General features: G+C 33.9%; 1 long non-coding RNA gene across 1 annotated transcript; it reads left to right on the top strand.

Annotated features, from left to right (window-relative positions):
* The first annotated feature begins 17,299 nt into the window (after nt 1-17,299).
* On the top strand, nt 17,300-32,556 carry LOC136024924 (uncharacterized). Its single transcript, XR_010616978.1, has 3 exons — nt 17,300-17,350; nt 29,649-29,807; nt 32,014-32,556. It is a non-coding gene; the product is annotated as an uncharacterized LOC136024924 (long non-coding RNA).
* Nucleotides 32,557-72,089: the final 39,533 nt, after the last annotated feature.

Raw genomic sequence — 72,089 nt, 5'->3', positions numbered from 1 at the left:
TAATGTGCAAATATATAGCCAAAATTATGTAGTTCCAATGTATTATGTCACCTGTTACCTTTTCCCTCATTCTTGCTTTGTTTACAGTTGCTTCAATTAACAGGGAGTTAAAGGTTAAGGGATAGATTCGCAGAATCAATGGGAAACATGTAACTTCAGCTATAAATATTTTTGAAGGTCATCAAAGATCAAGGCCCTCTAGAGCAAGAATGAGTAGAGATGTGTACTTTGAAATACCTTCCCAGGACATACTTTAGCCTGTAGACCCATCCCTGAAAGTTTCATTTTCCTAACCTAACCCATTTCAGTGATAGCAAGAAGTCAATCAACTAGAATTTTACTGGATAAAATTACCATCCTTTGGAATAGACTCTGAATAGTCTACCCTAGCCTACTTCTTCAATAGGATTAAAGACAGTCTTAGAATAATGATTTGGCAGCCCATAAATCCTCAACTTATCTGTAATACTTCACCTAGGCCTGTTTACAGAGCCTAAAAGGAGTTAATGCTTAAAATGATACCATGTGGCAATTTAATGGAGCCTCAATGTTACCTGGAAGAAATCAATCCTTAGAATGATTCCAAATGGCAATTTAAGGTAATAATTATGCCTGGATATGCCAGAAAACATGGAAATCTTTAAATAATAAGTTTTTCATTGATTTAACCTACTTGCCAATAGATAGCCTACTACTCAGGGTGTCCTTTAATGTTGATCCCAAAATATGGTGATTTACTAACCTGGCTCAGATCCCTCTTTCTTTTGCAAAATCACTGTCCCACCTTCTTCCAAGCAAATAGCTTCCTATTCCATTATTTCATTCTTGTCCATATTTATTTTTTGTTGAATGAGATTTTTGTTGAAGAAGGTGAATTATGTACTTACTGCGCTAACCATTCTTTTGAGCACGGTAAGAAAATGACTTACTGTGGTTACTGCCGGCAGTAACTATTCTCGTTCCCAGTGGGTTGGGCAGTAACCATTTTCCCGCTAGGAACGGAAATAGTAACCATTCGGTTACTACAGTAAGTACCTGGAACACACCCTAAATATGGAGCGTGTCCGAAAGCTCAAGTATGCAGAATTAATTTCGCATCCGTCTGGAATTCCTCGAAGAATTCTCAGTCCGGACTAGAATTTCATCTGTAATTATTGCAGGGTTATGACGTTAAAAAACCCTACGAAAGATTCTACGAAATTGCAGCATTTATCTGAGGTTTTTCAGAAGAAACTAAAGAAAGATAGTGGCGATCCATATCCAAAGCCTAAGGGTGCGTTTGTTTACTTGTCCAATGGGATTTTTACTAATCGAGGTTTAACCCCTAAAAGATAGCATGGGTGCGTTTGTTTACTTGTCCAATGGGATTTTTACTAATCGAGGTTTAACCCCAAAAAGATAGCAACAAATACTTGTCTGGCCACGTGTCACTTAAAACGGCAAGATTAATTGCGAATAATAACAATATTGGTCACGTGTAATTATTATTTTAATGCTATGTGAAGTTTTGACAAGGGAGAGGCTAGGACTTTGGGCCTGTTTCAAATTTTACAGGCAAATACAGCTTCAGCAATTATTTCAGAGCTGGGTAGCCTAATACAATTTGTGTGGCCAGAAGTTTAATTGTAAGATTTCAAATTGTGGTTGTCATTTGCCTTTTTAAGTCATTCCATTCAAGATGCTTTGGATATTTTTTATTGTGATAAATTGTCTTAATGCTCTGAAAAGGGAAAATTATTTCAATTGCATAGGATAGGAAAAATTCTGTAGGCTAATTAATTAAAAGTCCTAAATTAGCCAGGGAAGTGTTTTTTTTTTTCACTAAAAAATCACCGTTCTTTGAACTCCAATTATATAGCCCTGTTTTTGGCCCACTTGATCCAGTTCCTGATTGTCATTTACACTAAATTTCACTTTTTCTGTTACCTATTTATGTTTGCACCAGTTTTACCATTGGGTAAAACTGGTACAAACAGTATTACTGGCTTTCATATAAAGTGAATATACCACTTGATGGCTTTTGTAATGCTGTTTACAAATATAATAATCGCTTCTACCGCAAGTTCAGATTTAAGCACTTTTTGACCTCTTAAAAATGATCTATATATGGGGTCATTACAAATCTGTAATAATTTAGAAACAAATTTGGGCTATATATTTGCACATTAGGGGGTGGGGGTAAAGTGTAGCATATATTAAATATGTAAACTAACCATTGCTTGAATTTTTTTATGTGTGTGCTGTTGCACTGGTGATTTCTCTTTTCATTAAAATTTGATGTGCACAAACACATTAAAAAAAAAAACAGCAATAGTTAGTTTACATATATAATATATGCTATGCTTTACCCCCACCCCCCTGATGTGCAAATATATAGCCCAAATTTGTTTCTAAACTATTATAGATTTGTAATGACTCCATTTATAGGTCATTTTTAAGAGGTCAAGAGGTGAAAAAGTGCTTAAATCTGAATTTGCAGTAGAAGAAATTATTATATTTGGAAAGAGCATATAAGAAGGCATCAAGTGGTATATTCACTTTATATGAAAGCCAGTAATACTGTTTGCACCAGTTTTACCCTTGTTTCTTGTTAATATTACTAAGGGGTCATAGTTAAGCACTAGAGAAGTCATTGTTAAATAACATGTGCTTATGTATATAGGCCTATAGCTTTTTGCTACTTATTCTTCTTTGGTTATATAATGCTTGATGTGGTATAAGCCAAGAGAAGGACCTGTAGACCTATAGAAGAAAACCTGTTAAAAAAAGATGATTCTTTGTAATTTACATAATAATTATAGCTTTCTACATGCAGCCCTGCTCTACTTAAGCCCCAACCCTCCTACTATGGAAATCTATAGCTGAAATTACATATTTTCTATTGATTCTGCCAATCTATCCCTCAACCCTTGTACCTGTTAATTGAGGCAACTGTGGATAAATAAGAACTGGAAAAACAAGTAACAGGTGGCAGAAAACATTGGAAATATATAATTTGGGCTATATGTTTGCAAATTAGGCATGTTAGAGGTGAATTTCTTGTTGTTCATATTTTGATTTAAAAATAAAGTGAATATACCACTTGATGCCTTTTTGTATGTTCTTTACAAATATAATAATTGCTTATTTTGCTAGTTCAAGTTTAAGCACTTTTTGACCTTACTTAACCTAACAAATTTTGGCAGTGAAAAACTTACATTATTTTGTCAAAAATGACCAAAAACACGTACCTTAATTGAAAATTTGGCAACAAAGAAGAAGAAATACAGCACAATATTGTAAAATTTATTAATCCAACTTAATTGTGGAAAATCAGTGCTCATAGATTATACAACATGTAAAAAATGGATTAATAATGAAACAGTAAGTTTGAGACCAATGTTTTAAGCTTTCTTATACCCAAAAGCTATTTGAGTATACTTTGGTCATTTTCAAGAGCTCAAAAACTTGTACTTGAAGCACTTATTATGTTTGTAAAAAATAAAAAAGGGCATCAAGGAGTATGTTCACTTTATTTGTAAATCAAACATATGAATAACAAAAAATTTACCAATTATTAGTATAGCTGCACAATTTTCCCCTGGGTATGTAGGCTTAGTGGAAGGTCACTTATATCTGATCATGTCCCTACTGTTTTTACTTGGTTGAAAAAAAATCCAAAGAAAGTTCCTATTGAAAAGGAAAGAGATCAAAAGTGAGATTGAATTTGTCATAGCTTGGAGGTTTGTCCCTTCAGTCTGTTTAAAGAAAACAGATTCATAATTGAAGCTTTGTTCATTTCAATCTTAGGGATAATCTACATTTGTTACACTTAATTAAATGGTTGTAAAGGGATACTTTTATTTATTTGTCTTGTTTTTTTTCTACATATGTTTTTAATCTTTAAATTGATATACATTTCTTACAAATTAATTAGTCATATCATAGTTCCACTTGCAAGTTTTGACCTACTTTGTAACCCTGGTCTCAAAATTGCATATAAATTTATTGAAGCTAGGAAACATAGAACTCCTCTCTGTTTAAAAGAAAATGGATGGACATAGGTAGGTTTTAATACACTAAAGTCCTAGGGCCATGGAAATTAAAAAAAAACAATGAAGATTAACTTTAAAATTCTGGACATGACATAAATATGACATTCACAAAGAAAAACCATTCACAAAATTTTACTTTTGTGCTCAGTTGCCAACCTGAGCAATTGCCCTAAATTTTAAACCTTGCAAAACATTCACCAGCCAATTCTTATGACCTATACTGTTGTCTGTACATCAAAAATTAATTGAAAGGGAAGGACCACCTTACTGGCATTTCTTCCTTTGTACTTATATTTAATGGGTTTAAAAGAAAGCTCCTATGGCTAAGTCAGAAGCCTAGTAAAGGACCAGGTAATCCCTTTAGACAGGAAGTGCAATAGGAAGCTAGGGGCCAGTCATCCTATGCTTTTGCATGTCCTTCCTGCTTACTGACCCCAGATTTCTCTAGGTAACCTGTTAAGTTTCGGCCAATTCTGGCTGAACTTACAGAGTTAAATCACTGACCTTTGTCCCAAACCAAATAAACTGCTAATGCCAGAAATTAAACCTGTGCCCTTTGGATAAAAGATTCTCAACCTAGAGTGCCAGCCACTTAGGAAGGAACACAAATTTCACCAGAGAACAAAAATTATTTGGAAAAAAGAAAATATTGAGAAAAAAAAAATAACTCAAGTCATAGTTGCTCATTGCTGTCCCACAAACAATATGTATTTCATTAAGACAAATAAATTTTTAAACAGGTATCAACAAAACTCCATCAGGGATTGTATTTACTTAAGGTACAATCAGCACTATTAATGCTTAGTTTTGTGATATTCTGGTTTTGAAATAATAAAAAAATAGAAATTATATGTTCTACTTGTTTTCCACAAGCCCATTTGAGAAAAATCATTTGTAACAACAATATACCCATGGTTGGCTCAGAATCTCTCTAAAATGCTTTAAACAGAAGGAATTTTAAAAACAATTATACTCATTAGCAAGAAAAATATTAACATAACTCTCTAAACTTGGCACTTTTTAAGACAATTTTTAAAAAAGCAAATGCAAAACTTTAATGGTGTCCTATGTCATCTAAAAAAATTCATTAAAATGTGTCAAATGAATTTTGATGTAAGATGCCTCAAATACTTTTAGTTGAATCTGTGAAATGAAGGGCCAGGTATTCCTTTACATTTTATACAACATGTTAAAAGAAAAACAGTTCAAATTTTTTCATGAAAGAAGAAGCTTGATGTAAAAAAATAAATGTATTTTTAACAGAAAGCAACTGACATTAATGAAATCAAATAAAACAAAAATTCATGGAGAATAAATAATATAAGCCATATATTTAACCTATAATGAGGTGGCATAAAAGATTATTTCTAGAATTAGAAAAAAACAGTGTTATGGCTTAAAGTTCTGCTCAATCAACAGGAGTTGTCTAAGGCCAGAATAATTAAGAACTAAGGCCAGAGAAAAAGAAACTGATAACCAAAAAATAAGGCACCCAAAAATTTCAGGACCCTTTAGAGGGAAAAGAAGTAGAAGTAGGTACTTCAAAATACCTTCCTGGGACATACTTTAGCCTGTAGACACATCCCTGAAAGTTTCATTTTCCTAGCCTAACCTCTTTCAAAGATAGCCAAAAGTAGCTAAAGTAAAATTTTACCCCTACTGTATCTTAAAAATCCAGTTTAAATAGCAATCTCAACAAATATAGACTATATAAAAGGCTATAGGTATTGTCCTAATCATTCTGAATTTTTTCCAACTAATAATTATAGGATGGTTTAGAAACTAGGCCTGTTTGATATAATAACATTTGACTAACTCACCAATGTGATAGCTGCCTCCCTAAGAATCAACCTTTTTAATAACAAAAAAACTTTTCTTCTGACTCCTTATGAAGCTTAGCCTATGCAAGACAGGCCTAGAACACCAAAAACCCTTTAGATACTAAGGAATATGCATAATATTACTTACAGGTCACTGAAAAGCTAAGATTATTTCTATTATTTACAGTTTCCTTGTCTTTTCTCTAGACTTAACGATTTCACATGTTTATCCATTTAAAAAAATATATAGCATTGACGTCACAATCCTCAAATAATCTTTTTATTTGGGGGTTATAAAGTGCCAGCCCACGGACAAGTAATCCTGAGCGTTTGTGGGGATAATCCGACTAACCTCTGACGTCAAATGTGTCTCAAAAAACGCTTGGATTAATCAGATTAGTAATCGGACAAGTAAACAAACGCACCCAAATACTTGTCTGGCCACGTGTTACTGAAAACGGCAAGATTAATTGCGAATAATAACAACATTGGTCACGTGTAATTATTATTTTAATGCTATGTGAAGTTTTGACAAGGAAGAGGCTAGGACTTTGGGCCTGTTTCAAATTTTACAGGCAAATACAGCTTCAGCAATTATTTCAGAGCTGGGTAGCCCAATACAATTTGTGTGGCCAGAAGTTTAATTGTAAGATTTCAAATTGTGGTTGTCATTTGCCTTTTTAAGTCATTCCATTCAAGATGCTTTGGATATTTTTTATTGTGATAAATTGTCTTAATGCTTTGAAAAGGGAAAATTATTTCAATTGCATAGGATAGGAAAATTTTGGTAGGCTAATTAATTCAAAGTCCTAAATTAGCCAGGGAAGTGCTTTTTTTTTTCACTAAAAAATCACCACGTTCTTTGAACTCCAATTATATAGCCCTGTTTTTGGCCCCCTTGATCCAGTTCCTGATTGTCATTTACACTAAATTTCACTTTTTCTGTTACCTATTTATGTTTGCACCAGTTTTACCATTGGGTAAAACTGGTACAAACAGTATTACTGGCTTTCATATAATTTGAATATACCACTTGATGCCTTTTGTAATGCTGTTTACAAATATAATAATTGCTTCTACCAAAAATTCAGATTTAAGCACTTTTTGACCTCTTAAAAATGACCTATATATGGGGTCATTACAAATCTGTAATAGTTTAAAAACAAATTTGGGCTATATATTTGCACATCAGGGGGTGGGGGTAAAGTGTAGCATATATTAAATATGTAAACTAACCATTGCTTGAATTTTTTTTGTTTGTGCTGTTGCACTGGTGATTTCTCTTTTCATTAAAATTTGATGTGCACAAACACATTAAAAAAAAAACAGCAATGGTTAGTCTACGTATATAATATATGCTATGCTTTACCCCCACCCCCCTGATGTGCAAATATATAGCCCAAATTTGTTTCTAAACTATTACAGATTTGTAATGACTCCATTAATAGGTCATTTTTAAGAGGTCAAGAGGTGAAAAAGTGCTTAAATCTGAATTTGCAGTAGAAGAAATTATTATATTTGTAAAGAGCGTATAAGAAGGCATCAAGTGGTATATTCACTTTATATGAAAGCCAGTAATACTGTTTGCACCAGTTTTACCATTGTTTCTTGTTAATATTACTAAGGGGTCATAGTTAAGCACTAGAGAAGTCATTGTTAAATAACATGTGCTTATGTATATATAGCTTTTTGCTACTTATTCTTCTTTGGTTATATAATGCTTGATGTGGTATAAGCCAAGAGAAGGACCTGTAGACCTATAGAAGAAAACCTGTTAAAAAAAGATGATTCTTTGTAATTTACATAATAATTATAGCTTTCTACATGCAGCCCTGCTCTACTTTAGCCCCAACCCTCCTAATATGGAAATCTATAGCTGAAATTACATATTTTCTATTGATTCTGCCAATCTATCCCTCAACCCTTGTACCTGTTAATTGAGGCAACTGTGGCAAAACAAGAACTGGAAAAACAAGTAACAGGTGGCAGAAAACATTGGAAATATATAATTTAGGCTATATGTTTGCAAATTAGGCATGTTAGAGGTGAATTTCTTGTTGTTCATATTTTGATTTAAAAATAAAATGAATATACCACTTGATGCCTTTTTGTATGTTCTTTACAAATATAATAATTGCTTATTTTGCTAGTTCAAGTTTAAGCACTTTTTGACCTTACTTAACCTAACAAATTTTGGCAGTGAAAAACATACATTATTTTGTCAAAAATGACCAAAAACACATACCTTAATTGAAAATTTGGCATCAAAGAAGAAGAAATACAGCATAATATTGTAAAATTTATTAATCCAACTTAATTGTGGAAAATCAGTGCTCATAGATTATACAACATGTAAAAAATGGATTATAATGAAACAGTAAGTTTGAGACCAATGTTTTAAGCTTTCTTATACCCAAAAACTATTTGAGTATACTTTGGTCATTTTCAAGAGCTCAAAAACTTGTACTTGAAGCACTTATTATGTTTGTAAAAAATAAAAAAGGGCATCAAGGAGTATGTTCACTTTATTTGTAAATCAAACATATGAACAACAAAAAAATTACCAATTATTAGTATAGCTGCACAATTTTCCCCTGGGTATGTAGGCTTAGTGGAAGGTCACTTATACCTGATCATGTCCCTAATGTTTTTACTTGGTTGAAAAAAAAATCCAAAGAAAGTTCCTATTGAAAAGGAAAGAGATCAAAAGTGAGATTGAATTTGTCATAGCTTGGAGGTTTGTCCCTTCAGTCTGTTTAAAGAAAACAGATTCATAATTGAAGCTTTGTTCATTTCAATCTTAGGGATAATCTACATTTGTTACACTTAATTAAATGGTTGTAAAGGGATACTTTTATTTATTTGTCTTGTTTGTTTTCTACATAATTTTTTAATCTTTAAATTGATATACATTTCTTACAAATTAATTAGTCATATCATAGTTCCACTTGCAAGTTTTGACCTACTTTGTAACCCTGGTCTCAAAATTGCATATAAATTTATTGAAGCTAGGAAACATAGAACTCCTCTCTGTTTAAAAGAAAATGGATGGACATAGGTAGGTTTTAATACACTAAAGTCCTAGGGCCATGGAAATTTAAAAAAAAACAATGAAGATTAACTTTAAAATTCTGGACATGACATAAATATAACATTCACAAAGAAAAACCATTCACAAAATTTTACTTTTGTGCTCAGTTGCCAACCAGAGCAATTGCCCTAAATTTTTAAACCTTGCAAAACATTCACCAGCCAATTCTTATGACCTACACTGTTGTATGTACATAAAAAATTCATGGAAAAGGAAGGACCACCTTACTGACATTTCTTCCTTTGTACTTATATTTAATGGGTTTAAAAGAAAGCTCCTATGGCTAAGTCAGAAGCCTAGTAAAGGACCAGGTAATCCTTTAGATAGGAAGTGCAATAGGAAGCTAGGGGCCAGTCATCCTATGCTTTTGCATGTCCTTCCTGCTTACTGAACCCAGATTTCTCTAGGTAACCTGTTAAGTTTCGGCCAATTCTGGCTGAACTTACAGAGTTACATCACTGACCTTCGTCCCAAACCAAATAAACTGCTAATGCCAGAAATTAAACCTGTGCCCTTTGGATAAAGGATTCTCAACCTAGAGTGCCAGCCACTTAGGAAGGAATACAAATGTCACCAGAGAACAAAAATTATTTGGAAAAAAGAAAATATTGAAAAAAAAAAATAACTCAAGTCATAGTTGGTCATTGCTGTCCCACAAACAATATGTATTTCATTAAGACAAATAAATTTTTAAACAGGTATCAACAAAACTCCATCAGGGATTGTATTTACTTAAGGTACAATCAGCAATATTAATGCTTAGTTTTGTGATATTCTGGTTTTGAAATAATAAAAAAAGAGAAATTATATGTTCTACTTGTTTTCCACAACCCCATTTGAGAAAAATCATTTGTAACAACAATATACCCATGGTTGGCTCAGAATCTCTCTAAAATTCTTTAAACAGAAGGAATTTAAAAAAAAATTATACTCATCAGCAAGAAAAATATTAACATAACTCTCTAAACTTGGCACTTTTTAAGACAATTTTTAGCAAAGCAAATGCAAAACTTTAATGGTGTCCTATGTCATCTAAAAAAAAAAAAAACATTAAAATGTGTCAAATGAATTTTGATGTAACATGCCTCTAATACTTTCAGTTGAATCTGTGAAATGAAGGGCCAGGTATTCCTTTACATTTTATACAATATATAAAAAGAAAAACAGTTCAAATTTTTTCACAAAAGAAGAAGCTTGATGTAAAAAAATAAATATATTTTTAACAGAAAGCAACTGACATCAATGAAATCAAATAAAACAAAAATTCATGGAGAATAAATAATATAAGCCATATATTTAACCTATAATGAGGTGGCATAAAAGATTATTTTTAGAATTAGAAAAAAACAGTGTTATGGCTTAAAGTTCTGCTCAATCAACAGGAGTTGTCTAAGGCCAGAATAATTAAGAACTAAGGCCAGAGAAAAAGAAACTGATAACCAAAAAAAATAAGGCACCCAAAAATTTCAGGACCCTTTAGAGGGAAAAGAAGTAGAAGTAGGTACTTCAAAATACCTTCCTGGGAAATACTTTAGCCTGTAGACACATCCCTGAAAGTTTCATTTTCCTAGCCTAACCTCTTTCAAAGATAGCCAAAAGTAGCTAAAGTAAAATTTTACCCCTACTGTATCTTAAAAATCCAGTTTAAATAGCAGTCTCAACTAATATAGACTATATAAAAGGCTATAGGTATTGGCCTAATCATTCTAAATTTTTTCCAACTAATAATTATAGGATGGTTTAGAAACTAGGCCTGTTTGATATTATAACATTTGACTAACTCACCAATGTGATAGCTGCCTCCCTAAGAATCAACCTTTTTAATAACAAAAAAACTTTTCTTCTGACTCCTTTTGAAGCTTAGCCTATGCAAGACAGGCCTAGAACACCAAAAGCCCTTTAGATACTAAGGAATATGCATAATATTACTTACAGGTCACTGAAAAGCTAAGATTATTTCTATTATTTACAGTTTCCTTGTCTTTTCTCTAGACTTAACGATTTCACATGTTTATCCATTTAAAAAAATATATAGCATTGACGTCACAATCCTCAAATAATCTTTTTATTTGGGGGTTATAAAGTGCCAGCCCACGGACAAGTAATCCTGAGCGTTTGTGGGGATAATCCGACTAACCTCTGACGTCATATGTGTCTCAAAAAACGCTTGGATTAATCAGATTAGTAGTCGGACAAGTAAACAAACGCACTCTAAGGAAGACCAGGGCATAAGGAAGAAAGATCTGCTTCCAGAGAGATTTCAAGTTTCAGAAATGTGTAATAAAAAAAACTTCCAATGTAAGTGGCTAAGAATATCTCAGATAAAAAAATAATCATTTGTGATCAGCAGCTTTTAGATTTTTATCATTAAGGATGTAGATCTTCACCTTGCTCATTGATCATAGAGCTTTAATTTTATGTTAACTGCTAAATACAATGATCATGGACTTTTTGTTTTTTTCTTGAAGCAAAAAAATTAAGCTGTTTTAAACAAAGAGAAAACATAAAATTTCTCATGCCCTGCTAAAGGTTATCTCTAAGCAGAGTGATAGCTTATCAGCAGTTGTTGATAGTTGTTTAATAAAGTGATTGTTAATATTCTAGTTGAGTGACTTCTTGTTATCTCACAGAGGGGTAAGGTTAGGAAAATGAAACTTTCAGGGGTGGGTCTACAGGCTAAAGTATATCCTGGGAAGGTATTCTAGAATACCCACCTCCACTCCTCCCTCTAGAGAGCCCCGAAATTCGCCTACATGACAGGTTTGTCAAAATTTTTAATTTTTAGTTACCAGTTGCTTTTTCTCTGCCTTTAGTTCTGAAAATGCAATTCCTGTTATGAGTAGAATTCTGAGCCATATCAATGTTTTTTTTTCCAAAATTTAGGAAATGTATTGGCATATCTTTAAAACCTTATAATTTGGATTGAGTAAAGTTGTGAAGCTGAAAACAATTTTGTTGTACTTCATTCAAGAAGAAGATCTATTTTGCAGTATTTCACTTTTATAACACATATTTTGAAGGTCATCAAAGGTCAGGGCCCTCTAGAGAGAGAAGGAATAGAGGCAGGCACTTCAAAATACCTTCCCAGGACATACTTTAGCCTGTAGATGCATCCCTGGAAGTTTCATTTTCCTAACATAACCCCTTTTTGAGATAGCAAGAAGTCAATCAACTAGAATTTTACCAAGTGATTTTCTTTCAATTTAAATTGATCTGCCCTAAATAGGGTGATAATCCTGTCTTCAAGTAATCATCACATTAAAGCTGCAAACCCATTGTCAACATCACAATGCAATTAAGCTGAAATAGCAGTATAGTTAACTAAGTATCAGTGCAGTATTAGCATTTTAACCATGGTCTAGCTCCTTTAGAATTATGTTTGAGTAACCTGATGTGAGCTACCTATTCTAATCAAGATAGGGCTTTAAACTAATTTCCCAGGGATCAAAAATATGATAGCTTTTCCTTTAACTACATATCTTTAACTATATTGTGTATCAGACACAAATTTATTTTTAAGCTTTTTGGTTTAAAGGATTTTTTTTAAACTTGGTCAAATATCAGAGACAGCACCTTGCCTATGATTGAAATTATACTAAACAAAACTGATAAATTCTAGTAGGATCCAATTTGGTGATATTTTGCTATGTACATTTATTCCATCTTTCATTTAAATTTGATACTCCTTTCACAAACTTCAGCAAATCAACAAAAAATTCTACTTTTTGTTTATAGAACCCCCTTCTCTTTCCCTATTTGACCTAAGGTCAGTGAAAAAAACTTTAAAAGCCTTAGCCTTTTTGACTTAGGGTCATAGTCTCAGAATCTCAATCAAACAGATGGATGGACAAATAGATATTGCAATGTCTGTGTTATCTATAGCTAACACATTTGATCCCAGAATAGATTTAACAAATCTTATCATTGACACATCAAATTTAGCATGCTGATGAACCTGATATTTGCCTTGTAGTGTCCTTTTTCAAATAATATTTATCAAAAATAAAAAAAGTCTTTTATTTTTGCTGTTTAAGATGTTTGTGATTTTACAGAATGTTATATTTGAGTGTGGGTGTGTGCTAGGATTAACAATGCTTATGACAGCAAAGGTCCTTCCATTTGTGGCACCACAGAGTGTTGAATCCCTGACCCAGAACTCCTGAGTCAACTGTCATATTTGACATATGTGAAAAAATGTATAATTTTTTTTTGGCTCCTAAAGGTGTGATTGAAAATAGTCAGAGCTTTGGGGTGTGAATCCCCTTATTTGTCCTGTTGGAAGGAGGTTGGAAGTACTTGCAATTTTCATAGTTTCTTGTTAATCTTATAATATCAAGTTTTGCAATTTTCTTGTTTCTTTACCACTTCAATGGTATTCTATGAACCTGTTCTTGTTCTATGTAATATGCCTTTACTGTATTTGGGATATACCTGTAGACTTCTCTTTGATACTCTACAATAGCATCCTTATTTAGATCAGGTTGCATGTAGCTTTTTCTAAATGTTGTCAAGCCTCTTATGCCTGATGCTTTCCCCACTGTTTTTAGTTGGTAAAAAAAAAAATCCAAAGAAAGTTCCCATTGAAAAGAGCCCAAAAGTAAGATTGAATTTGCCAAAGCTTGAAGGTTTGCCCCTTCAGTTTGTTTAAAAAAAAACAGATTCATAATTGAAGCTTTGTTCATTTCAATCTTAAGAGTGACCTACATTTGTGACAATTCATTAAATTGCTATAAAGGGATACTTTTATTTATTTATTGGTCTTGTTTGAATTCTAAATGATTGTTTTTTAATCTTTAAATTGATTTGTACTTATGTTTAATAATTTTAAAAGAAAGCTTATAAGGCCAAGTCAGTAGGCCAGTAAAAAACCATGTGTTCCTTTAGCCAGGAAGTACAATAGGAAGCCAGAGGCGAGCCTTCCTATGATTTTGCATACCCTTCCTGCTTACTGCTCCACATTTCTTTAGGTAACCTTTTAAAGTTGGGCCAATTCTAGACAAGCTGATAGAGTCACATCAATGATCCCTGTCCAAAACCAAATAAACTGGTAATGCCAGGAATTAAACCTGTGCCCTTTGGACAAGGATTCTCAAGCTAGAGAGCCAGCCACTTAGGAAAGAACACAAATGTGACCACAGAACAACAATTGTTTGAAAAAAGAAAATATTGAAAAAAACTCAAGCCATAGTTGCTGCCCATAAACAATATGCATTTTATTTAGACAAAGTAAATTTAAGACAGGTATCAACAAAACTCCATCAGGAATTGTATTTACTTAAGATACAATAAGCAATATGAAAGCTTAGTTTTGTGATATTCCAGTCTTGAAATAATGCAAAATAAGAAAAATTATATTTCCTATTTGTTTTCCATAAGCTCATTTGAGACTGCAATATGCCCATGGTGCACTTTTAAACTCTTTGGAATGCTTTTAACAGAAAGAATTGTAAAGACAATTGTTCTGATCAGCAAGAAAAATATTAACATAACTCTCTAAACTTGGCACTTTTTAAGACAACTTTTTAGCAAAGCAAATGCAAAACATAAGAATTCAACTAAAAGGTGGTGAAATACTTGACAGATCTTATTGGTCTAAATAATCAATGCCTATAAAAACAACAGCTTTTTATTCTGAATTCTTTGTGTTTCTGATTCTTAGCAGCAGCTTGGCAATGGACAATCTCAGTTCTATTAGCCTACTAGATATGGTCTAGATGGTTATGGAGACATTTACATTTTAATTTCTCTAGAGGTATATTTAGTGCATAAGTGGATATGCACTATGTTACAAATCTAATGATCACCCAATTTGCATGACCACTAGATTTAAAGGGCCAGAGAAAATTTGATCCTTGAATCTAGTGATGACCTTCAATCTTGATTGACATCATAAGAAAGTCTTGGGCCTTACTTATTGTTAGGCAGAGGCCTACCAAAGACTATGGTAAATGCTAGATATACCCAGTGTCTGACTTAAACTATACAAAATCTTGACAATTGTGCATGCATTATCTGTAAGAGAAAAATTGCTTCTCTATCAGACAGAGCAAACGCATGTCCAGTACTTTAATTTGCAGTAGTAGCAAAGTGATTAGGAGCTACATAGAAGCTGTTTTTAATCTGATGGTTGATTTCTGTTTCTTCTCCTACTACTGAGTTGCTGTTGAGTAGAGATTTGAGCTTCAAAGAACAAATGACGAAAACAGCTTTCGGACTGAATATTCAGAATTAACCCTGCATCTGGATGCAGCATTCTTTGTGAAATAAGCTTTCGGACACGGTCATGGATGGCCACTATCTTTCTTTAGTTTCTTCTGAAAACCCTCAGATGAAAGTTGCAATTTCGTAGGGTTTTTTGACGTCATAACCCTGCGATAATTACAGATGAAATTCTAGTCCGGACTGAGAATTCTTCGAAGAATTCCAGACTGATGCGAAATTAATTCTGCATACTTGAGCTTTTGGACACGCTCGAGGAAAACAGCTTTCGGACTGAGTATTCAGAATTAACCCTGCATCCGGATGCAGCATTCTTTGTGGAATTAAATAAAAAAAAACTAATTTTTTTAGCTGAAAGTAAGGAGCGACATTAAATCTTAAAACGAACAAAAATTACTCCGTATATGAAATGAGTTGTTCCCTCCGCAACCCCTCGCTCTTTACGCTAAAGCTTTTAATTGTTTTAAAAAGTAGAATTGTTTCAAAGAGTCAAACTTTAGCGTAAAGAGCGAGGGGTTGCGGAGGGGACAACTCATTTCATATACGGAGTAATTTCTGTTCGTTTTAAGTTTTAATGTGGCTCCTTACTTTCAGCTTAAAAAATTAGTTTTTTTTTTATTTAATTTCTGAACGTTTTTGAATTAATGCATGTTTGGTTTTGGCTCTCCGCACTTAAATTATTGAAAATGAAATTTGTATATTAATTCTCTTTTCGGCTAAATGGCTTTCTTTTAGTTTTGATCAGACGATTTTGAGAAATAAAGGATGGAGAAGGAGGCTTAGTTGCCCTTGAATTTTTTGGTTACTTAAAAAGGCAACTAGAACTTTTAATTTTTAACGAACGTTTTTATTAGTAAAAAATATACGTAACTTAAGAATTAACTTACGTAACAAACTTTTATAACCTTATATTTTTATTATGTATACAAGGGGGTTTGTACCCTCGTTAATACCTCGCTCTTTACACTAAATCGTAAGTTTTGTCCCAATTCTTTAAGAATGACCCCTGAATCAGAAAGGCCGTAGAATAAATAGTTGAAATTACTAAAAATACTTTTGCATAAAGAGCAAGGTATTTATCTCCTCCTAAATACCTCGCTCTTTATGCTAAAGTATTTTTAGAACCCCTCATATGCGTAATAATCTCTGTTCGTTTTAAGTTTCAATGCTACTTCTTCCTTTCATTTGAAAAAACGTTTTCATGTTTATTTTTCATTGTTTTCTTATAGTAATGCTAGAGAATCCTGCGCCCTTGTCATTGAATTTTTTTCCCCCATGACAGAATCCTCCAAGAAAAGATCCTCCAACATAGCCCCCTCTCCTCAGCCCCCTGAATAAAATCCCCCTGAAAACGTCTGTACACTTCCCAATAACCATTACTATATGTAAACACTGGTCAAAGTTTGTAACTTGCAGCCCCTCCCCCAGGGATTGTGGGGGAGTAAGTCATCCCCAAAGACATAGTTATTATGGTTTTCGACTATGTTGGACAAAATGGCTATCTCAAAATTTTGATCCGTTGAGTTTGGGAAAACAATGAGCGTGGGAGGGGGCCTAGATGCCCTCCAGTTTTTTTGGTCACTTAAAAAGGGCACTAGAACGTTTCATTTCCGTTATATTGAGCCCTCTTGTGACATTCTAGGACCACTTGGTCGACACGATGACCCCTGGGGAAAAGAAAAAAAAAACAAAAAAAAAAAAAACCAAATAAACACGCACCCGTGATTTGTCTTCTGGCAAAAAATACAAAATTCCACATTTTTGTAGATAGGAGCTTGAAACTTCTACAGTAGGGTTCTTTGATACGCTGAATCTGATGGTGTCATTTTCGTTAAGATCCTATGACTTTTAGAGGGTGTTTCCCCCTATTTTCCTAAATAAGGCAAATTTTCTCAGGCTCGTCACTCTTGATGGGTAAGACTAAACTTGATGAAACTTGTATATTTAAAATCAGCATTAAAATGCGATTATTTTGATGTAGCTATTGATATCAAATTCAATTTTTTAGAGTTTAGGTTACTATTGAGCCGGGTCGCTCCTTACTATAGTTCGTTACCACGAACTGTTTGATAAGCTTTTGGACACGCTCAGGGTTTTCATTTTCCAAATAAATCTTTTCTTCTTTTTCAAAATCAGTTTCCCGACGCCATTCTTCAATTGATCTAAGGAGCTCGTTGTTGCAAGTTGTAAGAGAATAATTTTATTTGTTCTTTCATTTGTAGAGTAACTTTTCACTTCAATGGATGAAATTCGAGGTTGAAACATTATGTCTGGTTCAGGATTTGGTAGATTCCTATGTATCAAATAAATTATCCACTATATGTTTTTTTATGCTATTTCTTACTGAAATGATCGTTTTTTGGACAATTTTTTTTCATAAAATTTTAGATGAGCTAGGTTTAGCCTATTAGATGTAATCTTGGAAAGTGGATAAGCTAGGAAAATACAACTTTCAGTGATGGATATACAGTTTAAAAGTCGTCTTATGTCCTGGATGGGTGCTTTGGAATAGCCTACCTATTCAATGTATAAGGCATTGACCTTTCACTAAAATCTTTGTGTTATAAAAGTGAAACCTTTTAAAATAGAACTGCTTGAATGAAGTAGCCTACATTAAAGAATTTTTATCTTTACCACTTTAATCATTCCCAGATTAGGCTATGAAGTTTTAAAGATGTTAAACATTTCCTAGTTTAATTAAAAGAAAAATTCAATGCTATGGCTTAATTTCACTCAAATTGGAGAAATTGTATATTGAAATCCTATTGGCCTAGCCTACCAGAGAAGGGAACTGAAATTAAAGTTGGCCTATAGTGTTGTTTTGTTGTAGTTCCAATAGGTAGCCTAGGCTCCCGACTTGTCAAATAGGCAAAATTCTAAGACATGGAAATCAGAAGTGGTTTAACATAGCCTAGTAGCTTGGCAATATCTTCCTGGTGTATTCTTTTGGCCATGCATTCACTTATAAGGCCACGTTATTCAGATTTTTTTGCAAAATTAGGAAAAATTTAACCCTAATATTACTTTTAAAGAGGGTCTAAAATAATAATTATATTTTGTGCCCTAATAGCATCAAAAGTGAAAGGAAAAACAATAAAAAGAGCTAACAAGTGCTAGATTACATCTGATAAAATGTGGTTTCTGTTAAGTGTAGGTTGATTAAATTTAGATTTAGGCTGTGTCCATTATTGAGCTCCAAATTAGGTGAAAATCATAACATAGGGTGTTTTATATGCTCTTTCTCAATATAGTCATTTCATTTGAAAATTTTTAGTTTATAAGCCCATTATGGACCCTTAACTTGTCTTACTTTGGTCATAGAAAAGGCCCTAAATATCAACTAAAAACTTACTATTTGATTATAATTCCATTTTGTAACATTGTAGCTCTGCAATATTTTTCTGGTGTATGCTTATGGCCTTTCATTCATTATTAAATTTTTTATTTTCCTAATCTAACCTCTTTTGGTTAAAGCAGTAAGTAGGCTAGTTTCTTAAGACTTTGTTTGCTGCAAATAGGAAAATATTAATCATAAAAATTACTTTTTAAAGAAGGCACTAGACAGCTACCATATTCTGTGCCCTATTAGTAACAAAAAAGAAAGGAAACAATAAGAGTAAAAATAAGGTGATTAAGTACTATCCATACTAAAATTTGATTTTCTCATAAGATGTACGCAGGGTAACTGTCCCAACCCACTTCAAGATCTGTCCACTAATAAGCTATGAATTAGATGAAAATCATACCATTTGTTGTGTTTTTACACTCTTGTCCTATATAATCATCATGTTCAAAAATTCTAATTTTAAGCTCTTTATGGACTCTAATTTTTAGAAAAGGTCCTAAATAATAGTTAAAAGCACACTATTTGATTATAATTAGATTTTTTGTAAAGTTATGTCAACTGACAACATGAAGAACTGGAGGTAAAGGTAGAAGATACTGCATTACTGACCTTTAAGTAAGATAAACATACTAAATGATGAGTTTGTGCTTTTTCTGAACATAATAACTGTTTTACTTAGAAATCCATTTTTGCCTTTTATGGATGATTCATCATGATTGAATTGAATAAACCATTTGTAAATTTTGAAAAACTGTCATACATTTACCCTTAAATTGAGTCAACCAATCAGCTAATTAATAGCTGAAGTTAAAATATGGTCATTACAATTTCCCTGAATCAAATAGTGAGAATTGCTGTTGATAAACTTTTTATATAGGCTAGCCAAAAATAAGAGAGGTATCATTTTTGAGGGTCCACAAGAGACTTTTGAGTTCTTTTATATCCAAATGTTAAAACTTCATATTTACTGCTTGCATAGCATAAATTGGCTATGTCTTTGCTAGAGTCATCTAAAATGGGATTAAATGTTTATTTTCTTTCTAAGTGCTCCATAGTACATATTACTGCATATAGAAAGATTCTGATGATCACAAATTGTTTTTTGTCATTATTAGAGAACTGTATCCATTTTTAAATTTCTAAAATCCCCCTTCAACAAGACTAAAAATGCATAAAGTGGGCTTCCCTACAGGTATCATTACCCATAGAAAAAAAAGTTTATTACTCCAAGAGCCCTGGGGGGCAGTGGGGCAAGCTCTGTATTCTATATATTTAATAAACGTCATTTGAGGTTGTTTTTTTTTCAAGTTTTATCACTCTTTGTTGAAGAGTGAGCTGAGTCCTATACTGTTTTGCAGCATAGTTCACAGTTTAGAGCCTTGACACTACAATAAACGCTGAGATGGCGGCCTTTTGGACTAAATAGAAGTTTACACACTCCATGTGAAAATTTCAGTACTGTTAAATTTAATGGAGGAAACTGAGCCTTGCCTTTAATTTGTTTTCAGCCATTAAGGGTCAATCTGATTGTAATGATAGGTTGCATAGTATGCTCTAAACTGGAAACTGCTGCTCTGCAGCATAGTTTCCAGTTCAGAGTACTTTTAATGAAACTTAACATTTACCAAAATGGGTGTAGGTGTTTCCTTGCAGAAAATCCCCCCTCCTAAAATATTTGCTCTGTATAATTAGATGTGTTCATTAGAAGGAAAATTGCAAGTTTTAACCCAGCTGTTCAAGTGACAAGTTGTACTAAAGCCAGCCAGAGGCACTCCATATCAAAGGGGTGGTTGTATAAACTTCAAAGGGGGCTTATGTAGCTATTGTAGCATAACCTAACCCAACTTATTTTAATTTCAAGTCAAGATGGTGACTTGAATTAAAAATCAAGCTGGTGGACTGTGAATGAAAAGTTAAGAGCCATGGCTAATAGAAGAAAAAGCTGCGACAGATAGTCTGAGTGAGAGTTAAAAGTGGCATAAGTCTTTTTCAGAATTGTATAAAATATTATTTCCCTAGTTGATGTATAGACTTACCATCCTTCCATCATAGGGTGGAATTGAGGTTGAACTTTTTTAAAGTTTTAGTTACAAAGTAAAAGTTCTAGTGCTCTTTATACGAGTCAAATGATTGGCAAGCAGCAAGCCACCACCCAAACTGTTCTTCCCCTAACACATCCAGTCTAAATTTTGAATTCATCATTTTGTTCAAAATAGTCAAAAGGCCAACTAATTAGGCCTCTGGGTTTGACAACTCTTAGCTGTCAAAGTAAGGGCCGTAAACTATGGATGTTGCCCAATGTAAGATGGGAAGAAAGTTTTGTAAAATTTGGAGGGGCTTGTTCAATTGGAAATCACAATTTCCAATACCTTTTTTAAAAGTGATCAGAGGAGAACCATCCTCCTACACCTTGGTGACCCATATGCAGCCAATCAAAATTTGAGTGCCATTTTACTGAATATAATCCAAAGATTAAATAACTTTGCCTCTGGTTGACAACGCCTTGTCCCTTCTGCAGCTCCCTGTGCAAGGGGTTCAAGTTATGCAAGTTGCACATAAGTTTGGCTTCTTCATTTTTATAGCTTGTTATTAGTCTGAAGTTTCTTCCTCCCTCATCTCTTCTGACTTGTTCACCAAATTATGTTTCCATGGTTGAGGTTACAGTAAAATAAAATTGCGTAGAATTTCTTAAACAATAGTTGTAGAAAATCTGTAGGTGTAACGAATATCAGAAGCAAAAAATCTGATCAGTATCATATCAAAATTAATATACAACCAAATTAAGCATATGTGCTTGGTCTAAAAATTAATCATTTACATGAAACTGGCAATAGAACGCAACGTTATTTTTCAAAATCGTCAAAAAACGAATAAATTAGTAGCTTTGAAAATAATATTATATATTAGATTGCACACGTTTCACATTATTACATTTAAAAGTTTCGAAAAGATTTTTTTTCTAACAGGAGAGGAAAGCACATCGTAAAATTATAATTGGTTTGCTCCTTGGTGCTGGTGACCAGTTATGATCTTAAGGCTGGGAAAATGACAGTAATTGTTTGTTATGGCTGTTGGCTGTCTTTTCAACTACTGCCTATGAACAAGAAATGGTAAACCTGATGAAACTTTTTGGTGTTGTCACCAATCTTTAAAATCGTATGCTGCATACCTTTGACATCACATTTCTAGTTTGTACTGTTTTCCAATAGAGTATATTCTTGTCAATCTAGTTGCATGCGCAATACAGTTGCATGCGCAATCAGTTAGCAATTCTAGTCTCAAAACATTTGCCCCGTGGCCGCTGGGCCTTAGTCGCTCCTGAGCCATTCTTGATAGTGGAAATGCGTCTTTCTTACGACCTTGTTACACGTAGTACACCTTCCTGACTCTCATACAGTTCACCATCCCTGTCACCATCCCCCAAGACCTGACTAAATTGAATTTCAAAGGATTTCAATAAAAGGGTACCAGAATTGATAATAAGTAAAATACGCTTAGCTACATATATATATATATATATATATATATATATATATATATATATATATATATATATATATATATATATTAGACTAGGCCTAAATCACTATTATATCAATTAGCCAGTTCTGTTTGAAATTTTCTACGTATTTAGAGACACTTTTAATGCTTTTGCCAGCCACTACGCTGTGTTTGGCGCTATTAGTCTTTCCATGTTAAATCGCAGAAGATCTCAACTCTACTTCTTAAAACAGTAAAAAATTTAGCGCAAAGAGTGGGGCATTGATGAGGGAGCAACCCCTTTCATATACGAAGCAATTTCTGTTCGTTTTAAGCTTTAATGTTGCTCATTGCTTTCAGTTAAAAAAAAAACTAGTTTTTTTTTATTTAATTGCATCTAGAAACAAAAGTAAAATACCAAATAAAAGCTATTTGAAAGTTCTTTCTGAATGAAGCATCTAGAAATTGTTATTTTTATTAACCAGAAAAACATTTTTTATTAACCAGAAAAACATGAGCAAATGTAATCAACTGTAATCAACCCTCAACTGGGTCAGTTTTTCCAAACAGAACTTTATGTGCTTTTATCCAGACAAAGGGTTTTTATTTAATTGCGTCTAGAAACAAAAGTAAAATACCAAATAAAAGCTATTTGAAAGTTCTTTCTGAATAAAGCATCTAGAATGGTTATTTTTTATTAACCAGAAAAAACATGAGCAAATGTAATCTAGTAACCCTCAACTGGGTCAGTTTTTCCAAACAGAACTTTATGTGCTTTTATCCAGACAAAGCTGTCATTGTTGCAAACAACTGGTGAAAATTTCAGAGTGGAATTTCTGTTTCTTCCCCACTACTGAGTTGCTGTTGAGTAGGGATTTGAGCTTCAAAGAAAAATGACGAAAACAGCTTTCGGACTGAGTATTCAGGATTAACCCTGCATCTGGATGCAGCATTCTTTGTGAAATAAGCTTTTGGACACACACTGTATTGACAGCTGATTATTTTGCTAGTCCCAGCCGAAAGGTGTTTATAAGTGACATCTCAATAGCCTACTAGTTAAATAATCCTTAAGTGCAATAGAAATTTTACTGATAGCTGGCTAAAGTCTATTCATAGATAGGATAGCCTAATAAAAGCCATCTAGTTAGCTAGTTCTATGAAATATCTCTTATTATACTATTATAGTATATATAAATATATTTACTATATATAGACATATCTTCTATTTCCTGATTAGTTGGCTAATGTTTATACATAGGTGATATTTAATAGCCAACTGGTTGGCTAATCTCAAAATGTGTATATTACTGAGACTTTAATAGCAAACTAGTTAGGTAATTATAGCCTCTATTGTGTGTTAGATGTTATTGATACCTGACTAGTTGGCTATTTTCAACTTAAGGTTATATATACCTGGGATCTCAATAGCCAACTAATTAGCTAATTCCACATGTGTGTTACAAACTTTATTCATAGCTGATTAGTTGACTATTTTAAACTAAAGTTTATGTATACCTGGGCTACCAATAGCATACCAGTTAGTTAATTTAATAGTACATAGCCTGTATAATTCTATTAGGTCTATTAGCTTACTAGTTGGCTAATTCAGGCTAGAATTTATATAAAAATAAGATCTAATTGCTAACTGGTTGGTAAATTTGAAGATTTCCATATATACACTTCCTAATTTTACCCATATAGTCAGCTACAAAATTTGGTAAAATTCTAGTTAATTGACTTCTTGCTATCTCAGAAAGGGTTTAGGTTAGGAAAATGAAACTTTCAGGGATGAATCTACAAACTAAAGATTGTCCCGGGAAGGTATTTTGAAGTAACTACCTCCACTCCTCTCTCCTGAGGGCCCTGACCTTTGATGACCTTTAAAAATATGTGTTATAAAAGTGAAACCTTGCAAAATAGATCTGCTTAATTGAAGTATAACAAAAATTTTTTCAGCTTCATAACTTTGCTCAATTCCATTTTATAAGGTTTTAAAGATATGCAAATACATTTCCTAAATTTGGAAAAAAAGACACTGATATGGCTCAAAATTTTACTCAAATGACAGGAATTGTATTTTCAGAACTAAAGGAAGAGAAAAAGCAACTAGTAACTGAAAATTAAGGTAAATGTTGTTTTTTCAAAATTTCAATTGGTATAGACCTGTCATATTGGCAAATTTCAGGGCACTCTAGAGGGAGAAGGAGTGGAGTTGGGTACTTTAAAATACCTTCCTGGGATATACTTTAGCCTGTAGATCCATCCCTGAAAGTTTCATTTTCCTAACCTAAAGCCTTTCTGAAATAGCAAGAAGTCAATTAACTAGAATTTTATCAAACATTATATATATATATATATATATATATATATATATATATATATATATATATATATATATATATATATGTAGGCCTATACATATAATGATTGATAGGATGTTATCTCTATGCATAAACTTTACTAGCAGTTTATGTATAGAGAAAACATCCTACCAATCATATGTATATATATATATATATATATATATATATATATATATATATATATATATATATCTTATACTTATTGACGTTTTAACTGCCTGTCCATGGATTATTCTTTATGGTTGGTTGTGTATGGCTATGCTGTTTGACCATGTGATTGTGTGGATGAGTAGGGTTAAGGGCTCATTCAAGTGCTGGTCTATATTAATCACTAATTTAGGAAAACAGTCTTCCTTTTATATATATATATATATATATATATATATATATATATATATATATATATATTTTTGCTGACTAGATGGGTAAAATTAGGAAGTGTATATATAAGAATTTTTTCATATTAGCTGTATGGTAGATATCCAATTTTTTGTGGTACAATTTTCAGCAAAAAACTGCCACAGGTTTATTTCAAACTATCAGCAGTGCTGGCTCAGGGTTTAGAATAAGAAGTAGCCTGAATATGTAGTATATGCTCTATCCCAGAATAGTTGCCATGGATTCTGCAGCATCTCCTAGTCTTGAAGCTGTAAATTCTTCTGTTGTTGACATTACTGAAAGGTAGTATTGCAATTTATGTGTTTTTTGTATCTTTGGAAGTAGTTGTTAGGTGAATGAAACTTTCAGGAATACATCCAGAGCCTTAATGATCTCCAGGAAAATATTTTGGTGTTCACCTCCACTCCATCTCCCCCTTTATTGTAATATATGTTTGTTTTTAGTTTAACTTACTTTTTGATTGGGATTTGTGGTAGTTCTTTGCTCTGAAAGTTATTTGAATTTATTTTTGCTTCTTACATTAATTTCTGCACAAAATAGGTTGACACTTCTCAAGGAGATCAAACTTACCCCATAGTTTGTGGTAAATCTGACACCTCTCACTAAACCCTATATGCACAGATAAAATTGTATCACTCTAATACATGCTAGCTGATACATCTATATATCAAAAACCATGCAAAACAAAACTGTTGTTAATAGTTTTTATGTACAACAGTAGAACACAGATTTTTTACTTATCATTGGGTATTTCCAACAGTATTGGTCTTACTCCATATGTAGAAGGAGTCTCTAAGAATGTTTTTTTTTCAAATTTTTACTGTAAATATGAAAAAAGTAATATCATTCTTTAAATAATGAGGAACAAATTGTAATTTCAATTAGTATCAGAGGAAAAGTTTTTTAACTTTTGTTAAGTAAAAACTTATTTTTATTAAAAAAGTGTTTTATTAATTTCAATTTGTATCTGAGGGAACACCACACTTTGACAAATCGAAAAAAATACTATGTAAGCTTATATAAAAAGGTACTATCCAATCTCCTTAAAAATACAAATATTTTTGGCATGTGCACAAATATTTGTGCACATCCAAATATTTCATTCTCTGATCAAATGAAAAAAAAAAACAATTTTTTTTTAACTGAAAGTAAGGAGTAATATTAAAACACAAAATTAATAGAAATTATTCTGTATATGAAAGGTTGCCCTCTCCTCAACCCCTTACTCTGTGTGGAAAAACTGTTAGCAGTTAAAAGCTTTCTATTCTAATTAAACAGTCCCTGCATTTCAGTAGCCACTCTTAAATAATTGGGACAAACGGTCAAACTTTAGCATAAAGAGCAAGGTATTTAGGAGGGACAACCCTTCATATACAGGATGGTTTCTGTTTGTACTGAGTTTTAATTTTCCTCCTTACTTTTAATAAAAAAAAGTTATTATTTCATTTATGATTGTTTTTCAAATAATGCAGGAAAATCTGGCTCGCCTTTAATGAAATATACCCCCCACACACACAGAAAATCACTCCATGGAAATTTCATCCAACATAAAGTACACACCCTGTCAAATTCCCTCCTTGCTGGAAATCCCTCTCCCTATAAAATTTCTTGCAGACAATTCAGCCTGGAAAATTCCCCTTTGAATACTTTCATTTGAAAAAGTCTAATCTCTAATTGGTTTCTTGATCACTCTGTAAATGCCCCCTTTGGTGGAATATTCCCCTAGAATATCCCAACATGCAAAATTGAGTTGGCATAGAGAATGTAAAGACAATTAAGTATAGAGAATGTAAGACAATTAAGAGAATTTTGCATATGAATTCTCTCAAATCCTCCCAGAGTAAAGTTTCCCCTAAGACATTCACCACCCCCCTTGGAAATTTTTCTTCCCGAGGAAAATTCTCCCTATGAAGATCAACCCCATACACAAAATACCCCCTCCCCCCAAAAATGTCTATGCTTCCCAATAAATATGCAATAGTTATTGTATAACTATACTATGCATAAACAATGGACAAATTTTACAACTTACAAGTCTCTCACCACAGACTGTGGGGGGTCTTTTTACCCCTAAAGACATAGGTATTTGATCTTTTAACTAATCTGAAGGAAATTGCTATCCCAAAATTCTGATCAGATAACTTTGGGAACAATGGTTATGGGAGGGGGCGCCAGTTACCCTTCAATATTTTTCACTTAAAAGGCCATTATTTTCCTTCAAATGCACCATCTACAGATCTTCTGGGACCATTATTTCAATACAATCACCCCTGGAAAAAAAGAAATAAACATGCATCCATGATCTGTCTTCTGGTAAAAATAGCAAAAGTCCATACTTTTGTATATAGGAGCTTGAAACTTTTACATTAGGGTTCTCTAGTTTGCTGAACCTGATGGAGTGATTTTCATTAGGATTCCTTGAAGTTTACCTTAAATTGCACGTCCAGCAAGATAAGGTGGGGATGAGCCTCCTGTGGAACATCTTACTGGTGGTGTGACATGAAGGGGATGTCTCCCCCTAATTTCAAAAATCAGGCAAATTTCTCAGGCTTGTAACTTTTGATGGATAACATTAAACTTAATGAATCTTACATATTTGGAATCAGCATACTACACTGATTCTTTTGATATATCTATTGATATTAAAATTCCATTTTTAGAGTTTTGGTTCCTATTGAGCCAAATTATTCCTTTGCTAGCACAAACTGTTTGATATGTCCAAGATTAAGTCTTTGTGTGGTTTAGACACTTTGTTCTAACTTCAAGGTCCCGTGTCTAAGCTTAGTCCCTTTCTTTTGAGATTGGAGCAATGGGTAAGCTAGTTATATATATGCCCCACACCCATATTTGTTGAGAAAGGCAACCTTGTAAACTGGCAGCCCAGATTTAAAGGCAGATCAACTATAGGAGTGGAACACCAGATCATCATTGTTTGCAGGGAAACAATAAGCTGAAAATGAATTTCTATGAAAGAACTCATATAGTAACTTTGCTGCTTCATTCTTAAAAATGAAGCTGCTTTAATGCACATAACTTTTGGAAGGAGATATGCAAATTGTTAATAGGATATTTATGATAGTAAAACTGGTCAAATGATGTTTCTTATCTGCATGAGATTTATGTGTCTTAAGATCAAGTTCCTTGTAATTTCTGTGGATCTGTTTACTTTTTTTATTATTACGTTTGTTAACAGTGTTGTTGTAGGTAAACAGAGCATCAACTACAAAAACTGCTGTAAATGCATTAGCAATCTGGCTCCATCTAATAATCCTGGTGACCCATCTAATAATCTTCCCATTTCATTTATTGATCTCCTACTTTTTAATCAGTCCCAATAATTTTCAAAAAGTATTGTGATGAAAAAAGGATAATTGTTTGTAATGTGGTGGTTGCTAAAGCATATTATTTTCTATCCTGTAATAACCTGCAAGTCATTATTACTGCAAACAATGTCCTGGAGTCCCATTTCCTACTCTCATTCCACTCAAAAACGTGATTTTCCTTCATGTTTTAAGTTTTGACTGTAAACATCCAGTCAAAAGTTTTCAACAATGGCAGCTTCAATGGTTTACTTTTTGTTTTAATTGTATGTCATTTGAAGGTGTTTGTGGTTCTTTTTCGATATTCTTGAAAAAAAATTCTTGTAACTATGTTTACTTGAATCTGAATGGAAATTACTGCTTTCAAAACAGTGTTGCCCTAGAAAATTTGTCACTTGACAGTTTCTTTGAAAATTCTATTTTTAAATTTTGGCTAATATGGGCCATAGGTTTGCTCTTTACTAGGTTGCAACTTCTGATGCAACCATGATTAATTATATTCAGTTGACAATTTAAACACCTAAAGATTTATTAATTTTTATTAGTATACATAGAAATCAAGAGGAATATATACTGAATCCTATTTATGATGGTTGAATTAAAGGACAGGTCAAAATATCAGATACTTCAAATAGCAATATTCCACAAAACCAGCCTCAGACAAATTTAAACCTTTTTTAGGGGGTTACTAAGGGACTGACTCTTATAAGCGAATATCACCTTAAAGGATCACCCTATGTCATCCGTTATAAACTTTTTAGTTGTGGCTAGATTATTTAAGGCCTAAGACTTGAAGCCTCAAAAACTGGAATTTATAATTTGTTTTTAAATAATATCAAAAAAAGTATTGGAGGGTCTTGCCAAAACTTGTAGAGGCTGGATTAGACATCCAAAATAATAACAGCAAACTAAAAACTAACATATACTTTCCCAGAAATCTTGGAAAACTATTTGACCTCTCCTGTTTTGTGCTGGAGATGGAGATTTTCTTATTTTATTAAGCAGAGCAGAACTTTCTTTTGAAAGTTCATAAAAGGGCTGTCACTAAAACGTTCTAGAATACCTACTTGGGAAATGCTAAAAATCAGCTCAAATTGACTATTATTTGAGCAGTTTGGCAGCTTCGGGAGTACCCAGTGGTTTTACTCGCCTTGATTGAAAACCTTACTGACACAGGGGACATACAAATTTCATTATCTTTTCAATCAGATTTCATAATCAAACCAAAGATTCTCAAAAGTCATTTAGTTTATGAAACACAGTAGTGTTACAGTTTCATATTATCAGACCGACACCCTGGTTTGGTGTGATGTATAAAAAGTTGAGTTGTCCTACTACAATTCTTTGAAACGTGAATTTTTCTTTTGTTTTCTTATTGTTTTTTTTTTGTATAGTGTTTGTGTTACTTTTCCCATTTTGCATGTTTTGTTTATTTTAGGTTAGTTTATTTGTTCTTTTCCTTTTTTTTCTGTTGGCAAAGGCTTTCAGAGATGAAGCTGAGATATTTGGACTTTTAATATTATCAGTGACAAAAAATACCCGTTTTATATTTTATTTTGTTTTAATTTTTCCCAAGGTAATACCCTAATGGAATTGAAGATGGATGAGTATTCTGTGCAAGCTGTTTGTTTCAGATTATCAATTGAAAAATATTCTAGAGATTTCATTGAACTGTATTATTGGACTGACATGAAGATGAAGAGTGTCAGAAACAATGGAACTTATAACAATCCAGGTATTATTTATATTTCAAAGAATCTCATACAAATTATATTGCTGTAAATGAACTGCAGTCAACTGGAGTTTCTTTTTTTTTTTTTTATTTTTTTTATTTTCATTTCTTTTTAGAATGTAGATTTAAAGCAGTTGATTTGCTGTTAACTTTATATATTAACAATATATTCCTCGATTTTTGAACCTTTGAAAATGTCAACCCTCCTTTAGACTAAAGTCAAATAGTGAGAGCATTTTGCAAAGTCTTTCTATAGAAGTCAGATTTTTTTAAATTCTTACTACAAATTTGTTTGGAAAAGGCATTAACAAGCTCAAAAATGGCCAAACCTGTATTTACCTGTTGAAAAGTAAATAAATATCAAACATAGGAAAGCGTATCAGGCAAAACGAAACATAAAACGAAGAATTTAATGAAAAAAAAATTGTTCAATCTTTTTCTATAAAATTGGTAGCTTCCTGCCATTTATTCCAATGCCATGTGTAAGTCATTGCTTATTATTGGCAAAAGATATCCGAGTTTTGGCAGCATTCTTGCTTAAGAAACTTAAAATATTTAGACTTTTAATATTATTAGTGAAAAGAAGACTTAGTTATTTTTTCTTGCAATACTTGAAATATTACACCCCTTTTTTCTATATTTTTGTGTCATTTTATTTGTTAAGGGAAAGGCACTGTGGTCTAAGGAATTAATTACCTATTGCCTATGGATGGACGAACCCCAACTATTATCTATATTATTTTTGAATTTAGCAAAAGAACATACTAATATAATTACTCAATGACAATTTTATAACTAATCATGTTTTAATTTTTTTTTTTCTTTTTCTTTGCACGTTTTGTATAATTTAATTTTTTTTATTCCCACTGGTAAGACCTTTGGTCGTGAAGCTCAAATATTTCGACTTTAATTATTATTAGTGAAAAAAGACATTTTTTTTTGTGTTCCAGTGTCTTGCTTGAAATATTATACCTCTTCTTCTGTATGCTAATTTCGTTTTATTCTAAAAAACTGCATCCACTTCTGTTATTTAAGAAAATATATACAGCAAAAGGTTCCTCCCTGAAGTTTAAAAAAGACTAGAAATTTTTGATTCAAAAGTCATGGAAGGTATAATTTTGATCTTTTACACTCTTATATAATATTTGATCAAACAAAAATGATTGCTGTTTGCATAGGAAAGGTAAGGCCCATTCACGATGACATTTCAGGCCTGCACAAACAGCTACCCTTGTTCAGGTAGTTGACTAAAAGACACCAAATATCTGTGTTATTTTCTACTTCTGGTAACTGGCAGATTTTTTTATGACTTGAATTTCTATATTGCTGTCATCTCCTGTACTTGAAAAAAGTTTAGAATTTTTGGAAAAAAAACTGATTAATTGTGTCTATTGGATGTATCAACATGCTCAGACTAAGAGGTTACATCTCATAGGTTTTTCAAGGATACTTTTAAAATTAAGAAAGGTTCATTTGGTGGTTCAGAATTTTCTTAAAAACAGTCGAAAGTTTCATTTACATCAAAAAGGGCAGGTTAGACCAATGGATAAATTACCTAAATTTAGTTTTAGGGAGAGGGGGGGGGTGCTATAAGTTTTAGAAGTGCTTCTATTTAAAAATAGGCATTTTCTGACCCATTGGCTGGGTTAATTCTTGTAAGCCTTTGGATTTAGGTTATTCCCTCAATACTTGTTGTTTTCATGTATGATTGGGTTTGGCTATCTTTCGATGTCATTTTGAATAAAATTGCTTTGACAGTGCATAAAGATGCTTTCCAAAGAAAAAATAATGTAATAAGATACTTCTATTTTTTTTTTTCTATTTGCAAATTAGCTCATTAATGGGCTATGTTTTATTTAATTTCTTTGAAAAAATGCATATAAACAATTTTGAGCGTTATTTTAAGTTTTTTATTTTAACTCCCCTCCCTCCCCCCCCAACTAAAATCCTGGATGCACCCTCGGCTTTCAAACTACGATATCTTTTATAGCCGTGATGTGAAACTATTGACCAATTTTGGCACGGGTGATGCAACAAAATCTTTGAGTGTAGAAGGAGTCCACACTAAACGAGATTTCTCTTAGAAATGAAGCCTGTTAAATCCAGAACGCAACTGTGCGACTATTGTTCTTTTTTCTTCTCCTTTTTTCGTTCAGTTTTTCTTTAGATTTTTTATTTCAGTTGATCAAGTCGAATTTTTTTTTCGTAGAGAACACTTGGAGTATTGAAGGAAATATGTGAAGATTCCGGTGACATTTTTTATCTCATGATGACCGATGACCAGGATGATCTGAAGTTCATACGAAAATTCCTTCAGTTGCTTAGCCATACTAGCCCTAAAATCTGTATTAGCCTGTTCTCTGTTGCATTCGTCTTTTTGTGTATAGACGCTTATTTTTACATAAAAAGACAGTGCAGCAGAACTGGTTTCTTATAATTTTTAAGTTTAAATAAAAAAAAAACAAGGGTTCTAAACCTCAAGTTAAATAGAATCTCAGTAAAATTCGCGTATATTTTTTTTTGCTCCCCTTTTTATATTTTACTAAAAAAATAGAACCCTAAAATTTTTTTTAATCAATTTTGCTTCAATTTTTTGCTCATCCTTCACCTAACGAATTTACTGCTCATTGAAGCTGTGCAATTATGTGGCCTCTGCTCCTGCCAAAGAACCTCTTCCTGACTCAACATACAACAACATTTTTTATTTTATATTTTAATATAAATTTAATCAATAAAATATTGTTTCTTTGTATTCTTGCAAACTGCTTGTTGTTCTTAGAGCTAGGGATAGTTCATAGGGACGGAGTTTAAGATAGAGAAAATTAAAATAAATACATAACTATGTTTATCAAAACAATTTATGAAGAGCACTTACTATACACGAACAACTATTGTATACTTTCAACTTTAAGCATCCCCTTTTAAGAAGGGGATGCCATGAAGGAAAAGTGATATTGTGGTTATGTTTCAAAAACAGTTTCGACAGACCTATTTTGGGCCCGCCATTACATATTTGCGGATTAATGCTAAACTTAAAAAATGTAGCTAGGACTTTTTTATATATAGAGTGAACCTTATAAAAGTAGGAAAGGGGATCTTGCTTGTCCAAAAACCCCAATGCCAGGGTTTACTGTATCTATATGCTTACTAATGGCGAAGTAATAATAATCATAAAATGACTAAAATAATTCATTCTTTCAAATATATTGACCATCGGGTAAAGAATAGATCACTTTGAGAAGCCACTAAATTAAGAGCCACCCGACCAAATTGACAGCGAACTTACTGCTTCTGCGCCCAATGCTACACCTTCCCCAATGGGACTGAATTCACGACAGAAGAACTGCAGCCCGAAAACTGAAGAACAGCGAAGTGCCAGGAATATGCGGCCTGACACAAAAAATCCTAAAAAATGACCGTCCATCCATGATCATGTGGCTGCAGATGCTGTTCAATATTGTGTAGCGCTCTGAAGTAATCCCATCAGACTGGAAGACTACTTGTGCCAGTCTACAAAAGAAAAGGAAGCAAAGCAGAATATAACAACTTTCATGGCATAGCTTTGTCAAGGGAGACGCTCTCTAGGCAGAACAATTTCAAAAATTGAACGCTGTTGATTGTTTGACAGAGCATAGAGATACTCCGGTCTTTTAAATTGCCATCCTTTTCGAAGCAGCTTGAGCATTGCTCGCTGTCGGGCCATCTACTTTGCAGGTCAAATCAAACACCCGTTTGATTCATCTTCAACCCAACTACATAAGGCTTTAAACATGTCAGAGGTAGACCACGCACAAGAAGGGTGGGTGTCATCTTGCGATTAGCTTACTATCGGCAACATCAACCCGATGAAGCTCCAACTCTTTAACTCAGAGTAATTCAAGTCAAAACAGTGCCCATGGATATGGCCTTGGGGGAGGGGTACGAGCCATGCAGACAGTATCCTTTATACCCCAAACTCTATGCACGTACCTCCCTTTTTTACGGATCAGACACAAATTTTGAGGGAGGGTTCTAACCTCTTCCTGGATACGGCTGTGTATGCATATATGTTTACTTCAAAGCTTGCTAAATTCTATATAAAACTACAACAAAGAAAGTCTTTCAAATAATCCCATTTAGAAGTTCCTAGGCACTAAAGCTCACTATTTAATCAAAACTTCGAACACTCTTTAATATGTAGCCCATAATATCAAAAAGTAAAAAGCCCTGTTTTTCATTGAAGGTCGTTTTTCTCTCTTTTGCCGACAGTGTCTTTGCATATATTCTTGCCTGTAGTACCAATTGCTTGATGTCTATGTTTTGCCAATGTAGAGTGGGCTATCTATTACAGAGAAACTAACGATCAACTTCTTTCAAGTACCTGAAGAATCTCCTACGACTCCTTCTGACAACGCTAGTGAACATGAGGTGTTTCGATTTAGTTCAACATTCCCCTTAATATTCTCTGAAAGGTTCACCTGAATGCTCTTTAGCCTTGTGGACACCGAAGGTCAAACATGCCAACCTTTCTCAATAGTAAATACTATCAAACAGTTCGTGGTAACGAACTTTGACCGGGTTCGTTTTAGTGACGAGGCTTAATAGCAACCGAAACTCTAAAAAACAGAATTTTAATGCCAGTAGATTTATCAAAAGAATTGGCTTGTTATGGATCCCAAATAAATAAGATTCATTAAGTTTATTGTTACCCATCAAAGGTTACGAGCCAGAGAAAATTTGCCTGATTTCGAAAAAGGAGAGAAACACCCCAAAAATTAAAGGAATTTCAATGAAAATTACTCCGTCAGATTCAGTGTGTCAGAGAACTCTACTTTAGAGGTTTCAAGCTCCTACCTAGAAAAATGTGTAATTTTATGTTTTTTGCCAGAAGAAAGATCATAGACGCGTGTTTATTCGTTTTTCTTTTTTTTTCGCCAGGGCTGATCGCATCGACTCAATTGTCCAAGGATACCACGAGAGGGCTTCTTCGGATGGAAGATTATAATGCCCTTTTTAAGAAGCCATGACGATTTGAGGACAGCTAGGCCCCCTCCCACGCCCCTTTTTTCTCCAAAATCGTCTCATCAAAATTTTGAAACAGTCATTTCGTTAAGTATAGGTAAACAGCCTGATAACTCTGCATTTGGAGATGAAATGATCCCCTTCCTCACAGCCCCTAGGGGAAAGGTCTAAGTTATAAGATTTTCCCATTGTTTAAGTATAGTATTTGTTACTGGGAAAGATGCACATATTTTGGGCGGGAGGGGAAGTTGAATTTTATGTTGAGGGGGGAGAATCTTCCATGGGGAGGGAAGCTTCCGGGGGTGAGTTTTTCAAGGAAAAATCAGTCAGAATCGCTGGTTAAAATTATTTTTATTTGTCTCACTTTCTCTTTGACAACTCAATTTTACACGTGGAAATGTTAAGGGTAATTGTTCGGGATGAATTTTAACCGGGATAGAATTCTGCGAGGAAAGAGATTTTTCCGTGAAGATGGTGCCGGGTTTTCTGGCATTATTACATGTATAATGGTCACCCCCTCCTCAACACCTCGCTCTTTGCACTAAAGTTAAAATTTTCCCCCAATTCTTTATGAATGACTCTAGATTCACGAGGGCCGTTTATTTAGGATAATAAGAAGCTTTTCTAAAAGTACTAAAACAAACTTAAGCGTAAAGAGCGAGGTTTTGAGGAAGAGACGACCCCCCTTATATTCGTAATAATTTCTCTTCGTTTGAAATTTTACTATTTTTTACTATTATTACTTACTTTCAGTTTTAAAAACTTCTTTTCTTCATTTAAAATGTAAAGAAAGAGTAAATTACATAACTTACGGACTTTATCCAGAGGGCTACGGATTGGGAGGGGGGGGGGGTGGCAACCAAAAGACATAGTTACTAGAATTCTAAACTATATTCAACAAAATAATAATCTCAAGATTTGATTGGATGCGTTTAGGGAATTGATTGGCTCGGGAAGGGATGGGATGATTGCTCTCTAACCTCTTCTGACTCTTAAAAAGGGTGCTTGAAAAAGGAACTAGAGCATCCAATTTCTAATCGAATGAGCCCCCTACAAGATCAATTTGACCAATAGCTCCACAGAAGCCCTCCAATATGTAAGCAATGAGCAGCTTGCATAAGTTACAGTCCTTTCCTCAGAGACTGGGTGGATTTGTCAACCCCTGAATAGTAGTTATTTGAAACATCTAAACTTTTATCGGATGCATTTTGGGAAAAAAGGGCGTGAGGGAGAAGGGCTAATTACCCTCCAATCCCTTTTGACTCTTAAAAAGAGCACTAAAACTTTTGATTTCATATTGAAAGAGTCCCCTTCAAATTTTACGTGATCATCTATTCCATAATAATATTGTATGTTAGCAATGGGCAACTGGCATAACTTGCAGCGTGAGCCCCGAGTGTTGGCGGAGATTTACCGAACTTAGAACCAAATCTATTTGACCTTTGAACCATTTTTAACGAAATTGCTATCTCAAATTTTGTTTGATGAGGGGAGGTTATTAAACCTAGAACCAGCCATTTGACTGTGGTAATATTTTAAATAAAAAGAACATCTCAAAATTTAATAAGAACCAGCTGTGGGAAAAGGGAGACAAGAAGAGCAGGCTGGTTGCTCTCTGATCCTTTTGTTAACAATGAGCAACTGACATAACTTGCAGCGTGAGCCCCGAGTGTTGGCGGAGATTTACCGAACTTAGAACCAAATCTATTTGACCTTTGAACCATTTTTAACAAAATTGCTATCTCAAAATTTTGTTTCGAAGTATCTGGGGGAAAAGGGCGATAGAGGGGTGGGGAGAGAAGAATGGTTGCCCTCCGATCACATTTGACTCTTAAAAAGGAAATTACAACTTACGATTTCCAATTCAGCTAACTTCTATGTCGAACATACAGGAAAGAGCCCTCGAAGGACAATATGTGCACTCAAGATATGTTTCGCATCTTATGCAAAAAGAAAGGCCATACATGCTACAACATGTCCGGCTAATAAAGCGACAATCAATACGAATTCCCTACCAAAATGAATCTAGAACCCGCCGGTGCTAAGCATGCAGTTGCAATGTGAAATTTAAATAGAAAATCTCCTTAACTGTTCTGTTTTTATCAAGGACCTTCTTTCAAGATATGATATTGTGTGTTTGCAGGAACATTTTGCAACCTCTCTCAGTCTTACCTTATTGAACCTGTCACCAAACTATCAGGTTTTTACGATCGCAGCCAAACGCTCTCACACTCATGGCCAGCCATCTGGCAGCCTTGCGACTTACGTTTGATCCTCTCTATTTACTTCTGTGTTTGACTCGGGATTAGACTTTCTCGCTGTCAAAATCCAAGATATGGTTATTGTGAACGTGTACCTCCCTGCGGACTATCGTGATGATCGATCAGATAGACTGTTTGCAATAAGCATTGTAAGGCTATCAGTGTATTGATAAAATAAAAAAGTATGGACTATCGTGTCTGATAACAGGTGACTTTAACTGTGATCTGGATAACATGAGCGGCAACAACTGTTCAAGTTCTAATCGTGCTAATATGTTACTCGCTATGCTAGGTGATGAGTTTATACTCACGTCTAAGAATAAGAATTTTTTATATATTCATAATTCGGGAAGTGTGTCAAACCTAGATCATGTTATGCACACTCGATCAGTTACATCGAGTGAGCTTCTTGTTTCTGATTCAAACTTTACGTCACACCATTTCCGTTTTTTTTTTCAATATTGATTTAAATTTTAGTGTTTTGCCTCCTCCTGGAAGGCTCCAGAAGTGTCCTTATTTTGTTTGTGATTGGAAATGTGCGTCTTTGAGTTAATTTCAGTCGACTAGTGATGTACTAGTTTCAAATATCCGTGTTCCTTTTGATCTGCTGATAGTTAGTTTAACGAAATATCCGATGGAATCACGGATTTGGTTGAATATTTATTTTAGTGAGCTTGTGCACGAATTACGTCTCGCTGAACAGTCAGCAGTACCGTCTAGACAGGTCTGGCCTGGTACCGAAGTACCAGGCTGGTCTGCAAATATTAATCTGCAGAACGTGTGTAACTCGGCAAAATTTTGGCTTTCGGTTTGGCGTGAGGCTGGCTGTCCACGAGACGGTTGGGTGAATAAGGTTCGAATTCATAGTAAACGTAATTTCACGAAAGAATCACACTACACAGTAGTGCAATTATTCGTTCTTCATCTCAGGCTGTCCTTACCCACCCGAATAAACTTTGGTCTTCATTGTTTAAAGAAAGGTCTCATGTAACAATGACCTCAGTATCTCGAGATAATTGGGTTCAGTATTACAGATGAATTTTCGGATCCTGATATCCGGCTACAAAAAAGTTTCGGTGTGAAACTGGAGGATTTCTTCTCACGTAAGCGAGAAAAAACAGTCCGGGTATTATAATTACGAGGTGTTTTGTCCGTACTGCTATTAGAAAACTAAAAAAAAAGGAATCTTGTGGTTGTGATAGTATATCAATTCTTCACCTGCTGTTTTGTAGCGAGATGTTCCTTGAGCACCTTGCCCTTCTTTTTCAAATGATTTTTAACCTGGGTATTGTGCCTGATTCTTTTTCAATAGGAATACTAACACCTGTGCCTAAAAAGGGATAGCCACCTTGCCAGTGCTCGTCATTCCGACCTATAACTGTGGCTATAGTTTTTTGTAAGTTATTTGAGGCACTTATTGTTGACGAACTGCGGTCAAAATGCACAGTTTCAGACCATCAATTCGGTTTTCAGCCTAGTCTAGGCTGTGGCCATGCTTTTTCTGTTCTCGTTTCGGCCTTGATAGATACTGAGAAAAGCTATGAGAGCATAGCTCTCGCTGCGCATGATGTTAGACGGGCCTTCGATTCACTAGTTCATGAGCAGATTTTTTTAGACATGGGCCTAGCAGGTGTTGACCCATGTATGTTAAACCCTTTATATGTTATGTATCAAAATTTTAAAGCTGAGTTTGAGCTACCGACAACACTAAACTTGACAAATAACCGGGTGCTTCCTGTTAAAAAAGGTGTAAGGCAGGGTGCATTGACATCACCTACCGCATTTAATAAGAGCAACGTCAAACCGTAATCTAAGTCAAATATGACATACATTCTGAGAGGAATTGATCCATCACTAATAAATTATGCAGACGATGTACTTAATCTGAGCCGTCTCCTTCGCGGTTTGGAGAATTTTATTCAGTTCCAAGTAGAATGTGGAAAAATAGGCCTTCAGTTTAATGAGAAGAAATCAGAAGTGATGTTATTTAATGCTAAGCAAGGGTCTGCCTTTTTTCCTTTTTCATTCAGGCACTGTTTATTTATTTTATGTTCCTTCAGAAAGACACAACAGTGCCCATACTTCGAGGGGCCTGACCAGGTAGGGAAGGAATCACTTTTCCCCAAAATTAGCTCTTGAGGATGTTTCTTGGGGGGGGGGGGTCTTCCTCTTAGCCATGGGAATGATTGAATTCATCACATAACCAGGTCCTTATCTAGACAGATTAAAAAAAAAAAAAAACCTGAAGTTCGATTTGGCTGCACTATCCAACACGGCCTAATAAATTCTTCAGTTCATTAGTCAATTAATTTGCCTACAAATTAGTCAATGAAACTTAGAAATCTTGTAACCAAATTCGAAAAAAATTATTATAAGCGAGGTAGTATCAGAGTGGTCTGAATTTGCGCTTTTTTGAAGCGTTTGCGCACTATTTCTTTTTTTTTTAATCGGAATTTTTTTTTGGAGGGAGGATCATTCAGTTGGCGCATTTTTACTGAAAAAAATGGAGGTTTCGGCGCATTTTCACTTTTACAATGGCGTAACTTAAAATCAAACATCTGGCAACAATGGACTATATACACAACAACAATTTATGACCTTAACGTTGGAAATCTCTAGTACTAGATTTCAAAAGGATAAATTAAGAGAGAGTATGCCTATCAACCATTTATTTCAGCTATAATTTCAAAATTTGATACACAAATTTAAAGAACATACAGGAACTAAATAAGAGGCACAAGAAACAATTAGCACAGCGATTTAAATCAGTATCTACACATACAGAAAAATCAGCATAAAGCTCACCTATTACAAATTATAAAATACTGGCTATTTTAGTTATTACAGGCAACTAGTATCATTGAAACTTGGAAATTTATATATATATATATATATATATATATATATATATATATATATATATATATATATATATATATATATATATATATATATATATATATATATATATATATATATATATATATATATATATATATATACACACTTACAATAAACATTCTCGGTCAAAAATCCTTTTTTTTTTTTTTTAAATAGCCTATAGATCATAATAAGCACATATCGGTCAACTAGCTAGGAAACTTTCATTTGAAAAATCAATAGAAAAAAAATAGTTGAAAAGAACCAACAAATATCTTGACTTAAATGTTAGATTAAACATAGAATCAAGTTCACAAGAAAACCGTCAGATAAAAAAAAAACCATTCAACTTCTTAGTGGTTTTCAACTTAGACCAATAAGGATCATGAAAAATTAAATATCATGGCTTTAAATTAGTAAAAAAATGTAAATAAAGAAAAAAACAACAGAAAATCAATAATACAATTAAAAAAGTTTTTGTTTGACGAAAGTTTTTTTTTATGCTTCTGAGGAAACTCCCCACGCTAAATTAAAATACAATAATAACTTTTAACTGAACAGTCTTTGCACATAATTTTCAAATTCCGCAGTTTCGAAATTTTGCATTATTAAGGACGGTTTTACCAATTCAGCTTTGTGCATTAAAATACACTCAACTTTTATAGCACCAATAATCTTTGTACGATGATTACGCGAGTTTTACCGTTGAAATTTGCATACTTAATGTTATTAATTTAAAATCATATGCACAGAGGAATTATTACAGAAATTTGTGGGAGAAGAGAAAATTATAATTTCATTTTAGTGTTCAACTAAAATCATAAATAGCAAACAAAAATCATTACTTTAGTGTAATTATGGTAATTATTTCTCCAATTTTAGGTGAGTAGTTAAAGTTACGTCCGAAATTTTATACATATATATATATATATATATATATATATATATATATATATATATATATATATATATATATATATATATATAGGCTATCATTTAAAAAAAAAGATTATATTTTGAATTAAAGGAACGCAATAAAACATTCCTAACATTAAAATACAAATGAAAAATTCCAAATATACGAATTTTGCCGAAAAAATCAAAACAAGGACGATGAAAAAAAATTACTGTTGCTTTTAAAATTTAGCGTGGAAGGTTTGGATTAGTGACATTAATTCAAGAGCTATTAAATGAAATACAATTTTGTTCCCGAAGTGCAATAAACAGGAAATATTTAGAACAATTATAGTGTCATAGCAGAAACGGATAGCTTCGAAAATAACTTCATGGCAGACAACTGCTACTTCTTACAATGTTCATTGCTTCTTTTGAAGTTATTTTTTATTTCTTATTTTAAAACATACCAAAAAATGAAGAAACTTTATTAAGGAACTTACAATAATGAACATGAATAAATGTTTGACCTAAATGAAACATTACCAAAAATAAACAAAGAAGAACAAAGCAATCTTGACATGCAAAATACTGGAATAACGTTTTCCATATTTATTAATATGAAAGTAAATTCTTCAAGAATGTGGGGGATATAAAAAGAATCAGTATTTAAAATTGGATAAACAAATTATTGATTGCGTAAGAATATATCAATAAATAAATTATTAATTGGGCGAGGAAAATTTTTAAATCTTCTAAAAAATTGTAAGTAGTACCCAAGGCAATATTCTTTTTTTTTGAAAAACTTTGAGCATACCAAACTATTATAGCATTATAAGAAATTACAAAAACTTTCTCCTAATCTTTCCAAGTATAATAATGGTTAATTTTCCCAGTGCCTTGCAGCCCAATACATTTCCGAAACGTATTATCTCAACTTGCTAAATTTGTTTTAGATTAAAATGAGTTTGGATCATGATCATTTTATGTCTTTTTACTTTTTTTTTATTATTTTAAAAAAAATTATAAATTCCAGTTTTTGAGGCTTCAAGTCTTAGGCCTTAAATATGTAATTGTAATTTTAATTATGAGCCATGTAAATTTTTTGCTCATTTTGCTAGATTCTATTATCAGACAGACACCCTGCTTTGCAGTGTGGAGTATAAAAAGTTGAGTTATCCTACTACACATCTTGGAAACGTGAATTTTTCTTCTGTTTTCTTATTGTTTTTTTTTTTTGTATAGTGTTTGTGTTACTTTTCCCTTTTTGCATGTTTTGTTTATTTTAGGTTAGTTTATTTGTTCTTTTCCTTTTTTTTCTGTTGGCAAAGGCTTCCAGAGATGAAGCTGAGATATTTGGACTTTTAATATTATCAGTGACAAAAAAAAAGTTTTCTTTTGTTATTTTCTGACTGTCTTATTAGAAAATTAATACCCGTTTTATATTTTATTTTGTTTTAATTTTTCCCAAGGTAATACACTAATTAAATTGAGGATGGACGAATATGCTAAGCAAGCCATTTTATTCCAATTATCCAAAGAAAATTATTCGCGTCAGTTCATTGAACTGTTTGATTATGCTGACATGAAGATGAATAGTGTCAGAAACTCTCAAACTTATCACAATTAGATGAACCGACTCGTTTGTCAATTCTATACCGTTACCACCAATTCCCAAATGAAGTAAGAAAATTTATCAAGAGTGAATGTCTACGGGCCATAAGAGACCCATCTTTTCCTATAAGAGCATACGTGGAAATACTTATGACAACAATAGCATCAAAATCCATATTGGTCGGGCCAACAAATTCAACGATTTGTGCAACATACCACACTAGTCCCTACATTTTTCAGACATGGTATCGATTTGGATTTAATTTGAAAATTGATGCAATGGATCTCATGATAGCTAAATTTGGTGCAATAGATCTTATGGTAGCTATGGAATAACTAAAGACAATAAACAAGCATTAACCTTCACACAAATTCCTACATAAAATTCAACGATTTGCACAAAATACCCCATTAGTCCCTAAATTTTTCATACAGTCCTTTGATTTTGAAGTAAAAGTAATCAAAGTTATCCCTCTTACCTTCAGCAATATAACGTCTAATTCTGAATATCTCATCCCCTTTATGAGCACCGGTATAAGTCGGGGCAAAAATGGTCCCAAAACATCTCGACACACTTGTTGTTCAGCCAAATTTAGCCAGAATTCACAAGCTTCTAATGCAACTTCGAGGAGCATCACAAATGCTCGACATACATTTTTTCGAATATCCGGGTCATTGTCCACTGCCAGAAGAATAAGTCCCTGAAAAACGAAAAATTAAAAAGAATTATATCTCTATTAAAAAAAATTATTTTAGATTGCCTATAATTACCATTAGATTACCGTTAGATTGCCTGGTAGATTTCAAAAACAAGAAGAACAAAAGGGAATTTTTTTCGTAAGACGATGGAAATCTATTTTGAATGAATATTTCGGCCCTAAGTCCAAGGGCCGTCCTCAGCAAAACTTATTCAAATAAGCAAATATTCATTCAAATTAGATTTCCACTGTCTTACGAAAAGAATTCCCTATAGTTCTTCCTGTTATGGATGTTGGTGATGGAAAGGCAGTGTAGTCTTTGTCACTATTTGCGTCTGATAGATTACCGTTAGATCGAATCAAATGAAAATCGATTTTAGCTTTGTAAATTTTCGTTGTCTCTTCCACCTTGGACGAAACGAAATAGAAATCTAGAAAAACGAGTATAATATTTCAAATAAGACAGTCGAAAACAACAAAAAAGTTTTTTCCCTAGTAATAATAAAAGTCCAAATATGTGGGCTTACGTCCGGAAGCCTTTACCAACCGAAAAAAAAAAACTAAACTAGATTGAACAATACAATTACAAATAAAAAACAAAACACAAACGACAAAAACTCACACCTTAACGATGTCCATTATGAAAATATTCACCATGCAATAGCACAAATACAAACATAAGTACGTCAAATATATAAATTTCATTAAACCGGATCAATTATTTTAGATGGTGTATTTTTTTTTTTCTGCCTTAAAAGAAAACGAAAAAAAACGGATATAATATTTCAAATAAACAGTGGAAAATAACAAACAAAAACTATCTTCACTAATAATAATAAAAGTCCGTATATTTTGGATTTACGTCCGGATGGCTTTACCGACAGAAAAAAAAATTAACCTAAATTAAACAAAACATATAACGAAAAGGAGAAACAGAACAACCCACAATCGAAAAAAACACACCTTCATACAAAGCAAACATAAGTAGGGCATACACCACTTAATCTCATTAAAAAGAATCCGGATCAATTAGTTTGGATTTTGAAAATTATTTTTGTTTCTTCTGCCTAGGTCGAAATCAGGATGAAAATGTAGAAAATGGGGCATAACATTTCAAATAAGACAGTGGAAAATAAAAAATGAAACCCTTAATTTACTAATAATAGTAAAAGTCCAAAAATATTTCGGCTTCATGTCCATCAGAAAAGGCCTTTATCAACGATAAAAAAAAAAGCCACCCTATTATTTAAGAATTGAACTGATTAATATGCATGGAAACCTGGGCTATGGATTCGGAGTCGTGGAGTTGAAATTTAGTCAGTTTTTGCTGAATGGGGTTGGTATATATTGAAAATGTCTGGAATCAGAGTCGGTTATAACTTATAACCGAATCCAGAGCCTGGATGAAAACTATCTAAATATAGATAGATAGATAAGTGTATTTTAAAGCCAAATATACAGCCATGAACACAGTACCATAACATAAACAAAAGACATGAACAAAAGGAAGTCATAGTTTAAAGGAAAATTACAGGAAAGAAGAAGAAAATGAAAAAAAAAAATGAGGAACAAAATAAAAAAGTGAAGCTAAAATTTAACCTACTTCACAGACATTATAATCAGTTGAGTCCAGTAAATTACTTAAAGTTGGTAACAATTCTGGCCAGCATGAGAGTTCGCCTCTTGATGCTATTGTTGTTATAAGTATATCTACGTATGCTCTTATAGGTAAAGATGGGTCTCTTATGGCCCACAGACATTCACTCTTGATAAATTGTCTTACTTCACTAGGGAATTGGTGGTAACGCTATAGAATTGACAAACGAGTCGGTTCATCTACAAAAGACACGTGTTAAAATGCTCGGTTATAATTCTAACAACAAAACAGTAAACAATAACAAGAGCTAAGAGCTCATATGGCACTTGTGAGGAGGCGAGAAGAGCTAAGAGCCAAGAGATCATATGGTCTGAGCTCTAACAAAATCCTATGAATCAATAGATTGATTTAAAAACGAAAATAAGAGGCTTAATGCCGGTCAAGATTTAAAATAAGAGCTCTGAGTCACAAAGTCCTTCTAAATATTAAAATTCATTAAGATCCGATCACCCACTCGTAAGTTATAAATACCATATTTTTTCTAATTTTTCCTCTCCCTTTTGCCCCGCAGATGGTCGAATCTGGGAAAACGACTTTATCAAGTCAAATTGTGCAGCTCCCTGACATGCCTACCAATTTTCATCGCCCTAGCACGTCCAGAAGCACCGAACTCACCAAATCACTGAACCCCTCCCCCAACTCCCCCAAAGAGAGCGAATCCAGTACGATTCTGCCAATCACGTATCAAGGACATTTGTTTATTCTATCCACCAAGCTTCATCCCGATTCCTCCACTCCAAGTGTTTTTCCAAGATTTCCCCCTCCAACTCCCCCCAATGTCAAAAGATCTGGTCGGGATTTGAAATAAGAGCTCTGAGACATGAATTCCTTCTAAAAATTAAATTTCATTACGATCCGATCATCTATTCGTAAGATAAAAATACCCCAATTTTCATGTTTTCCAAGAATTTCGGGTTCCCCCTCCAACTCCCTCGAATGTCACAGGATCTGGTCGGAATTTGAAATTAGAACTTGAAAGCACAAGATCCTTCTAAATATCAAATTTCATTAAGATCTGGTCACTCTTTCGTAAGTTACAAAAACCTCAATTTTCAAAATTACCCCCCCCCCCTCAATTCCACCAAAGAGAGCAGATCCGGTCCAGTTATGTCAGTCACGTATCTTAGACAGGTTTCTATTCTGTTTCTGTTCGGAGACCATGCAGGCAAAGCAAGACAATGCAAGGCTACAGGACAACAAAAGAAAAAAAAAATTAGAATTCCAAGTACTGACCTTTCTTTATTATAGCTTTCTTAGGCGAAATTGGTTGAGTGGAAACAATTTTCAAATCCGCTTAGTTGCTAAGAAAAAAAAAAAAATCTGAAGCGCGAAGTCTTTTCCTGAAAAAGCCTCATTGAAATCATGGCTCAAATAAGATTTTTTTTTGAAAAATTATTATTTTCTTTTTTTCTGTGGATAGCTTCGTTTTTTTTCCGTGTCCTTATTCTCCCGTATTGTCAAATAGAGACGGTTCAGAAACTTATATATCTGTACGATATTTTTACATATTATTTCTCCTTATTTGAGTTCCAGCAATTTCAATTTAAGAAACTCATTTATCGACAGCATGAGAAAATATTAGAAAACGTGGTAGTTTGCAGCCAGTTGAAAAGCAGAATAAATTTCAAAAGCAAAGGCAATTTTCACATTCAGCCGTGTCTTCAATAAAGTTTTTCAGGCAAAGCTGGTGTACTTTTTTAATTTTTCAGGGCAACTACAATGAAAAGGCCTTAACTAATTATGGTGTTTGAAATGGAAAAAGGAAAAATTATGAAATTGTATAAAGCTAATAGATTGGTATTATGTGAATTTTTGTTAGGTAATTGGGGGACCACTGTTAGTTGATTTGAATTTTGAATGAGGGTATATTTGTTTCACGTCTACTGGACTGCCCTTCTAAAGAGCCTTTTGTCAGGTACTTGACAAGATCAGAAGAGTATTATATTGTAATGTATACTTAGTTCAGTAAAGCACTAGGTATCAGTCAAGGGCCCTGTTTCTATATCAAGCATTGCTAAGATTAAAAAAGAAAGTGGAACGAAACTTGAATTGGCTTTCACTACGTTTGTTACTAAAGAGAACCCGTCCATCAGCAATATGGACACCCCGCCAGAGATATTAAAACAACATGCACGATTCGTAAGGTGTTCAACTTATGGCGTGCTGACACCTTCCCTCCCCCCACGGCAAAATAAAGTTTAACATTTTATTTTGCACTGATTTTATTTTCTTTGGCCAAATTGAATGAAAATCTGGCCAAAAATGGCCAAATTGAATGGAACTACAATTAGTGTTACAAGGATTGTAGACAGGCAGATACACAGAAGAAATGTCTCAGCCGAAAGCACAGAACAATTTTAAAGAATTAACTTATTCATCTTCTGGATTATATAATTCAATAGATTGAACAATATAGATGGACAATATAATTCAAAAGAGGCCATTAACCATTTTTATTTAAAGGACAGGTAATAATCTTGTCAACAGAAAAAAAAATCGGCTTATGTAATTTAAAATGCATTATTGTGCAAATATTAAATATTAGTGGAGAACACTTTCTTTTTGATTTTTTCAACTTTTATCATGACCACATTTATGGACAAGCAGGGCTTAACCGTATGCAAGGTGCAATACATTAAAACAGATTGGACTAATTGACAGTGTTTTCAGATCGACGCTGTTTTGAGGTAAAGAATTCTCTATACTTTTTTACTGATACTGACAAATGTCCTTAGAAATGGAGACACAACCTAGGTTTTCCCGGTACCCACAGGTATATCTTGTGGAGACAGAAAAGTTATCTATTGCCAACAGGTTCAGTTTCCAAAAATCAAAGACAGAGAGAACACACAAAAAAATCAGTTAGTCAGTCAAAGATCGTGCAAAAGCCTGGTTTCATCTTTGGAGGTAAAGCTATAAAGAATATTGATTAATCCCATCTCCTCAAAAATGTATTTTCACCATCCATTCACGCTTTAGATATTCTCGAATGGGTTTGTTCCTTCTGGTCAAGAAAGCATGGTGAAATTATATCTTCTATGGACACAATGCCATCCATCTCAATTATACTTCTCTGCAAATTTTACACAAAGCTTGTTCCCAAAAATGAATGCCCGTGTTCAGCAGAGCTCATAGAAAGCTGTTTATACTCCTCCAAAGGATTAATAATACGGGTTCTAGAGATATAACAGGGTGTCAATGGATATTCTTCTCAGTACCCACCATTCTTACTAGCTATATACTAGTATCACCGTTACGGTAGGTAAAGAAACACCTCACAAGGGATAGTCAATTCCTATGTTTAGACAGCCTGATTGCACTAAAGTCATTACTAAAAAAATACTACTGTTGCCAATAATCTATGAAAAGGGGTTGAGCCTCATATCTCGAATCGGCAAAAAAATTGTTATCAATTACAACAGCAGAAAGAACTTGTTTCCCAAAGAGCAAGCTTATGAAAAATGATGTTGCACTTATGCTATAAATAATTAACGCTTAATGCTATAACCTCTTTTGTTCTAGTTACTTTTGATTTACAATCAACTCAAAATCTATTATAACCAAATTTTCATGAGTTTTAGAGACCGAAAGCGTTAAGTACAGGTCTCCCCCACAGTCAAAAGTATAACGTCTTTTCAACAATCGACGGTTTAAAAGGCGTTTTATATATTTTTTGCTAATCTTCAACATTTTGTAAAATGTCATAAAATATATGCCATATTTCCACGACCTTACTGCATAGTTCTTTTGAAGGACGATAAAAATTCTTCTTCAATAATTTTATTAGGTTCTTAAAAGTTTCCTCTAGGCTTCTCATACAAGCCTAGATACTCATGAAAACGCCCAAAGGTTTTTTGGGGTTAGGATGCTCATCCATAGACCAGAAGCTATCGTCAACGCAAAAGTACTGTATACACTGTTATTTGATTTAAAAATTCAATGCATGAAAACGATGCATTTTCGCGAAAGAAAAGACACAATTTTAGAGATCAGAGCGGGCATAAGTCGAATCCTCTAAGTTAACAATCTTAAACCAAACAGACTAAATTGAATGAAGAAATCCAGCACAAATAGAAACGGAAAAGGCCATTAATATGAGTTGTGCAACCCTCATTTAACTCCCCAAAACAATTAGTAGCATTGCCTCTTCAATGAATACGCAATATATTTTCAATTGAAATTATTCTTTACCCGATGGTCAATATATTTGAAAGAATGAATTATTTTAGTCATTTTATGATTATTATTACTTCGCCATTAGTAAGCATATAGATACAGTAAACCCTGGCATTGGGGTTTTTGGACAAGCAAGATCCCCTTTCCTACTTTTATAAGGTTCACTCTATATATAAAAAAGTCCTAGCTACATTTTTTAAGTTTAGCATTAATCCGCAAATATGTAATGGCGGGCCCAAAATAGGTCTGTCGAAACTGTTTTTGAAACATAACCACAATATCACTTTTCCTTTATGGCATCCCCTTCTTAAAAGGGGATGCTTAAAGTTGAAAGTATACAATAGTTGTTCGTGTATAGTAAGTGCTCTTCATAAATTGTTTTGATAAACATAGTTATGTATTTATTTTAATTTTCTCTATCTTGTACTCCGTCCCTATGAACTATCCCTAGCTCTAAGAACAACAAGCAGTTTGCAAGAATACAAAGAAACAATATTTTATTGATTAAATTTATATTAAAATATAAAATAAAAAATGTTGTTGTATGTTGAGTCAGGAAGAGGTTCTTTGGCAGGAGCAGAGGCCACATAATTGCACAGCTTCAATGAGCAGTAAATTCGTTAGGTGAAGGATGAGCAAAAAATTGAAGCAAAATTGATTAAAAAAATTTTTAGGGTTCTATTTTTTAGTAAAATATAAAAAGGGGAGCAAAAAAAAATATACGCGAATTTTACTGAGATTCTATTTAACTTGAGGTTTAGAACCCTTGTTTTTTTTTATTTAAACTTAAAAATTATAAGAAACCAGTTCTGCTGCACTGTCTTTTTATGTAAAAATAAGCGTCTATACACAAAAAGACGAATGCAACAGAGAACAGGCTTATACAGAGATTTCCGAAATTTACTGCCCAGCTACTTCATTATCTAGAAAAGAAAAGAAAAGTCAATCATTTGCAGACAATAGACAATATGTTTTTCCGAACTAAAAAATTTATAGAAGGATAAATTTTGAATACTGGCTAAATACATTACAAGAGCGGAAACCTCAAGATGGTTGCGATGTCTGGTCAAGACCTTTTTTCTTCACATGTAATTATGCTTGCTATTAACAAATCCTTTTAGACTTTCCTGGAACATTTTGTGATATAGGAAAAGCACAGATACAAATGTGTCCCTTAAAACTGAATTAGTCAATACGAGATAAATGCTCAATGTGAAAATGAGCACTACCTGAGGAGGGGCGGGGGTAGCATGGATTAGTTTTTGGCGGAAAAGAAATTTTCTGGGCAAAAACTTTCATGGGTAGATAAGGTGTGATTTAAAAATTTACATTTTCTAAGAGCCTCACGGAAATAAAACCATCGAAAAAGTGATGAAGAACTAACATATTATGCAATACATATATATATATATATATATATATATATATATATATATATATATATATATATATATATATATATATATATATATATATATATATATATATATATATATGTAGCTAAGCGTATTTTACTTATTATCAATTCTGGTACCCCCTTTTATTGAAATCCTTGGAAATCAAATTTAGTCAGGTCTTCGGGGATGGTGAGAAGGGTGGTGAACTGTATGAGAGTCAGGAAGGTGTACTACGTGTAACAAGGTCGTAAGAAAGACGCATTTGCACTATCAAGAACGGCTCAGGAGCGACTAAGGCCCAGCGGCCACGGGGCAACTGTTTTAAGACTAGAATTGCTAACTGATTGCGCATGCAACTGTTGTGTGACCATGGCCTTGAGGAAGTGAGGTCCAACCCACGAGGCAATCCAGATGTTACTGGTTTCCAATCAGTCTAAAACCGGTTCTGAATGAGACTCCAGTCATGGTCACAGTTGCGTTGCAGTGCTGTCCCAGACATTTTTGGGAGCTACCGCGTTGATATTGTCCAATTATTTTGGCTCTCAACATGTCAGACCAGGAATTAAACATGAAAGTAGACTAAAAGTAGACTAATATCATGACTGTCAAAATGGCTAGTATAAAATAACTGAGCAGCTAGGGGTTTTTAGTTTAAACTTTAAGGAGAAGGTGGAGAAGAAAATCGAATTGAATCATAAGAATATGTGTGCATCCAGGTAGTCAAAAGAGCACATCTCCAATATCTTAGTAATTTCTAAGGGTATTAAGTTGAAACCTTCAATCATTGGTGAGGAGTGTGTCGAACAAAATCAAAGTATACTATATACACCCTAGTCGAAAGGGCGCGTCTGCAAAATATCAAGAGCGGCTAAGAGTTTTTAGTAGACGCTTTCAGAGGATGCTGGGGGATGATTCTAAACTAAATCGAAACACTATGTGCATCCATTTCGTCAAAATGATGAACCTATAATATAACAAGAATCGCTTAAAGTTGATACAATATAACAAGAATTGCTTAAAGTATAAAGCTGAAACCTTCGGTGCATGTTGAGATAAATCTCGAACAAATTGTCAAAAGAAAGTATCCACAACATGTCACGAACAGCTTTTGATATCAAGCTTAACCTTCAAGGAATGATCAGAGAGCAAAAATAAGATACTACCTGCATTCAGGTTGAAAAAAGGGCATATCAAAAATATCTCAGCAAATTATTAGGGTATTAAGGCGACTTTCAGATAATTGTACAGATGGTACTGATCAAAATAAAAACGCACTATGTGCATCAAGGTTGCCAAAAAGACATATTGACAGTATCTCAGGAAGTTCCATGGACCACAGTAGAAACTTTCAGGGAATAAACAAACATTGTACAACAAAAGTCAAAAGCAACTGTGACCATAAAGGTAAAAAAAGGGTGCATTTATAATATTTCAGGAACAACTAACAGTATTAAGTAAAAATTTCGAGTGAATATCGAGAGGTATATTGAACTAATTCAGGAGACATTAAGTGCATTATGAATGTCAATATGGCATATGTGCAATAACCGGGGAACATTTAAGAGTATTAAGTGGGAACTTTCAGCGAAAGTTGAGAGAAATGTTAAACTAAATCAAAAGACACTGTCTTGAGGGAATGCCGATGGGGATATTGAACTAAATCGGTGAACTGTATGCATCCAGGGTGTCAAAATGGTTCATCTGCAATACGGCAGGAACGGCTAAGATATTTGAAACTTTCTGTAAATATTGAAGGTGATGTTGAGCTAAATCTAATGACACTATCTCCATCCCGGATATCAGAATGAGACGTCTTCAATAGTTCATACACGGTTAATGGTATAGATTAACGCCTTAAGCGACCAACCTGAAACTGTGAGGGAATATTGGACGGAAAGGACAAGTAGATAACAAATTTTGATTTGTTGACTGAAGGGAGCTCATCAGCGACAAAGAATGTTTGAAAAAAAAAAATGTTGTATTGATTCTTAGTTTGAAAGTGTGTTATAGTAAGTGTTATTAGTGTGTTATATTCTTAGTGTGATTTCTTTTTTTTGATCTCATTAAAATTTCAGGCCGTGAAGACACCTTAATAGAAGTTTCAGAACCAAGGGAATCGTAACTGGAAACAAATCTTGTCAGGGATTCTTCATCTCCTTTTTTTTTACAACAAATTGGAACTATATAAGCTAATATACTAGCTCAAAATGCATAAATGTAAACAAACAAGCTATTAAAGCAAAATATAACACACACACAAAAATTCCTACAACGAAGTGTTTGATCATTATTCGTCTATATCAAAGGTTGTAACAGTAGATACGACGGAACAGCTTCACCCCCCAAAAATTCCCAAAATTGTTCACATTTTTTAAAATAATAGTACCCGTATCCAACCACTTGTAGTTCTATAATATAGCTATTTTTAGAATTCCTAGCAAAATTTTGTCCAAAATATGAAGAGCAGCCCAAAATCTTTTTGCTTTTATTCATTAATAAAAAAAATATCAAGAAAACTTACAGAAATTAATTTTTTTAACTTAACAAACAGATGATGTTTCAACAAAAGAAGTTTTTTAAAATAAGTACAGAACTAATTTAAACCAAAGGGGAGCAGAAGTAGTGAAAAAAAAGTCGTGCTTAAAACGTAAATAAATAATTATAAATAAACTAATGAAACCCTCTGACAGACCGTATTTCAAACAGTAGGTGGTGCAAATATCGTTGGTAAATACCGCTTTTAGGGCTGTAATGAGAGAAAGGTAGATATAGCTAGGGCACAATCTGCGGATAAAGGATGACAGATTACCAAAAATTGTCCTTTTCAGCCAACTGTCTAGGGCTAAACAGAAAGCAGGTTGTCCGCAGTTGAGTTGGGAGGATGTCATAAAGAAAGATTTAAAGGGAATAGAAACTTCCTGGGAGGGTGTAACGAGGGAAGCTCTGAATAAATTGGGATAGAGGAGCGTGCGTAGCTGTGTTGGACTCCAGTGGCTTGGTGCTGCGGTGAGTTCTTCATAGTAGTAGAAGTAAAGAGAGTGGAGGGGTTTTCCCCCTCCAACTCGCCCCAATGTCATCAGATCCGGTCGGGATTTAAAATAAGAGCTCTGAAACACAATATCATTAAGATCCAATCACCCGCTCATAAGTTAAAAATACTTCATTTTTTCTATTTTTTGCGAATTAACCGGCCCCCCACTCCCACCCCCAGATGGTCAAATCGGGAAAACGACTATTTCTAATTTAATCTGGTCCAGTCCCTGATACGCTTGCTAAATTTCATCGTCCTAGCTTACCTGGAAGTGCCTAAAGTAGCAAAACCGGGACCGACAGACCGACCGACAGAATTAGCGATTGCTATATCACTTGGTTAATACCAAGTGCCATAAAATTATATTTTGGTACTTGTATGATATACCCCCACCACTAAAGTTGTTCATTCCTTGAAACATCATAGAACCGTTTTTGTTTTGTTTTCTTTAGTTTCATTTAGCTTAGCGTGAGACACAGAAGAGAAGTTACAGAAAAGATGGAAAGTAAATAATTTGGGCTCTATATTAGCAATTTTTTTGGAGGGGTGAGGGGGGGGTTAAATATTTGGACAGTGGGAAACTTAGAAAAAAATTCTTACTACATAATATGCAGAATAACCTAAAAAAATTAGGCATGAAGACCCAATATACTTTAAACCCCCCCCCCCCAATGTATAAATATATAGCCGAAATTTGTTTCTAAAGTATCAGATATTTATCATACTTCGGTATACTTCAGTAAGATTGAGCCTCAGAGAAACAGGTCCTACTTAGATGAAGAATATTAGGTCAGGGGTATATCATACAAGTACTTATTTTTTAAGACATATAACATAAATTTTGAGATTTTAAGTTTAATCTGATTTTATTAAAATTTGAAGTTTAACCTGACACTTTATATACCTAAAAAAACACGTACTTAAAAAAGAACAGACCTTTACACAGCCCAAAAAGAAAAAAGAACCAAAAAGGAGCGCAATATTAACTGGTACTACAGGTATAGTATGGGCTGTGTTCCCTCAAACATCATCCTAAATGACCGATTTCTAATAACTTCCCAGGAAATTAAATAAAACACAGCCCATGAATGAGCTAATTTACAAATAGAACAAGAGTCAAGAGCTCATATGGCACTTGTGACGAGGCGAGAAGAGCTAAGAGCCAAGAGATCATATGGTATGAGCTCTAACAAAATTCTATGAATCAATAGATTGATTTAAAAAGGAAAATAAGAGGCTTAATGCCGGTCAAGATTTAAAATAAGAGCTCTGAGTCACAAAGTCCTTTTAAATATCAAAATTCATTAAGATCCTATCACCCACTCGTAAGTTATAAATACCTAATTTTTTCTAATTTTTCCTCTCCCTTTTGCCCCCCAGATGGTCGAATCTGGGAAAACGACTTTATCAAGTCAAATTGTGCAGTTCCCTGACACGCCTACCAATTTTCATCGCCCTAGCACGTCCAGAAGCACCGAACTCGCCAAATCACTGAGCCCCTCCCCCCAACTCCCCCAAAGAGAGCGAATCCAGTACGATTCTGTCAATCACGTATCAAGGACATTTGTTTATTCTATCCACCAAGCTTCATCCCGATTCCTACACTCCAAGTGTTTTTCCAAGATTTCCCCTTCCAAATCCCCACAATGTCAAAAGATCTGGTCGGGATTTGAAATAAGAGCTCTGAGACATGAATTCCTTCTAAAAATCAAATTTCATTACGATCCGATCATCTATTCGTAAGATATAAATACTCCAATTTTCATGTTTTCCAAGAATTCCGGTTCCCCCCTCCAACTCCCCCGAATGTCACAGGATCTGGTCGGAATTTGAAATTAGAACTTTAAAGCACAAGATCCTTCTAAATATCAAATTTCATTAGGATCTGGTCACCCTTTCGTAAGTTACAAATACCTCAATTTTCAAAATTACCCCCCCCCCCAATTCCACCAGAGAGAGCAGATCCGGTCCACTTATGTCAGTCGCGTATCTTAGACAGGTTTCTATTCTTCCCATCCAGTTTCATCCTGATCTCACCGCTTTTTTCCCAGATTCAACCGTCTGGGGGGCTAAAGGGAGAGGAAAAATTAGAAAAAATTAGGTATTTATAACTTACGAATAGGTGATCGGATCTTAATGAATTTTGATGTTTAGAAGGACATCGTGACCCAGAGCTCTTATTTTAAATCCTGACCGGCATTAAGCCTCTGATTTTCCTTTCAAATCAATCTATTGATTCCTAGAATTTCGTTAGAGCTCATATCATATGAGCTTCGGTCTAAAGTGTCAAAGCTTAAAATCCTGCCCTGGCGTCATAATATTTAACTAATGTTTTACGGGTGTGTAGTTTTTGTTTTTAGTTATTACGCGACTTGTGTATCAAATGTGACTTTATAATAAATGTCTTACAGTATAGAGCTTAAAATTGGGATTTTCTGCTCTTTATATATCAATGTTAATTCTAAATTATAGAAGGCTAAAAATTTGTCCGGGATAAAAATAAAAAAATCCCCCAATATTAAGCTTTGAGATTTTCTCGCAAAATTTTCGGACTTGCCCTCAACCATCTGAAACTAATCTTTTAATGGGCTTTCACAGTAGACCTAAGGATGGGTACATCTGGTATAAAGTTATTTTCTTAGAAGATAGTACCTCCTTCACTCAACATATTAGTCTAATTTAAACGAGAGTACCGACGAATTTGGAAATTTTCGCTCATGCTGCCTGAACATGCTCTGCCCGAGTCGAGTGCAAATACAGTGATCCTGCAGTCTCTCCTTGTTTGGTATTGTAGTGTTTGTCCCACAAAGTTTCATCCTGATCTCTCCACTCTAAGCATTTTCTAAGATTTTCGATTTCAAACTCCAACTCTCCCAATGTCACCGAATCCGGTTGAGATTTGAAATAAGAGCTCTGATAGACGAGGTACTACAAAATATCAAATTTCATTAAGATCCGATAACCTGTTCTTAAGTTAAAAATGCCTCATTTTTTTTAATTTTTCCGAATTAACAGTCCTTTGACTCCCCTCCCCCGCCCCCACCCCTCACATGGTTGAATCGAGGTAACGACTATTCCTAACTTAATCTGGTCTGGTCCCTGATACGCATGCCAACTTTCAGAGATCGCTATATTGATCACATATCTAGCTTCGGATCTTCTTCATGTAAAAATTGGGTCGGTGTGGGATTTTAACCTGACACTTCTCGCACTCTAAGTGAGAGTCATGCCCATAAGCCAGTAAACTAAACTTAAGAAGAACAATCATTTGTTTTATCGGCAAATAAAATTCTTCTTAGCTATCTCGTTCACTCACCTCCCCTCCCAGATGATTGAATCGAGGAAGAGACTATTTCTAACTTGATGTGGTCTGGTCCCTGATATGCCTACCAGCTTTCATCATCCTGGCTTATCTGAAAGTGCCCAAACTAGCAAAATCGGGACCGACAGACAGACGGACAGACAGACGGATAGAAATGGTGATGTCTATATGTCACTTGGTAAAGACCAAGTGCCATACCCAACAAACAGACAGACGTTGGGAATTGTGATCTCTATATGTCCCTTGGTAAATACCAAGTGCCATAAAACTCATTGAAAGTTTCAACTTCATCCCCCAAGCCACTTGCAAGATATTACAAATATATTTTTTATAACCTGACAAGAAATATTGTTTTGTATTTACCTCATTACTGAACTATGAATAGTTTTGAGTCCCACAGCAGCTTACGTTGCGAGAACACCTTGGCTGGCCGGAGTTAAGAAATACATTCAATACCACCCCTAGCCACTCTCCTGCCCTTCAACTACATTATCTCTGAATTTATGATTCTTTTCCATCCACATCTCAACTCTGCTTGTCAAGTTTGGAACCCTGGTATACCCCACAAAGAATTGGAAACAAATTAATGTATCCAAAAAAGAACTTTAGGAATAATTTTCAAAGAAGGCAAGGTACCATACACTCTATTTCCAATAAAAGCTAGGTTAAAAACCCTTCAATGCCGGAAGGTTAGGCTATGCTTCCGTTTTGGTAAAAAGATGTAATAACAACCCCTCGCACGGATAAACGTCCTTCCCCTTCTAAGGGGAGTTTCCCCAAGCATCACTCCCCTTCTAAATGGAGTTTCCCCAGATATTGTTCCTCGTTTAGATCCCTGCCGCCTCGATTTGTCTCTGAATCCTTTCCTATTTTGTCTCCCATTCGCAGCTTTACCTCCACAAATAAAAAAAAACCTTTGTCCCCTTCATTACAGAAAAAATTAACAGAATGTTTTGCTAGTTTCTCCTATTTTTTATGTGTGGTGGTAACGCTCAGGACTTTTCATTTACTTGTTTATTTACTTCCCCCCCCCCCTCTGTTGTTTAGTGTCCCATTTAACTTTTTTAAATGAATTTTCGTCCATCTATCCTTTTTAGTTTGTGTGTTTATTCGATTGTTTTGCCCCCTCCCCTTTTTTTAAGTTTTTCTTTTAATTTTTAACATGTATTATTTATTAAATTTTTTAATTTTAGTTTGACTTTTTTTTTCCTTTCAACTTTTAAAATTGACATTTTACAGTTAGATTATTGATTTATAAATGATTATTCATTGTAATTTCTTTTTCGTTGTTATTTTGGAGTTCTTCGCCAGTGTTCCAGTTTTTATGTTTTTTAATGGTATTTCTTACTTCATAATTCAAAGAATTATGGCCCTTCACGGCTGTTTATTTTTTAGATAACTTGTTGTTTGTTTTTTCAAAAACCGTTTTCATAATCTTCAGTTGCTTATTTCTAACCTCAGGGCCACCATATTTAAGAAACTCATTTACCACCCTATCAGCATCTGGAGCCTTAATATTTTGTAAATCTTTTAGTACTTTCGCTAATTCTTCCTCACAAAGCAAATCTTCCTTCACAGGATTAAGCGTCTGAGAATCAGATTCTACTTAAATAAATAATATTAAGTCGGGGCTATATTATACAATTACCGAATTTTTTTTTCCCTTTTTCTCAGTAAAAACTATAAGAAACAGTAGTTTCAAATCTAGAACGGGATATACCCACAAACTAGCACTTCTGCACAAGCGATAAGTTTCTTTGAACCTCTATAAATTTTTTTTTTTGGGGGGGGGGGGTTGGTGTAACTATCGTTTGGGCCAAGATGGAGAAACCATATTATTTTTGTCTAAAATTGAAAATTTGCAGTTGCATAACCCAGCCTTTCAGGATTGAAAGCACATAGTTGAAAAGCCCAGTAACTATGTTTTTAGAGATAAAATGACACCCTACAGCCCCTGGGGAAAGATTTTCAAATTATAAGATTTATTTATTATTTTATTTGTTATTGGGAAACATGCATACATTTTTCGGGTGGGGAGGGGAGGATTTTGCACGGGAAGAATTTTCTATGGAGAGGGAAATTTCCAGGAGGTGAACTTTTTAAAGGAAGTTTTATGCTAGGTGAAATTGCCAGAATTCTTATACGAAATTTCTTTATAGGTTCTGCTTTCTCTTTACCGATTCAATTTTAGGCCAGGATATGTTAAGGGTAATTGTCCAGGGTACATTTTCACCTGGATTGAATTCTTCAGAGGATATTTCTTTGCAGAGAGAGATTTTTCCGTGGAGGAGGAGCCAGGTATCCTGGACTTATTTGAAAAACGAACAAAAATTAAATCTAAAAAAAAAAGTTTTTCCAACTGAAAGTACGGAGCAACATTAAAACTTAAAATAAACAAAATTATTGCGCATATAAGGCGGGCTGCCCCCCTCCTCAACACCTTGCTCTCTTCCGGCTACAGTTTTTTGGCACTCAAAAAAAGTTACTTATTATTCTAATTAAACGGCCTTTGTGTTTCAGGAGCAGTTTGTAAGGAATTGGGACAAAATTTAAGCTTTCAAATGCGTAATAATTTCTGTTCGTTTTAAGTATAAATGTTGGTTTTTACTTTCAGTTGAAAAAACTTGTTTTTTTTAATTTAATGAAGCTTAGAGACAAACATTTTCTAATGACAATGGAAAAAGTATGTCAATTAAAGCAAAAGTATATCAAAATGAAAAATAAAGTAATTAATTACAAAAAATACACAAAACAATAGCTTACTTACAAAAACTAAGATATTAAGATATCCCATTATTAAGATATTAAGATATTTTAGCTTTCATAAAATTTAAGCTTTCATATGCGTAATAGTTTCTGTTCGTTTTAAGTTTAAATGTTGGTTTTTACTTTCAGTTGAAAAAACTTGTTTTTTTTTTTTAATTTAATGAAGCTTAGAGACAAACATTTTCTAATGGCAATGAAAAAAGTATGTCAATTTAAGCAAAAGTATATCAAAATGAAAAAAAAGTAATTAATTACAAAAAAATACACAAAACAATAGCTTGCTTACAAAAACTAAGATATTAAGATATCCCATTATTAAGATATTAAGATATTTTAGCTTTCATAAAATTTAAGCTTTCATGTGCGTAATAATTTCTGTTTGTTTTAAGTTTAAATGTTGGTTTTTACTTTCAGTTGAAAATACTTGTTTTTTTTTAATTTAAAGAAGCTTAGAGACAAACATTTTCTAATGGCAATGGAAAAAGTATGTCAATTTAAGCAAAAGTATATCAAAATGAAAAAAAAGTAATTAATTACAAAAAAATACACAAAACAATAGCTTACTTACAAAAACTAAGATATTAAGATATCCCATTATTAAGATATTAAGATATTTTAGCTTTCATAAAATTTAAGCTTTCATATGCGTAATAGTTTCTGTTCGTTTTAAGTTTAAATGTTGGTTTTTACTTTCAGTTGAAAAAACTTGTTTTTTTTTAATTTAATGAAGCTTAGAGACAAACATTTTCTAACGGCGATGGAAAAAGTATGTCAATTTAAGCAAAAGTATATCAAAATGAAAAAAAAGTAATTAATTACAAAAAAATACACAAAACAATAGCTTACTTACAAAAACTAAGATATTAAGATATCCCATTATTAATATATTAAGATATTTTAGCTTTCATAAAATTTAAGCTTTCATGTACGTAATAATTTCTGTTTGTTTTAAGTTTAAATGTTGGTTTTTACTTTCAGTTGAAAAAACTTGTTTTTTTTTTTAATTTAATGAAGCTTAGAGACAAATATTTTCTAATGGCAATGGAAAAAGTATGTCAATTAAAGCAAAAGTATATCATAAGGAAAAAAAGTAATTAATTACAAAAAAACACACACAACAAGAGCTTACTTACAAAAACTAAGATATTAAGATGTTAAGATACATTTATTTTATGAAGATATTAAGACAAATTATTAAGATACTAAGATATCCCATTATTAAGTTCTGTGGAGCAATGACGAAGTGTTGGACAATATTGACAATATTTTTTGACAATATTGATATACCTTAGACTCAATTGTTTTTTCTCATTTTTTGGCCCTTAGACTCAATTATCTATAAAAAGTAACGTATTGTCAAAATAATTAGTTAAAAGTAAAAATCTAAAACTAAAAAAATTAAAATCAAATAAAGTTTTTAATTCAATATGTTTAATCTAAATTTGAAGACCAAAAACTAATATATTCGATGCCTTTACGCTTCATAACTGAAAAATATTACATCTTTTTCAAAGTGACAACTTGATAAGTACAATCACTCCTAAAAAAAAATGTTAATAATAATAAAAAAATGTTCAGAAGGAAAATATAAAAATTTCCAGCATTCCGTTATGGATAAACATTTCTGATTATAGTGGCTTCATATATCAGCTCATGGGTACTCTTGCAATGCAAGCAAAAGCTGGTGACATTTTTTACCGAAATTACCCCTTATTAAGTTTTTTCCTTATGTTTTCTATAATTATATGAACTCTCTTGTGTACTAATAACTGAACTAATTACTAATAACAAAATACATGTTTAGGATCACCATAAAAAGCTGATTCTCTCAGTGAACGTTATCAATAGTTCGCCTCTTATACTTTTGTTATTGACAATGACCGTTGTTTACTTACCATTCATTGCTAAGAATTTTTTTTTTTGGCTCCAACCAAATAATATAGAAAAAATGTTGGCGAAAACTGAAAAGGGGTCGCTCAGTCACAAATTAGATAAAATATTTTCCACATTAAGCGTAAAATTCTATTAGCAGGCAGCCAACCATGGGGCAGCACACTTTTTTCCATGGTTTTTCCCTGTTCAGCTGTTTTTCTTGTGGTTTCCTTATAATTACTTTATAGTCCCGAAATTCCAAACTGGCCATGCTCCAGTGTATAATTTCCCCTGATAAGTTCTGCCCCTGGAAACTTCCCTCTCCATGGAAAATCATCCTAAGCAGAAAATTTACCCCCCCCCCCCCTCCATACGAGAATGTATACATACTCTCACAATAATAAATAATATGCGTAAACTGTAGGGAAATTGGTACTTTATTATTATACGAGAAACAATCGAGAAGTAAAGTTTGGTAAATGCTAATGAAATAAAACAAAACATGATGAAAAATAATACTGTTTAGCATTATACATAGTGGTATACTTTTTGGTTTAATACTTCTTTATTATATCATGAAAAGAGAAATCACCAATGCAACAGCACAAACACATAAAAAAAAAGAGACAGAAGGAGAAAAGGAAGACTGTTTTCCTAAATTAGTGATTAATATAGACCAGCACTTGAATGAGGCCTTAACCCTACTCATCCATACAATCACATAGGTCAAACAGCATAGTCAAACACAATCAACCATAAAGAATAATCCATGGACAGGCAGTCATGACGTCAATAAGTATAAGTCGTCATTTACCAAACAGTAGAAAAAATAATAAAGACAAATAATTCAAAGGCAGCAACCCAACACAAGGGCTCATCAGGAGAATACACTGGCCTATAGGGTTTCGCCACTTTAAATTCTCTACCCAGCCAAGTGTTGTGGCTACCACAGAATATCCATGGCATCCCCGTGTCAGGTATCACCCCCAAAATACATGCCTATGAAAAAAAAAAACAGCAAATGTAAAACAACCAAGTAACACCAAAACAAGCTTATCCTGTTAATATATCCCTCTTTTTAGCAACAATAGGTAAACTAAATATGATAAAATTTACCAAATCACAAATATTAACACATTGCAAAAAAAATAAAAATTAATGAACTAAACAATTATAGAATTCATCTTTACCATGTGGCTTTTTTTTAAATCCACTCTATTAGAAACACAATTCAAAATAAATGGCGCTGCATCATCATTTGTCGAACCTCCGAAATTAGTTGAAAATTTCTTTAAGTATTTCCAGATAATTCTTTTGATATTTATTTAAAAGTTCATTATAATGAAAACTAAATTTTTTAAATTGCCAAGTTAATTTATTTGCAGAAAAACCTCTTGATATCAATTTTTGGCTTAAGATTTTACTTCTATTTTTAAAATCAATGTAATTACTACAAATCCTTGCATAACGAAGTAACTGTGAGAAAAACGCAGAATACGTGATATTTGAGTGTATATTACTTTCAGGGAATGGGAAAGTAATCACTTCAAAATCAACTATGAAAACTACAACCAAGAATTATGGAAGGGCATTATATAATACCCAGAGGGCATTATATTAAATACGTAACCTAAACTAAACTAACCAAAATACCAACTAAATATTAAATTAAGATATAGCTACTATGTACTTGCCCAGCGAGTCGAAGCTAATTGTCTGGTATATACACTGCGAAAAGCAGATAATGTCTCGTGTTCGCGATCCAAATTCTCAAGTGTTTCTCGAGCAATACGTGCAATCTCGTGCAAGTACCGGGAAATTTATAACTAAAAAACTACCAAGCGGCTCCCCCAAGCCGGTCCCCTGAAATTTGCTAAAGAAAGAACAAATACAACTTTGTCTTACTCTTTCGGCTTGTATTTTTGTATAGACGTCAATAGAATTATGGGACCTTTTTGACACGACCCGGTCCCCTATTTACCCAGCCTTTTAGGAGTGAAAGCATTTATAGAAAGAAAAAATATAACTTTGTCTTACTTACTTTTTCGGCTTGCATTTTGCATAGAAGTCAATAGAATTCTGGGCCTTTTGACCTGACCCGGTCCCCTATCAACCCAGCCTTTTACGAGTGAAAGTATGCATAGAAAAAACAAAAATAACTTTGTCTTAGTCTTTCTGCTTGCATTTTGGCATAGAATTTGATAGAATTCAAAACATTTTGACCCGACCTGGTCCCCAATTAACCCAGCCGCTTAGGATTGAAAGCATTTATATACAGCTTTGTCTTACTCATTCGGTTTGCATTTTTGCATAGAATTTTGGGTCTTTTGACCCGACTGGGTTCCCTATCAACCTAGCCTTTTAGGAGTGAAAGCACTTATAGAAAGAACAAATACAATTTTGTATTACTCTTTCGGCTTGCATTTTGGCATAGAAGTCAAGTTCTGGACCTATTGACCCGAGGGGGTCCCCTGAAATCTACTAAAGAAAGAACAGATACAACTTTGTACTTCTCTTTAGGCTCGTATTTTTGCATAGAAGTCAATAGAATTCTGGGCCTTTTGACCCCACCTGGTCCCCTATCAACCCAGCCTCTTAGGAGTGAAAGCTTTTAAAGAAAGAACAAATACAACTTCGTCTTACTCTTTTGGCTTGTATTTTTGCATAGAAGTCTGTCGAATTCTAGGCCTCTTGAACGGACTTGGGCCCTTATCAACCAAATCTTATAAAAGTGAAAGCTTTTAAAGAAAGAACAAATGCAACTTTGTCTTGCTCTTTTGGCTTGTATTTTTGCATAGAAGTCTGTAGAATTCTAGGCCTCTTGACCGGACTTGGGCCCTTATCAACCAAATCTTATAAAAGTAAAAGCTTTTAAAGAAAGAACAAATGCAACTTTGTCTTGCTCTTTTGGCTTGTATTTTTGTAATGAAGTCCGAAGAATTCTAGGTCTCTTGACCCAACTCGGTCCCCTGTCAAACCAGTCTTTTAGGAGTGAAAGCTTTTAAGAAAGAACAAATACATTTTTGTCTTACTCTTTTGGCTTGTATTTTTGCAATGAAATCTGTAGAACTCTGGGCCTCTTGAAAAAACTCGGTCTCTGTAAACCAAGTCTTTTAGGAGTGAAAGCTTTAAAGAAAGAATAAGCACAGCTTTGTCTTACTCTTTTGGCTTGTATTTTTGCATATAAATCTATTAAATTCTGGGTCTTTTGACCCGAATCGGTCTCCTTTATAGCCAGTCTCTTAGGAGTAAAAGCTTTAAAGGAAAGACAAAATATAACTATATCTTATTCTTTTGAGTTTCATTTTTGCAACGAACTCTTTAGAATTTTAGGCCTCTTGACCCGGGTCGGTCCCCTGTCAACCCAGTCTTTTAGGACTGAAAGCCTTTAAAGAAAGAACAAATGCAACTTTGTCTTACTCTTTTGGCTTGTATTTTTGCATAGAAGTCTGTAGAATTCTAGGCCTCTTGACCGGACTTGGGCCCTTATCAACCAAATCTTATAAAAATGAAATCTTTTAAAGAAAGAACAACTGCAACTTTGTCTTGCTCTTTTGGCTTGTATTTTTGCATAGAAGTCTGTAGAATTCTAGGCCTCTTGAACGGACTTGGGCCCTTATCAACCAAATCTTATAAAAGTGAAAGCTTTTAAAGAAAGAACAAATGCAACTTTGTCTTGCTCTTTTGGCTTGTATTTTTGCTATGAAATCTGTAGAATTCTGGGCCTCTTGAAAAAACTTGGTCTCTGCAATCCAAGTCTTTTAGGAGTGAAAGCTTTAATGAAAGAACAAATGCAACTTTGTCTTGCTCTTTTGGCCTTTTTTTTACAATGAAATCTGTAGAATTCTGGGCCTCTTCAAAAAACTCGGTCCCTGTAAACCAAGTCTTTTAGGAGTGAAAGCTTTAAAGAAAGAACAAGCACAGCTTGTTCTTTGCATAGAACAAGAGTCGGGGACCCGACTCAGTCCCCTTTAAACCCTGTCTCTTAGGATTTAAAGCTTTTAAGAAAGAACACATAGAACTTTGTCTGACTCTTTTGGCTTTTATTTTTGCAACGAAGTCTGTAGAATTTTAGATATCTCGATCTGACTCTGTCCCCTTTAAACTCTTGTCTCTTAGGAGTGAAAGCATTTAAACAAAGAACAAATACAACTTTGTCTTACTCTTTCGGTTCGTATTTTTGCAATGAAGTCTGTAGAATTCTAGGGTTCTTGACACAACTTGGTCCCCTTTCAACCCAGTATTTTGGAAGTGAAAGCTTTTAAAGAAAGAACAAATACAAGTTTATCTTACTCTTTTGGCTTGTATTTTTGCAATGAATTCTGTAAAATTCTAGGCCTCTTGAGCCGACTCGGTCCCCTTTCAACCCCGTCTTTTAGGAGTGAAAGCTTTTAAGAAAGTACAATTACTACTCTGTCTTACTCTGTTGGTCTGTATTTTTGCAATGAAATCTGTAGAATTCTAGGCCTCCTGACCTGACTTGGTCTCCTTTCAACCCAGTATTTTAGGAGTGAAAGGTTTTAAAGAAAGAACAAATACAACTTTTGTCTTACTCTTTCGACTTGTTTTTTTTTTTTTTTTGGCAATGAAGTATGTAGCTCTCTAGGCCTCTTGACCCGACTCAATCCTCTTTCATCCCAGTCTTTTAGAAGTGAAAGCTTTTAAGAACGAACAAATGCAACTTTGTCTTACTCTTTCGACTTGTATTTTTGTAACGAAGTCTGTATGATTCTAGGCTTCTTGATTCGACTTGGTCCCCCATTAACCCAGTCTTTTAGGAGTGAAAGCTTTTAAGAAAGAACAAATACAACTTTGTTTTACTCTTCTGGCTTGCATTTTGCAATGAAATCTCTAGAATTCTATGCCTCTTGATCCGACTCAGTTCCCTATCAACCCGGTCTTTTAGGAGTGAAAGTTTTTAAGAAAGAAAAAATACAACTTTGTCTTACTCTTTCGGCTTATATTTTTCCAATGAAATATGTAGAATTCCAGGCCTCTTGACCCGGCTCGGTCTCCTTGCAATCCAGTCTCTTAGGAGTGAAAGCTTTTAAAGAAAGAACAAATACATGTTTGTCTTACTCTTTCGGCTTGTATTTTCGCAATGAAAACTGTAGAATTCTTTTCCTTTTGACGGATCAAAAAAAAAAGATTTTTTTTGACGGATCAGTCATTTCTTCGGCTAAGGTGAAATTTTTGAACACAGTTAACAATGATATCCAGCCAACAAAGCGTATTGGTGCTAAGGCGGCGTCAAATAATATTAAGAATATTCTCGATCTGTTACGTAAGGGTGATAATGACGATTTGGATATTCCTTGCTACGCCATTCGTGTACCTACTGAAGTCCCCTGTGTACCAGCGGTAACATATTATAGACTAGCTGTGAAAGTAAATAGCTCTGAACAGATGTTAAAAGCTATGTCTTCTAAAATGGCATCTTATGAAACCAATTTCCCATCCTTATCGTCTCACAACGATGAAAATTATGCCACTGTGATTATCTCCTAGGTTCCATATGATCTGAGCAATCCTACGGAGCGCAGACAAGCTCTGGAACAAGTTTGCGGTCATGAATCGATTCTGTTGGTTAACCCTGTTGGTGACGAGATGATTGTGTCCAAAGATAAAACCGCTGCCCCAGAGTTATGTGGCTCGGCCCAGTCTTTCCTACCCTCCTCAATTGTGAAAATGAAATCCAAAAGTACTTTGGTTTAATTAAAGGCATTGAAAGTGATTTTGAACTCGCTTTGTTTAAGGAGATCCCTGGGATCACTGATGCTACTCATCTTGGCAACTCGAATTCTTTGAAGTTCTGTTTTACGGATGCCAGGTCACTCGACCATGCTTTGAAAAGGAGTATTCGGATTGAGTATAAATTAATTCGAGTATCTGTTTTTCACGATCTTCCACGACGATGTAACAAGTGCCGTTTACCCAACCACCAACACGTGGCGTGTGAAAGTTCTTCCCCGAAATGCTCTCGATGTACTGGTCCTCATAAGGCAACACGTGATTCGCCATGTCAAATTCAGCCCAAATGCACTAACTGTGATGGATCTCATGTTTTTTATAGCCTACGGTACCCTATTCTACGTGATATTGTTAACAGCAGAAAGAAAACTCCAAACCTTGAATGAATGAATTAGACTATACAAGATTTTACGTTTTTCACGAATTTATCACTGTGCAATAATGTTGTTTTTAACTATAATGATGACCAAAATAATTTGCCCACTAACCACCCCTTAGCCAGCCCGATAGCCCTTTAAACCTGATTAACTGTGAATATCTCGACACTTCTGATTTTTCGACAAATGTAAAACCTAAGCTAATGGAAGAGACCAAACTTAATATAATTTCCTTTAACATCAGAAGCATACGGGATAAGTGGGCTAATTTTAAAGATTTAATTTTAATTAATGGTATTTCCCATTAGACGTAATTAGAGTAACAGATATGTGGCTTTCAGAAATTGATGATACTAATGAATTTTCCCACCCTAACTTTCAAGCTATTCATATTGAAAGAAAATTAACCAAGTCCTCTGGCGGCATTTCTCTTTACATCCAGTAAAGTCTAGAATTCACCAGGCTATTGGACTGTGAATCCCTATTCTCGCAACATATAGATAATAAATGCATTTATTCAATAATCGCAGACATAAGTGTAGACGAGAATTCTTTTATTTGTTCATTATTTTATAAACCAACCTCATTTCCAACACCTTTCTTTTGAAATCTGTTTGATGATTTTTCTAGTTCTATTAATTTACCACAAAAGAAGACAATAGTTTTTGGGGACTTCAATTGTAATTTACTAAATGTTAGCAATAATAATGATTGTGATACCTTCTTTGAAACATTCGCCTCAAGTGGTCTTCTTCCCACAATCCTTTTTCCTGCTAGAGTTGATCCTATGAGGTCTACAGCTACTGTAATTGACAACATTTTTGTATCCACTTCCCTGGGAAACCACCTGTCGTCCAAAATAATATTTTCCAACCTGTCAGATCACTTTCTAATCCATCTCTGCCTTCCCTCCCTACCAGCTCCTCAAGCCTATAGAGCTAATACCCCTACGTCTAATACAATATATAATACTGTGAATACGAACTGGTTCACGGATCGTTTGAAATCCTTCGACTGGTCCAATGTTTTGGATTATCAGGATGTTAATTCAGCCACAAATAGTTATACACAGGGACTGAGTGATTTTATCAATTCAACCTTTCCAGTCCATAAATCAAACCGAAAAACTACCCATATACGCCCTTGGATGTCCAATAGCTTGATAATCTCTGCATACCGAAAGAATGACCTAAATAAGTTAGCTTGCAAAACCAGTAACGTTATTGACCTGACTGATTACAAAAAAATACAAAAACTTGTATACCAAACTCGTCTGGAAGCAAAAAAAAATTATTTTATTCAAAAATTTCTCACTGCAAAGGAAACTTGGAAAAAATCTGGTCCACAATAAATGAAATTCTTTAAAAAAAAAAAGGGATTCAAGATCTGTACCTATTAACCTTACGGACATCAGTGGCAAATTAATTGACCCAATTTCACTACTGGATGCTTTTAATAATTATTTCACTAATATTCCAAATGCTATCTCCTGTTCCTTCTCCCAGTCAGTACACCCTAGCAAGAATCCCAGATCCATATTTTTCTCTCCAACTGATCAGAAAGAGGTATTTCAAGTTATCGAATCTCTCTCTAATAGTACTACACCTGACTTTTTTGGCATAAGTAATAAGCTTTTTAGGACCGTATCTCTTATGTTTGTGAACCCATTGTGCACATAGCAAGCCTGTCTATGACCAATGGTGTCTTCCCAGAAATATTTAAATCAGCAATTGTTTTCCCGATTCATAAAAAGGACGATCCGTCTGAGATAAGTAATTATCGTCCAATCTCACTTCTCCCAGTTATATCTAAAGTGCTTGAGAGAATTATATTCCGACATCTTTCTTCCTTTTCATTTGGGATTCATTCTTCGGAATCGTTGGTTTCTCATCATCAATATGGCTTCCGTACCAAATTTTCAACTGCTCAAGCACTAATAGACGCCACAAAGTTTATACGTTCCCAAATTGACCTTAAAAATATTTTATTGGGCTTATTTCTGAATTTTTCAAAGGCCTTTGACATGGTTGATCACAGTGTTTTATTAAGTAAACTCAACAGCCTAGGTATTCGTGGAGTTCCTTTCTCATGGTTAGGCTCTTATCTCTCTGGTAGGGTACAGAGTGTGAGTCTGGTTGGGGTGACGTCACATCCCCCACCAGTCCGGAGGGGCGTCCCACAGGTCTCTGTTCTTGGTCCAATACTCTTTCTCCTTGATATTTATGATTTGTTTACAGACCTGGTTCCATCAGTACACCCAGTACTTTTTACTGACAATAGCAGCTTTTTATCACCGGTCCTAATTTACCATCGGTCATCACCTCTGCTCAAACCCTTCTGAATAGAGTACAGGAGTGGTGTCTTGTTAACTGCATGACCATTAACAGCAAAAAAGTTAGGTTGTATTATTTCGAACCCCTTACAAAAAAATAAAGCTCAGCAAGCACTTAGCCTAGAATATTATACCAATCTCATCCCGCAGGTCGAAGTTACCAAGTTTCTTGGTGTCCACATAGACTCCTCCCAATCATGTTGCAAAACATTTGTCCTATATCAGAGTCATAATCTTGCGACAGGTAAGCATGATTAATCGTGTGAATTATTTTCTTCCTCCCGATATCCTTGTCACCCTTTATTATTTTTTTTATTTACCCATATATCTTATAATGCGGATCTGTTTGGGGCAATACTTATCCTTCAGTTACCAATAAATTAAATTCTATCCAAAACCGTGCCGTCAAAGCAGTTTTTTGGCTGCCCTGACTATATCTCACCCGGGACCTGTACTCCGATTTCGGTATTATCCCTTTTAAACAAATCATCAACCAATTAAATCAATCCCTTGCATACACAGCTTACCATAAAAATTTTCCTCCCCATTTATTATCTGATTTTAATAGTAATAATTCTGAAGGCTTCTGTTTCCATTCATCAAACCGTTTCTGCATTGTCCCCAAGTGTGTCTCTAGTTTCACCCAGCGATCCCCCAATTATAAATCTGTACTTCGATGGAATTTAATAACCTCCAGAGTCGAGCTATCCACAAGTTTTCGCACGCTGTATAACAGTGTACTAAAATTTTGATATTATAATTCTCTAAATTTTAATTAAATTTGCTTTAATTACACATGCTTTCACTTTTTTTTTCTCTCCTCTTCATTTTGAATTTTTATGTCCTTAACGAGTTATGGTCCTTAATGAGTTCGCTTCTAGGATCTTTATTATTATTGGTGTTATATGCTTTGTTTCTTATAAATAAATTGAAAATTGAATTGAAGTTTATATATTTCTTACAGTTATCCTTTATTTTTTTTACAATTGTAACTTTTCTTACCTTTATATACGCATAAAATTTTAATCAAAAAATCAGATGTAGTATCAATAAATCCATCGCTGAGAAATTTTAGATTGTAATTTCAATGATTTTTTTTTTCAATTTGATTATACCACCCATTATTGTAATGATTGTGACTTGTAGACAAAAATTTTTTACTTTCACACCATCTCTTATTCTTAGCTCCAGCGATTGAGCATAAGCAAAACTTTGCTTTACAGCACGAGAGTTCCTGATCCTCACAGTCTCTTCAACTCTTGGGCACTCTTTAAAAAGCAAAACATCAAAGTAAGTGCTGAAATAGAAAGCAATGCCAAGGTAGTTACAAGCGGTGACTCCTGCAGTAGCATTTTCCAATATATTTGGTAGGGCATTATAGAAATCTTTGGAGACGGTTTTATCCAGCTTAATCACTAATTTTTCACGAATAGCCCGGACACTAGTCATTGACTCATGGCCGGTAAGGCCATCGAGTAATTTCTTACGCCTTGCTGGATTCTTCACTTCAGGAGGTAACTTGTTTATTATAACAGTAACGTCATCAGAGATTAGAGAATTCACCGCTGTGGCTGATGAAAGCTCAGGAAAGTATTTAATGTAACCAACCAACTGAGTCGAAATGACATTAAGAATTTGTTCACATGTATTAATTTTAGATGAAAGGCAAGAAAAAACCACTGCTGGAATATTAAGTACATCGGTTGGTCAGTAAAGCCCGAAATTGGGGACTTTGGTACCATTAGCATCACATTTTCTGAAAGGGTCAACAAATTTTTCAGATTGTTCGGTTTTGCATTAGTTCCAAACCACTTAAAGAAAAGTCTATCGGTAAAATCTTACTCCAAAGATTATACTTCATTTTAAAAACTTCAGCGCCACAAGAAAAAGTCCAAACCATAACGAATAATATCATCTTTATTAATTTCCGTGTTATAACTCATTTGCACAAAATTCAGCATTGGAGAAATTAATCAGTTTATCTTGATTGTCTATTTCTTGCATAGCTAAGCTCATAAATTATTATAACTAGCCTAGCTAGTCTTGAAGAGTAGGAAAGCTTCCCTCGGCTGGATTTGAGTTTGGTTGCACGTCTTTAAAAACTGGTGTATGTTTCTTTTAATATAGTATATAGATATTACAGTTTCAAGCCTGGAACCAAAAAGACCATCATACGAAAGGCTTATGGCTTTTGGTGAGGGAGTGGAAAGGTTATAGTGAACTAGTCACATATTTCTAAGCATAGTTACTGAAGTT

Source organism: Artemia franciscana, chromosome 3, assembly GCF_032884065.1.
Source record: "Artemia franciscana chromosome 3, ASM3288406v1, whole genome shotgun sequence".
Classification (NCBI taxonomy): Eukaryota; Metazoa; Arthropoda; class Branchiopoda; order Anostraca; family Artemiidae; genus Artemia; species Artemia franciscana.
Note: the sequence above shows the minus strand (reverse complement) of the source record. Positions and strands in the feature narration are given on the sequence as shown.